Consider the following 62,161-nt stretch of genomic DNA (forward strand, 5'->3'; position numbering starts at 1 on the left):
GGTATATTTAGACACTAGCATGGTCCAATGAAGGCTTTATCTTTAGGATCTGTTTGTAAAGTGAGTATTTTAATGTGCCCAAGTATTAGTTCCAGACCTGGTTTGAGTTTTCTTTATACAGATGATAGCCTGGAATATAAGCAACATGGGAATGGATACCAGGCCCAAAATGGGTGGTTTTGTGAAAGAAACCTGAATTAAATTTTGATACAATCTGAGAAGGGAAGAAATTCTCCCTGTTGAGGTTATTGGACATTACATTGGCCTGAATATCATATAGACTATTTTATAACATTGACTGAAAGGGATGGCCCCCTTGATATTTGAGGGAGTAGATCATCATTCTACTAGTCCAGAGACAAACTGGGATGGGCACTGCAGGGTATTGGCTGGAGGATGGGGAAAAACATGGCCAATGGTCCTTGGCTAACTTGGGGTAGTAGAATTTAGTACTAAATGGATTATATTTACTGTTCTGTGTAAATATCACTGCTCATCATCACCCTTGGAGGGAATGCTTGAGTCACAAGAATATCACAAGAAAAATAAGCCAAAAGAGGTTGTCTCAGTTACTTTTCTCATTGCTGAGACAAAATACTGAACACCCAAGATTAAAGGAGGAAAGGTTTAATTGGCTCACAGTTTCCATTCATAGTTGGCTTGTGCCAAGGCAGGGTGGCATGGCAGAGGAGCATCACAGATGAGAAAAAGTCCATGGCAGACAGAAGCTAGAAAATCAGTGAAGCAACAAGCAGCAACCAACAACAGTAGGCCTCTTTCTGTCTTTTATATTCTATCCAGGCTACCCATCCTTAGAGTTGGGAGCATTCACAGCCAGATTTATCCTTCTCATTATCCACACCCAGAACTATGCCAAACCAATCCATGCATTAATTTAGTAATCACACACTCTTTACCCCAGCATCACACACTTAATCCCAGCATTCCAAACTTTAGATCTACCCATGTCTGAAAAGTCCCACCTATGACCACATGAGGCTTTGCGGGGACATTTAGACTCAAGCCATAACAAAGGTTGCTTTATAATTTGGGATGTGGATTTCAAGAGTGATTCATGTAGCACAACTAAGCACACCAGACAGGCAAGTAGGAGGTCCTCCTTCCAAAATAGGACTAATTTTTCTTTTTTATTAGAAGAAATAAAATGTTTTACTTCTCTGACTCAGCACCTTGGTCAGTGTTTCTTTTTTAAAAAGAAACTTGGACACCACACCTGCCTTGCAAACACCAGGTCCTGAGTTTGATCCCCAGTACCAAAAAAAAGAAAGAGAAAGAAAGAAAGAAAGAAAGAAAGAAAGAAAGAAAGAAAGAAAGAAAGAAAGAAAGAAAGAAAGAAAGAGAGAAATTTGTAGCCACCTACTGGTTCACAGGTGTATGATGTTTGTGGTCTCTCTTCTTAAGTTTCAGGTCTCTAATCCCTTGAGCTAAATCCCATGCAAAAAGGTGTGGACTATCTCTAAACCCCTGAGGCACAAAAGTACAAGTACACTTTTGGTGGAGCCCAATTTGGGGATCCTCATATTCAAAGGCAAGCAAGAACTGAGAGCTAGGGCCATGGGATTAGAAAAGAGGCTTCCCAGAGAGCAAAGACAGAGAAGGAGTTAGTGTCTTGAAGGATCTGTGCATGGAGGTTGCATGAATTTGCCACTAGGGGATGACTAGACACCACAGCCTTGCTAATGATTTGAGATCTTGTACTAACTGATCTCTTAAAAAAGAGCATGTTGCACAGGGACTCATGTGACAGCAGAGACCTTGTAGGAAAAATCACATCAATGATGAGTTTTATCTCCAGCTTAGCTTCTTTGAGGGTACAGGTTAGGCCTCTTGAGCTGAATTATTACCAGTGTGGCCTTGACAGCCTGCCATGGGCACCATTGCACCATGTTTAAGGATAAACTCATGGCAAATGAATTAGGCCCAAAGGAGACAGGCTGTAATTGTTCTTGGCACTGAGGATGTGTGTTCTTGGGGTCTGAGTGACAGAGTGGCATTCACCAGGAAGAGTGTGACCAATGGTTAATTTCAGTATCACTAGGAAGGCAGCTTGGAAGAGGGAATCTCTCAAGCAGCAGTTCTAAGTGGGGGAAAGAAAAAGTGACCAGTTCACTCATTCAAGACCCATATCAACTGAGGAACAGGATAATTATCTGCCTCAGTAAAAAGATAGAATTAGGTAAGATGCCCAGAACCAAGAGGAGTGTAATCTGCTCACTCATGGTGTCCAAAGTTATCTTAGGCTCCTGAAAGGTGATTTGGACATCCCTGTGGGGCATTCACCAGGCTACCACAAGCACTGTCACTGTCTGGGCATTCCTCACTGGCCACCATGGTGGTGGATGATCTCATGCCCCTCTGAGAACGAGGCCAGTCCCTCCTCCAATGCCAAGGGTCCTCATCCATGATCAGAAATGCTAAGCAAGGACTAATTCATATTTATGGGCACTCATTTGCTCAGTGTGCTGATTGGTAATGCTTGAAGCATCTGGACTGGCCTCCATCACCCTTCAAGTTGCTTTGATTGCTCTTAAGTACCATGAGCTTTATCATGAGCCTTATCCATGATGGCCACCTTGGCTTTAGTCTGCCTTTTTCCTTACTCAATTCCCATTTGTCTTCTTCTTTGCCATGGTTGGTAAAGACTGTTATCCACAATGACCAATTGACTTATCCCAGCTTTAGGGTCCTGTTGCAGTTTCTGGAGCTTTCTTCTAATGTCAGCAGTTGACAGGCTAATAAACACTGTACCAGTACATTTTGGCCCTCTCTAGTCTCTGGGTTTGTTGCATTTAGAGAGTGCCTCTTCAAGGTAGTGTTGGAAAGCCACTGAATTTTCATCAGAGCCCTGACTCTGGTGATAGTCCTGCATTTAATGTGATTTACAGACTTAGGTATGCCCTTAGACACACACACTAAGATGGCCTGGAGGTATAAACTCCATTTTGTTTCTCCACCCCCAGTGTTATAATATCACCTGCACCTCTGCTCAGATTTCATGTCATTGGGCTAGTTATCACCAGGTTCAGCCACAAAAGGCATTATCATTGGCTTGTTCTGCAGCTTCTAAAATCCTCTCTCTATTGCCAGAAATAAATCAGGATGAATTTGACATCTCACTGATATAAATCAAAAGCCATTATCAGGATATGGAATCTATCAGCAAACTTCTCAGGGTTCTCAAAGAGTTTACTCAGTCTATTTGCATTGCTGGATACCTATGACTGAAAAAGAGACTAGAACTCAGATTGTACTCTGTATCTGACACTTCTCTAAGGGGTAAGAGGCTGGCAGGTTTAGATATTGACTTTCCTAAATCTGGGCCCTTCTGTTAGACAGAGCCAGACCTAAGTCATCAGGTTAGCAAGGAGGAAACCTATGGGGACAGAAGCTAAAACGTGGAGGTCCATAGCTGCTTTAGCTCCTGAGGATGGATTAGCTCTATGGCAAGATCAGGCTTTTGGTAGAGGGCCATGAAGGCTTGGATAAACCATTACCCATGATGGTTCTGTGAGTCTGAGGTCTAAGAACTACGTTGTGGGAACCTTATGGGGTTCCAATCCTTTGGTCAGTCCCAGTCCATTTGCCCCCAAGGTGTCTCCTGAAGAGCCAAACTCCTTAGGATTCAGATCCCAGACATTTCTTTCCTTGTGTGGACACCAGTGGCACTTCCTTTGGATGTTTAGATCTCCCCATTTTGCTCCAATCCATTTACCGAGTAGGGATCTAGAACTGGTGTGCCCTACCAGATGGACACTTTTAGCCAATGACAGAATCACTCATGTAACATCAGAGTGTACCTGTCTAAGGAGAAGTAAGTGCTTACCCCTGGGAGACATCAATGAAGCCCAATAAATTTTTCTTATCATGTGCCTCCTGGGACCTTGGCTGACAAAGGTGAGTAAATTGACAAGTGGGCTTCAATAATGTCCAGCTATATAGGTGCTGATAAGTTTTTTTCCCCCAACCATTAAAGTAGAGCAGGTGGAGATTTCTTGCTTGCAAAAAGGTGAGGACAATCTAGTGGGTGAGGGATGCAGTTGGTGGCAGTCTAACAACCAGAAATAGGACAATAAGTAAAAATAAATAAGAAAGCTGGGGAGGCCACCTGATATGCTATTAGCTTGGGAGAACTGGGTCTCTGGATCCTGTTACCAGCAATAGCTGAGGCAAGACAGCTTTAGCACTTGAGCTCTTCTACATACTCTTCATGTCTTAGCCCCTATCTCTATCCTCAACTCCCCTGCACCTCTGCTAACTCACATCACAAAAGGATAGGAGTTTCCTGGCAGATGAAATTTCATAGCAAGATGTCACTTAGCACCTACAGATCACATTCAGTGTGGGAGACCATCCTGTTGATTATGCCCAAAACAGGCTGTAAGCAGTGCAGGCTGTAAAGAGTTAAACCCACAATTGGCTTGTTTTAAAAAGCGAGTTTAGCCAAAGCCTATATGACTCATAGGAGCATTGCAGATGGTGTGAGGGTCAGTACCAACACCTCCTCACTGAAAGCCACAGTAGAAGCCAGAGAAATGGCCTGTGGAGCTGTGGGGCTTAATAGGAGATAACATGGCATCAGGTCAGGATGACTCACACAAAAATTCCATTCCCAAAATTAAAACCTTCTTAACTGAACAGACAAGGTTCATTGTTAACCACAACCTGATCTGTTCTGTTCCCAATACAAGAATGCTTTGCCTTTTCTCTTAAAAGCCTTGCCTGTGTCAGCAATTTATCCCTAGCAACCACAGGTAGCCCCTTTATCTCGACATAACAATGATTTTGTCCACAATAAATATCAGCAATTCTCACTGTTCAGGGCCTTTGCTTACTCAGCTGTCCATCCCAGTTCCCTGTCTCTCTCTTTAATTTGGTTTCTAAGTTTTTCTTCTCACAATTCCTTGTAGCATTGGGCAGGAGAGATCAGGACCCCCTGGAAGGGTTGGCAATACTCCAGTTTACATATGGAGATACATTTCAGGCAAAAATTGTGATAAGTACCATGGATCCAAATAAGACTGAGGAAGGAATACAGCTAGCTTTAGAGAAATAACACTGAAACTCTAGAGAAAAAAATACCTGCAGAGCTTGACAGGTGACCCTAGAACCAAAGAAAGTCATGGCAGACAGGTGAGATGAGCTGAAGAGCCCCTTCCACAGGCCTGTGGCCCTCTCCTACCAGCTGAAAACACAGAGGCCATGTGCTTCTCATCCTCCCTCCCACGTGGATGGACATACTATGAAACATTCCTGGGGACATAAAAATCTCCCTGAGTCCCCAGCTCCCACCTTCCAGCTCCCTGCCTCTCCCTGATAACTAATATCAGGAAAAAAACTAAAGGATTTGAGGTTTCTGAGAGATGGAAGCCTATGAAAGAAGGGACAAGAAAGGGATTGGGGCTTTGTTATGGGAGAGAGGAGGGAGAAAAGTAAATCTGTGGGCTTCTTTTCAGTTTGACTCCATAGGCTTCACCAGGTCCCATGGAAAAGGTCAGTTATCACCTGAATGACCACTGAGTCTGCATAGCTTAAGACACTCAGACACCCAAAAAGGGGAGCTATGGCTTCAAACTGAGCTTTTGCCCCTTCACATTTGTTTTTTGTTTGTTTGTTTTGTTTGTGTTTTTTTTTTTTTTGGTTTTTTGATCAAGCTTGCCTTGAGCTCAAGGCAATCCTCCTGCCTCAGCCTCCCAAGTGGGCCACCATGCCTGGCTTGTGCCCTGTAATTTTGAGAGATGCAGGGAAAAAGACAGAGAGAAAGAGAGAAAGCGACAGGCAGAGACAGAGAGAAAGAGAGAGGTGGGGGGGAGAGAGAGAGAGAGAGAGAGAGAGAGAGAGAGAGAGAGAGAGAGGGAGAGACCTGTCAAAAGAGCAATATATAGGACCTTCCTCAGGCTAAAGTGTTTAGGATCCACAAGTGTATATGCTTTTGGAGATTGCTTTCTCTGGTGTGATCTGAAGACTAGCTCTCTCCAGTGTGTTTCAGGTCTGGGGTTTCCCATGCTAGTTGTGTCAGAATCTTTGCTCAAGCACTCACTTTTTCTGTCACATTAGGAGACTGTAGCCACTGAAAAAGAAATCTCCAAGCTGGAGGGGTGTGTAGCACAAAAAAGATTGCACAAACATAAACCTGAGTGATGTGTGCAAGGTATTTTTGCCTGTGGCAGAGCCTAAATATAAGAAAGGGAAGGGAATAAATACAAAATCTCCCCAAAAGTGACCTCACCTCCTGGCTCACCAAGATGTTACCATGAGTAATGGTGTCCCAGGTAGGTTTCTAGTTTATTATGCATAACAAGGAGCTGGATGTTGCATACAATGGTGTGAAAGCAGCAGTGTTTAATTAGGTGACAGATTCCTCAGAGTGATCAGGCTCTAAAGGAAAAATGGCACAAGTACCAAGGACACTGGGTTTAGGAATTTAAATATTCCACCACATCTAAGGCACCTACCATTAGGTCTTCCAGAGCATGATTGACAATGTGATTGGCAGGGTGCTGAGTGAAGACAGATGTGAGCATGACATGCAGCCCATATGTATGAACCTTCAATTACCTCCAAGTGAAGAAAGGTTAACATAGTTCATGCAGGAGTATCTGGTACACCTGCATCCTGGTTTGGGATGTTGGAATTTTCTAGTGCAGGCTCAGGGCTCCTTGTTTTACTAATCTCTGCCTCCATGTAGTTAGCCTTAGGAAAAAGGCTGGGGGCTTTTCCTGGGACATTGGCCAGGCTCAGGTGAGTGGAGGAGAGTGGTCCAGCAGCAAGTGGAGAGAAACAGCCCTGTGGCCCCAACTGTACTGTCCATACTATTTTGCCAATTTCAGTTAAATTGCATGGTCTCTTACAGGCTGAAAACTGCTTGATCCAAATGATGCAGAATTAATGAGCTATTATTATAATGCAAGTTAATATGATGCCACACATGATGATGATAGCTTTGGATGTCATAGCCAAACTCAGAACCCAGTAGATTTGCAGTGTATATGCTCTATATTTCTCTTCCCATTTCAGTCCCTGTCTAACTAAAATTCCTCTTCATCTTGCACACTTGACAGCTAAAAGTAAAAGCACGACATTGGAATAGTAAAGGGTCAAAATTTACAAAGTATTCTTCTATTGAAATTATCAGGAGGCTGTGTTGACATGCTTAAACACTGTGGAATATTCAGTATGCACTAAAATGGATTTGGTTAGTCATTTATATTAACATGCACTTAAATGCAATAGATATTACTTTATGAGGCTTAACATGAATGAATAAAAGTGAATGTTGTTATGTTAAAAATAATTCATAAATTATCCTTATTGTTGTCAAAATTTAATTTAATAAAATAAACAGATAATTTTAAAAATCCCCTTATGTCAAGGAGAATGTTAAATGTTATACTCTCAGAAAAGTTCCTAGGCTGAGACATTCAGGTCCGGGAATTGTGGGATGGTTTTCCTTAGATATGTGCTCCTCAAAAATGAATGAGTTCTGGACATTTCTGGGAATTTTACTTACATATCAAAATGTTGGGTTAGGGAGCACTCTTTCAAGAAAATTAGAAGGCCAGGTACTACCTATTTTTTAAATCTCCCTTTGACTTTCTGCTACTCTTACAGGAAAACTCTTAATTTAACTCTAGTCTTACTGAACCAGAAGTAAGGTGGGGGCAAGGAAGGTTGACATACCACTTACTGAGAAGGACATATTGGAAAATCTGTTTCTGCCTAAGAATATCTTCTGATTTATCATGGAAAGATGGATACTAAATATCTGCCACAGAGCTGAATCCCATAATTTCTCCTTTCTGTGCTCTGTAGGACCCAGTTCAGTGGAGGGAACCTGGTGGCTACATTTGATCAGTCCTTTCTCATCTACCACCAAACTTGGCATCTTCTCTCTTGAAGTTTTTCTTTTACATATGGGTTTCAAATTGGATTATGAGTCTTCTATTCATTCTAAATAATTTTAAATAATATTTGGAATTGTTTCTGTAATCATATTTCATGACTTAAAATCTTTTCTTAGTTTTTATTTTCCTTTTTGCTCCCATACTACTTTAATACTGAGAGGTTAAAATGGATCTTTGAAAATTAGGAATGCTGAAGTCACTTCTCCATCTTCCTCATGCTAAGAGGGAAGTATCCACTGCCAGCCCTGACACCAAGTAGAGCTGATATTCAATATTTCTCTCTGTGCCCCCTGGTGGCCAAAGCCCGGCTAAACCCACATCTGCACCTGACCTGGCTGCTGTCCTACCCCTTCTCCACACTGCAGTGATTCGGTGCCCTTGAGGGTGGAACAGCTGAGCTACCTTCCCAATTTGGCCAAATTGAGAATAAATTATTTTTCTTCTACTTATATGGGCTTTTCTGCTACTGTGGATGGTGTGCTGGTAAATGAACCCAGATGATCTAGGCCCAGATTCATGTTTCTGCCTGGCCCTACTCGTATAAAAATGGAGTCCTGAGGGGATTAATTTCCCCTGATGGAGTCACTTGGACATGACGCCTGCAGCGGTTTTGCCTTTATCTACTCTGTCCTGGAGGAAAGGAATAAAACTCCAAGCCAGAGTCAACTGCCCTGTGGCAGTTTTAGTAAAATGGAAAGACAGTGTTTTAGGAACCTGTGGTCCCAGGTTTGGAGAGCCCTGGTGCATGCTCACTGACTTAGTCTTGTCTTTCTTCTCCCTGTCTTCAGGGCTTCTTGTGAACCAACGTGGAGCTCTTGAGACAAATTTAGGACTTTTCGTGTGCCAGTTTACCATCCCAATTTCTTGAACTGTTTGTTAGAGAGCATTGTTGTGCTTTTCTTGGGAATCTGAAGCATTTCAGTGTACCTTAAAGAAATTTGTGCTTCTGTAAGTTAGAAGGTGGTTTTATTATGGTACGATTTGAGCCATATAACTGAAAGTGCATTCTTTTTTTGTTGTTGTTAAATTCTTTTATTGGTACATTTTAGGTATACAATAAAATTACATTTCTCATTGGGAATTGTACCTTTACATAATGCATCTTGGTTCTTATTTTTTCCCATTCCTAGCCCTCCCTTCATGCCCTCCACCCTTCCCTATTTACAAAGACTTTATTTCCATTTTTTCCAATTTCTCATCATTTTTCCTTTCCATTCTTTCCTTTCCCCTTCCCCTCCCACTACCCCTACCCCTTTGGACATTTTCTTCCTATTTGGCATTATTGATTATTCATTCTAATCATTGGTACATTTTAGGTATACAATATAATGACATTCATCATTGGAAATTTGCACCTTTACATAGTCTCTCATGGTTCTTATTTTTTACCCTTGCCGAGCCCTCCCTTCAATCCCTCCATTCTTCCCTATTTACAAAGATTTTGCTATTTTTCCATTTTCTCATATTAATCCCATTCCCTTCTATCCTTTCCCCTAGCCCTCCCACTTCCTTCCCCTTTGCCCCTTTTCTTCCTATTTCACATTACCTATTATATATTTTAGTCCCTATTTACACTTTCAGTTTTTCACATCAAAGAAACTGTTCCTCATTTATACATGTATGTCCTATTTATTTCACTTAAGAGTATCGCCTCATTGTGCATCTATTTGGCTATAAATGTCTCTAATTTCTCATTTTTTACTCCATTTTATAAAAATCCACATTTTCTTTATCCAGTCTCCAGTTAATGGGCACTTGGGCTGTTTCCAAGATTTAGCTATTACAAACTGTGTCACTATAAACATGGGTGTACATATATCACTGTGGTATGATTCTTGTAATTCTTTGGGGAAGATCCCAAGCAGAGGAATAGCAGAGTCAAATGGGACTTCCAGTCCTAGTTCTTTGAGGTATTTCCATACTGATTTAAACAGTGGTTGCACAAGTTTACACTCCTACCAGAAGTGGAGCAGGGTTCCTCTTTCTCCACAGCCCTGTCAGCATTTGTTATTGGTTGATTTCATGATAGCCGCCATTCTTTCTGGAGTGAACTGGAATCTCAGCGTTGTTTTCATTTGTATCTCTCAAATGATCAGTGATGTTGAACATTTTTTCATGTATTTATCTGCTGTTCCCACTTCTTTGTCTGAGAAATATCTGTTCATTTCAGATGCCCATTTTCAGATTGGGTCTTTAAATTTGGGAGGTCTGATCTTTTTAAGTTCTTTATAGACTCGAGATAGTAGACCTTTGTCTGAGGAAGAACAGGTAAAGAATTTTTCCCACATTGTGGGTTGTCTCTTCACACTGATGGTGGTTTCTCTTGCTGTGCAAAAGCTTTTTAATAAGAAGAGATCCCCCTTGTTGATTGTTTGTACTAGTTCACAGGCAACTGAGGTTTTCTTCATAAAATCTTTTACTACACCGATGTCTTCAAGAGTTCTACCTAACCTCTGTTCCAACTGTTTCAGAGTTTCTATTTTAATATTTAGATCTTTAATCCATTTTGATTTTAGTTTAGTGAATGGTGAGAGATATAGGTTTAGTTTTAATCCTTGGCAAGTTGCAGCCCAATTTTTCCAGTGCCACTTATTAAACAGGATATCTTTCCTCCAGTGAGAGTGCTTGGCTCCTTTATCAAAGATGAGATGTCTGAGTGTGTCTGGTATTGTTTCTCCATCTTCTAATCTGTACCACGGGTCCTCAGGTCTGTTTCTTTGCCAATACCATGATGTTTTTATCACAGTAGCTTTGTAGTATAGTGGAAAGTTGGGGATTGTGATACCCCCTGCCATGTCTCTGTTACCTAGAATTGCTTTTGCTATTCTGGGTCTCTTCTTGCTCCAAATGAATTTTTGTATTGTTTTCTCAAGGTCTATCAAGTATGCTGCTGGGATCTCAATTGGAATCGCATTAAATTTATACAGCAGTTTTGGAAGTATGGCCATTTTCATTATAGTCATCCTTCCCACCCAGGAGCAAGGGATGTCTTTCCATTTTCTGATATCATCTTCAATCTCTCTTTTCAGAGTGCCATAGTTTTCAGAGAAGAGGTCTTTGATTTCTTTCGTTAGGTTGATTACTAAGTATTTCAATTTTTTTGGATCCTCTTGTGAAAGGAATTATTTGCCCTATTTCTCTCTCAGTGAGTCTGTCTTTTTTGTAGAGGAAAGCTGATGAGTTTTGTGTGGTGACATTGTAACCAACTACTGGTCTGAATTTGGTTATTAAGTCTAGAAGACTTTTGGTGGAGTTCTTGGGGTCTTCTATATAGAGTGTCATGACATCTGCAAATAATGACAATTTGATTTCTTCATTTCCTATCTTTATTCCATTTATTTCTTTCTCTTGTCTAATTGCCATGACTAATGTTTCCAGAACTATATTGAACAAGAGTGGTGATAGTGGACATCCTTGACTTGTTCCTGATTTTAGTGTGAAGGATTTCAGTTTTTGATCATTTAGTATGATATTGGCTGTTGGTTTTTCATAGATGGCTTCTATCAGTTTGAGGTAGAGACCATCTATACCAATTTTTTGTAGGGTTTTTATCATAAATGCATGTTGGATTTTGTCAAATGCTTTTTCTGCATCTATGGAGATAATCATATGGTTTTTGTCCTTGGCTCTCTTGATATAGTGTATTACACTGATTGATTTTCTTATATTGAACCATCCCTTCATCCCTGGGATGAATCTCACTTGATCAGGGTGTATGATCTTCTTGATGATCTTCTGCATTCTGTTTGCCATTATCTTATTAAGGATTTTTGAATCTATGTTCATTAGTGAGATTGGCCTGTAGTTCTCTTTTTCAGTTGGGTCTTTCTCTGCTTTGGGGATCAAGGTGATGCTTGCTTCCAGGAATGAATTTGGGAGTATTGCTTCCCTTTCAATTTCATTGATGAGTTTAAACAGTAGTGGCAGCAGTTCCTTTCTAAATGTCTTGTATAATTCAGCAGTGAATCCATCAGGGCCCGGGATTTTCTTAGGTGATAAGTTTTTAATTACATTTTCAATTTCATTGGTTGATATTGAGTTGTTCATAATTTTGAGGTCTTCTTCGTTCAACTTTGGTAATTCATATGTATCTAGAAATCTGTCCATTTCTTCTGTGTTGTCCACCTTATTGGCATATAGGTTCTGGAAGTAGGTGTTGATGATCCTCTGGATTTCTGCTGGGTCTGTTGTAGTTTCACCCTTTTCATTCCTAATTGCATGGATTTGGGCCTTTTCTTTCCTTTTTTGGACAAGGTTGGCTAAAGGTTTGTCAATTTTGTTGATTCTTTCAAAGAACCAACTCTTGGCTTCAATGATTTTTTGTATTGTTCTCTTAGTCTCCATTGCATTGATTTCTCCTCTGATCTTTATAACTTCCTCCCTTCTATGAGCTTTGGGGTTGTCCTGCTCTTCTTTTTCTAGAAGCTTGAGGTTCAGCATCAGGTTGTTTAATTGGGCTCGTTCTGTTTTCCTAATATGCATATTCACTGCTATGAATTTCCTTCATAAGACTCCTTTCATTGTGTCCCATAGATTCTGATATGTTGTATTGTCATTCTCATTTAATTGAAAGAACTGTCTGATTTCTTCTTTAAGTTCCTCTGTGACCCATTGGTTATTCAGAAGTGTGTCACTCAATTTCCACATGTTTATGAAATTTTTTGAGTTTCCTTTGCTATGGATCTCCAATTTCATTGCACTATGGTCTGATAATATACAGGGGATAACTTCAATGCCTTTGCACTTACTTAAACATGTTCTATGTGTGAGTATGTGGTCTATTTTGGAGAATGACCCATGTGCAGCTGAGAAGAATGTTTATTCTGTTTTGGTGGGGTGGAAGACTCTGTAAACATCTGTTAAGTTCATTTGTTCAAGAGTTCAATTGAGTTCTAGTATTTCATTACTTAGTTTTAGTCTAGTTGATCAATCTATTTGTGACAGTGGGGTGTTGAGGTCCCCCACTACAATTGTATTACTGCATATATGACTTTTCATGTCCATTAGTATTTGTCTTATATAGTTGAGTGCACTAGGATTTGGTGCATAGATATTTATGATTGTCATCGCTTCCTCTTGGATTCTTCCCTTTACAAGGTTGTAGTGTCCTTCTTTGTCTTTCTTAATCAGTGTTGGTTTGAAATCTACTTGACCTGCAAAGAGGATAGCTACTCCTGCTTTTTGGGGGTTCCCATCATGTGGAGTATTATTTTCCACCCTTTAACTTTCAGTCTATGAGTTTTCTTTTGAATGAAGTGTGTTTCTTGCATGCAGCATATTGTTGGATTTTGCTTCTTGACCCATTCTGCCAGTCTATTTCTTTTGATTGGTGAATTGAGACCATTAACGTTGATGGTTATAACTGAAACGTATTGACTTGTCATTGCCATCACCTTTTCTTTTTGTTGGGTTCTCCTCATTTACATTTAATTTCTTGTCATGCCAGATGGGTTCATTCTGCTTTGCTTCCTGTGGTTGTGATCCTCAATATCTGTTCCTAGGCTATTGTGTAAAATTCTTTGGAGTGCTGGTTTGGTATTCAAGAAGTTCCTAAGGTGCTCTTTGTCATGAAAGTATCTTATTTCTCCATCAATTTTGAAAGATAGTTTTTCAGGGTACATCAATCTGGCTTGGAGGCTGTTTTCTTGTAGGGCTTGGAATATGTCACTCCAAGCTCTTCTTGCCTTGATGGTTTGTGTTGAGAAGTCTGCTGTGATTCTAATGTGCTTTTCTTTGTATGTGATTTGTTTCTTTTCTCTGACTGCTTGGAGAACTTTGTTCTTCTGTTGTGTTTCTGGAATCTTAACAATTATATGCCTATGTGTAGATTTTTTTTGATCAAGGCTATTTGGAGTCCTATATGCCTCGCTTATCTGTATGTCAAGCTCTTTTCCCCTGCTTGGGAAGTTTTCTGCCATTATTTCTGTGAAGAGATTTTTTATGTCATCTGCACTCTCTCCTGTTTCTTCATTGAGCCCAATCAGTCTTATGTTATTCTTCTTTGCATCATCTAGCTGCTGCTGGATTGATTTCTCATGTTCCCTTCTAATTTTGAAGCCATTTTTCTTTTCCTGGTCACTAATTGCAATCTTATCATCTATATTTGAAATTCTGTCCTCACATTGGCTCATTCTGCTGTTTAGACTTTCAGTGGAGTTTTTCAAGTCCTGGAAATCTATTTGCATCTGTTTTATGGATTCCATTTGTTTCTTATGTTGGGATCCCATCATGTTCCTGAGCTCCTCTCTAGATTTATTAATCATGTCTTGCACTAGGGGCACAATTTCTCCTGTTATCTGAGAAATTATTTCTGATTTCATTTTTGATTTTCCTCTCTAGTCAAGTTCATCAAAATAGAAATAATAAAATACAACACATGGAAAATAGTTATGAATGGAATTATTCTCAATTATTCTACTCTAAAAAAGTCTTAAAAGTAGCTTCACTGAAATTTCTGCGAGTCCATTCTTTAAGTAGCATATTCAAAATCTATATTTTTGTGTAAAGAGTACATATTCTAAAATCTTGCTTACTATTTCATGAACTTTGACTTCTGGTATAAGAAACAGATAAAAAGTTGAGTATGCAATGAGAATTTATAATTAGAATTACTGTTTCATGTATTCACTCATTCATTCATTGAACAAATATTTATGACAGGCTTCCCTGGAGCCAGGTACTCTCTTAATATTGGGACTAGGAGAGAGAATGCACCTTTGTTCATTAGTTTGTATTTAAAGGATGGGGCAAAATACAAGTATTATTTTCTAGTAATTTTTAAAAGGATGTAAGTAGAGGTGTTTTTTACTCCTTTACTTTCTTTTATCTTTCTTTTCAACTTTTTTTCTACCCCATTACCTTTTAAAAGTTCATTTAGTTTATTGGTACATTTTAGGCATACATTATGAACACATTCATCATAGGGAATTACTTGATATATCTTGGTGCTTATTTTTTTCCATTCCCTTTTCCTCCCTTCAACCCCACCACCTCTTCCTATTTACAAAGATTTTGTTTCCTTTTTTTCTTTCTTTTCTAGTTTTTTTTCCCATGTCTATGTGTCTCTGTGTGTGTGTGTGTGTGTTTGTGTGTGTGTGTGTGTGCACGCCATCCTGGTGATTTTAACCAGGGCCTTCACACTGAGCTCTGTACACAACCATTCCCCTCCCCTTTTTGTTTTGAGACAGGGTCAGTTGCTAGGCTGAGCAGCCTGGGCTGGGTCCTTGATCCTCTTGCTTCAGCCCTCTAACATGCTGGGATTATAGAGGTGTGCCACTACACCTGGCATGGAGGTGTCATTGTTAAGTACAGAGGTCAGACAAGGTCACAGTAAGATTTGTGAGATAAGAAGTGAGTATATTCATTATTTGGGGGGAAAAGTGAGTTTGTTACAAGGGATGAGCAAAGACATTGATTTTGAAGTAGAAGTTCACAATTCTTATGCATTAGCCACCCTGCTGGAGGTGAAATGGTGCACACTTTCTAAAGCTCTATGTCAAAATATGGCAAGAAAAAAATGTATAGCAAGGATAGCACCTTCTGACCTTCATTTTGATGGAAAGAAAGAAGTAGGGAGTTGGTATGGATATATCTGTCTATATTTTTCAGAGATGTATTTATGCCACTAAATGTGCATGTCTTAGGGCACTAAAAAAGCACAGAGACACGTGGGTAGAGTGTTTTTGTGTACACATTCATTAAGAAATAACTGATGAATACTTTCAAGTCAATGTTATTGTAAAACTTCGATCCTTTGAAGTCTTTCAAGGAAATAGCAATGAAATACTTCAATCAATGCTCCAAATATCAGTACAAACAACTACAGAAGCTGCTTGGGACACTAACTCTTTCCCTGTCTCAAATGTATCCTTCTTCAGATATCCCTGTGTGTGGGGTGGAAAGCTCATGTCTGTGGAGTGGACTTGGTTCTGAAGAGTCAGGGCATCTGCAGGGACAGCGAGTTTGAAACTAAGTATTTAAATTTCAAGTTTGGTATACTATGGGTTATTAATAAGTGTAAGGTTTTTTTTAATTTTTATTTATTTTTATATTTTTATTTTTTAAGTGTAAGTTTTATACATATATATATATATAAATAAACATAAAAATATGCTGGGTATGTTATACATGTTGTGATATCTAGGTGAAGGGAAAATATAGTTATAGTTTGATTAAACAAGTACCTTTACTTAAGTGAGCTATGTTGGAACTTGTAATTAATACAGGGCATGTATAAAACACTTTTAAAAAGACCATTTCCCTGGATTAGAAGAAATAATCATTCTTATGGAGTAAAATTTCAAAATATTATAATCACTTGAAAATTATACTTAGTGACAAAATAATGTGTCTGCGTGCTTTCTGGAACTGTTATAGAAAAGCATATACACTAGTTTGAATACATTGCATTTTATCATAATGCACTCTCACAAAATTGAAATTATTGTAGTCAAGGCTTTTGGATACAGATTGTGCTTTCATAAAGAACCAGGAACCTTTAATTGAAATGAAACTTGGTAATGGTGAGAAAAAGATGGAGGGATGATTGAAAATTTATTTTCATGTTTTTCCTGACTGGCCTTGTTATAATCAGAAACTAAATTTGTGAAAGAATAAGCAGAAAACATTGGACTCTGATGGGAAAATACATATGGTATGTCACTGGATTAAGAAATTAATCGAAGTTTGAATTCAAAGCTGAATGTTAGTACTAAAACTAATAGCACTCCAAAATATAAACTCCTAGGGCTTTTTATTTTCTTTCTAATTCCTGACCATGAGTATAGCTGATTCATTCAAATCCACTAACTTTTGTATTTAGATTAGTGCCAAAGAATGCGGTGACTATTTTCACCAAAGTATCATCCACAATATTATTTTTTTTTACTGTAGTATAGTTTATTGTCTATTACTATATGTTTATCTGAGAATGGAGAAAATACTTTGTTAGGATCCTTTATCTCAAAGAAATAATAAAAATGTTAAAGAATCTTTGGATACAAGTATTCTGATGAGGGTATGGAGAGGGGTGTTCACGAGGAACAAGAAAAGGCAGGCTCATGCACGTACAGTATCCTGGAAGCTCACTGCAGACTGTGAGGTCATGAGGAGTGGAAGGGCTTCTTGTGGACTCTCCACAATATTATTTTAATAATTATAGTGTCCTGTGTGCATTTTAACATGCCTTTTATACTTTAAACACTAAATTTACAGTGTGGACTTTGCACTACGAATGTTCTGAGTGGGAAAGGAAGGGAGAGCTTTACATTCTTCCAACCGAATCCCTTCCATTGTGCTGAGGTTTCCTGGATTTATTACACTAAAACCATATATTAAACACACCGGGGAGCACTTCTGGAGTTGGATAAAAGAATATATAATAATTTGTCCACATTATACTGAGATGTGGGGAAACGAAGTGTTCCGATACTCCATAATATTAATAAAAACTTACAATAGAGTGAAGAGCTCTGATTAAAGACGAATTGGGCAGGATATGTGTTCAGGAATCCATTCAATTAAATGACAGGTCATGCAAGGAGTAGTGCGAATTTGGGGATAAATGATATAGGGCAGAAAATTGGTTTTCTTCATATTAAATTTATTCTATAACAAATCTATAAAACATAAGGCTGTATACATTACTGTGGTACTCTCATGGGAAGTTTCAGTACATGTATGCATTGTATAGCATTTAAATCAGGATACATATATCAATCCCCTAAAACATCATTTACTTGCTGAAAACATTCAAAATCCTTTCTTTTAACTTTTGAAGTGTGTTGGGCATTATTGTTTATCCATAGTCGCCCTGCTCATGGCTGTCCTTGCCCTGATCTAAACGTACCTTGGTATCTGATGCTGAACTTTTCCTATCTCTTTTTCCTCTCTGCCTCCTGTAACTGCCGCTCCATTCTGAGCTGTCAGAAGGTGAAAACTTCAGATTCAACAAACAAGTGATATTGTACATTGTTCATTAAATAATCTACCACTCTATCCATGTGGTTCAAATGAGAGGATCACATTTACAATATTTTTTACACCTCAATTGTATTATATTATTACCATGTTTTCTTTATCTACTCATCAGCTGATGGATATTAGTTGCTTCCATATAGGGCTTTTGTGAATGGCTTTGCAATCAACATGAGAATGGAGACATAGTCTCAACATATTGATTCTATTTCCTTTGGATAAACTCAATAGTCAGATTACTGGATCATAAGGTAGTGGAGTTTGCAATTTTTTTCAAGAACATTTCTACTGTTTTATATCAGGGCTGTACTCATTTGCATTCTCACTCACATTATGGTCGCTTTCCTCTTTCTCCATTTCTTGTCAACATTTGTTGTGTTTTTGCAATAACCATTTTGAGGTAATATCTCATGATTTTGATTTGCATTTCCCCAACAATAAGTGATGTTTGAAAACTTTTTGTAGATTTGTACATCTTCTTTTTAGTGAGGTCTAGTAAGTTTATTGCTCAGTTTCCAAAAACATTATTGGCTTTCTCAATATTAAATATTTCGGTTCCCTGTACACCGTTGGTAGTAAGTCCTTGCCAGAAATGTACTCTGCAAATATTTTAACTCATTCATAGGTCACATCTTCACTCTCTGGTGTAATTTCTTTGCCATGCACATGAGTTTTAGTTTGATGTAATCTTTGCTCTTCCTTCTTGTGTTTCTGTGATCTTGTTCAGAGCATCCCTTCATATTCTAATATCCAGAAGCAATTCCTTTGTTTTCTTCTAGTAGTCTCAGGTCTTACATTGAAGTCAATAATCCATTTTTACTTAATTTTTTTTTTGTACCGGGAATCAAACTCGGGACCTTGTGCTTGTGAGGCAGGAGCTGGAAACACTGAGCTAAATCCCTGGCCCTTGACAATTTTTAACACAATAGGGAAGGATCTAATCTAATATATTAGTTAGCATGTAGATTTCTCATTCCAGCCAATTATTGAGAAGATTTCTCCTTCCCCTTGCATGTTGAAAATCAGTTGTTATTGGGTATTTGGGTTTGTTTTTATTCTATTTTGTCAGAGTGACTTTTTGTCAGTTTTCCTAATACAATGTTCTTTTGACAACTAAAGTATTGCAGTATATTTTGAAATTAGCTAGCATAATGCTTTATTCTTCAGCTTGAGATTGTTTGACTGTTACATGTTTCCTTCTAGTTCCATAAAATTATTATTTTCCCAGTATTGAGAGGAATGTCATTGGTATTTTGATAGGGATTGCATTGAATCTGTAAATTATTCTGGGTAGAATGGACATTTTAACAACATTAATATTTCCAGTCCATAAATATGAAATAGCTTTCTTTGTGTGTATGTGTGTGTATATGATTTCTTCAATTTCTTTTTCCTTTTTTTTTTGGTACCAGGGATCGAACTTGGGTCCTTGCACTTGCGCAGCAGGCAACAAAACCACTGAGCTAAATCCGTGGCCCCTCTTCAATTTCTTTCATGAATACATAGAATATGGATTGCAGTGGGGGAATAATTCACTTCTTTGTTTCAACTTATCTCAACGTATATTATTATGTAGTTCTTGTAAAATGGGCCAGTTTTCTTGATTTCTATTTCAGATAATTTGCTATTAGGTTATAGTAATACCATTAAGCTTAGTGATTTTATATTGTTAAAGCCATTTACTGTCTTTTCTTGATGGAATGTTTGGAGTTTTCCAATTATATATTCAAATTCATATCTATATACATATACATATATATTCATCTCCAAATATGAAATTGAGCCTCCTTGTCTAGTCCTATATCTTAGAACTTAGAAATTAAGCTTTCATGTTTACCCCATTCAGAATAATGCTAGCTATTGGTTCATTATACACAGTCTTATTACTTGATGTATGTTCATGCTATACCTAATTTATTCAGGGTTTTCTGTGATGAAGATATGTAAAATGTTGCCAAATGCCTCTTCTGTTCCTATTGAGATTATGATGTTCTTTTATAATTCACTCTGTTGATTTGATGCTTTGTGATTATTGATTTGCATGTGGTTAACTATCCTTACATCTCTGGCATGAATTCCACTTGATCATGGTCAATATAAATTTATTGTGTTGTAGGGTTCAATTTACTAATATTTTTACGAGGATATGCATGTGTATATTTATCAAAGATATTAGCTCATAGTGTCCGCTTGTGTGATTTCTGGTTTTACTAATGGAATAATGCTGAATTCATATGATATGTTTGGAAAAATTTCCTTCTTCTTGGTAATTTGGAATGTTTAATACAATATGTGCTGAAAACAGACCAAATCAGGAGTAAAAGATAAATAATATAAATATATAAGAATATCTTCAAATATATGCTTGGATGATCATTTTATAATAATGAGCAGTTGAGCTTCATAAATTAGCATATAGTATATTTGCAACAAAAATGTTATCAGGGGAAATTTTTGAGATGGGTTAAAAATATTTTTTATGAATCTATCACATAAGATATTTCTACAATGGTAAATATTTGCTATATCAACACAGAATTGTGAACATCAGACTCAATTTATCTTCCTCTAACAATGATGTTCTTTTACTTATGTATTAAATGCACTAAATCTCCTGAAAGAATCTCCTGACATGATCTATGAATCCAACTTTCTGTTCAAAGCTGGTGTAATTTTGCTGCATACATTTGTTATTACATGGCTATATTTTATTATGGAAGTTTGCAGATATTACATGTATTTATGCATAATTTATATGAAATAGTCCTGATCAGTCCTGGATGTATGAATGAGTTCCATTCTGGGAGAACATTCATAGGTTGGATTCATGCATTAAGTCCAACAAAGTGATTCTTATACATCTCTGACACAAATATATAAGGTAAAGCATAAAAAAGAAAACACACATGCAAATCCAATATGTCCTTGAGTGTACTATACCACTGTGCACTATTGCGCTGTGTAGTGAGGAAAACACACCACCACAACTGGGTCAAATTCCTGCAGACAATGAACTACCTCCTTGATTGGTTTAGATCTACAAATGGTCATAACACCAAATCTGTTCTTATCTGTGAAAGTTAGTGACTTGAATGTTTGTAAGTCCAGGATTCACTGTGCTATATTTTATTACAGATTTTAAAAGCTACAGTACTGAAGAATGAAGTTACTTGCCCATGTTGAAAACTCCAGAGACAGAGCATTCCTATTCAGTACTCCTGAGACTGACCATCACCAACTCCACTGACGTACGTTCACCCTCACTGGAGCTTCTACCAAGCACCTATCACTTCTAACTCAAACTTATTTCAATTTTTCTGCTTCCATTCTTTTTTTGTTTTATAAAAACTTAAAGTATCATGCTGCTTGATTTGGGAAACCAGAGCTCTGAGACCTCATTCGTCCTAGTGGGGTTCTCAGATTACCCCCAGCTCCAGGCACCACTCTTCCTGGTGTTCCTGACCATCTACACAGTCACTCTGGTGGAAAACTTGGTCATAATTACTGTCATCAGGATCAAAACTTCACACACCCATGTACTTTTTTCTCCACCATCTTTCCATTTTAGATATTTGTTATTCCACTGTATTTATACCCAAACTCTTAGAGATTTTAATTGTGGAAGAAAGAATGATCTCCTTCAAGGGATGCATGACACAGTTTTTCTTCATTTGCATGTTTGTGATCACAGAGATGTTCATGTTGGCAGTGATGGCCCATGACCGGTTCGTGGCTGTCTGTAACCCCCTGCTCTATGCAGTGGTGATGTCTCCTAAGCTCTGTCATCTCCTGGTGGCAGGAACTTACATGTGGGTTGCACTCAGCTCTGTGATGCTCACATACTCCGTTTTGCAACTAACTTACTGCCATTCTAAAGCCATCAACCATTTTAGCTGTGAGTACTCTGTAGTCATTTCTGTGTCCTGCTCAGGCTCTTCCTTCAGCCAGATGGCATGTCTAATAATATCTATAAAGAGAGAGGCCTACAGCCTCCTGATCACCCTCACCTCCTATGTGGTCATTGTCAGGATGCCCTCCAAGGGTGGACTCCAAAAAGCCTTCTCCACGTGCACCTCCCACCTGACCACCATCAGCTTCTTCCATGGCATCCTCCTCCTCCTCTATTGTGTGCCCAGCTCCAAGAGCTCCTGGCTTCTGGTCAAAGTGTTCACTGCCCTGTATACAGTCCTGATCCCCATGCTGAACCCCCTCATCTATAGCCTCAGGAACAAGGATGTGAAAGACACAGTCAGGAGGTTGATCAACTCCAGACTGCATTCCCATTCGTGATAAATTAAATAACATTTTCTTTTGGTCCTAAAAAATATAATTTTATGTACTTTATATTTAAGTGAATGAATATGCTTAAGATAATTAAATATTGAATTTTCCATTGTTTCAGTGTTTGGAATAATATACTTCTGTCTTTGGTTTGATTCAAGTATAATTCATTTTATGTGAACAGTTTCTGACAGCAATATACCTCAGAGTTTCCACCAGACACTATGGAATTGAGACTGAAGAAGAAACTAGTACATAGAAAACTGTACATAGGAACTGGCTTTGTACATTGTGGCTTTATTTTAGGTTTTGCTTACAGAAAGCATTGCAATCATAGATGACAGCTGCCCTTAGCAAATCCTTACTGCAGTCCTAGGATCTCTTTTGACTCATAGAGTTCTAACAAAGCATTCCCTTTTCATTTTAACAGTACAATTCAAGTGCAATGAGGACCTCAGGTACACATTATAAAACTATCGTCTGCCTTATAGCAAACAGTGAAAATATTAGCAACTTTCAGTGTGCTTTACTTGTTATTTGCCTGTGAACATGACATATTACATTTAAATAAATGGTGTTGAAATGCTGTTGATATCAATGAAAAGTTTCAACTCATTTCTAAAAATACTTATATCTATTGTTCACTGACACAAGTCCATAATTGTTAAATTGTGCCTTTTCACATGCATTTTCACAATAAAGTTACTTCTTATCTGTGAATAACATCTACTTTTACTTAGTTGCTTAATATATTTAGAAATATGACACCTTCTTCTCTAACCTCTCACAAATGTCTATTAAATCATGTTGTTTTCATCTCTAAAATAGACCATTTCTCCATGCTTTTGCTCTCTGAGCTATCATTATAAGTTGATCTCTAGTAGCTAATACAAAAGTAACCTACCACATTTAAAAAGGAAAAACATAATTTTTTATAAAAATAAATTTTTATAAAAATATCAAAAGTTGTTAACAATTATAGATTACCTTTTTTGGATAATGAGCCTGAGGTTCTACACACAAGTGAAAAATACATTCCACAAACAATAGGGCATGAAAAGTTTATACAAGAATGGAGGTGGTTGAAAAATGGAACTGACTATTAGATAGAGCAAACACAGTTTCCAAAGTGTTTATTTCATTTCTTTGAAATATTTGCCAGTGCTGTGTATTCTTAACTACTACTGTTTTGAATTATATCATGATATGGATTTGAAAACTACTGCCATCACTTACTTCCTGGTTGGTCCTGCTAGTCCACGGCCCTTACATGATCATACATTTTTTCAAATTTATTCTATCTTTTCAACACTTGTGAATATTTTGTCTCTCATGTGATTTTAAAATTGTAGGTTTTTCTTTTCACCTTGTAGGTTCTTAGTATTTCTATGGATGCAAGTTAAATGTGATAGACAAAATAAGGAAAGTTGAAAATAGCATTCTGCAACAACTTCTAAACATTTATATTTTGCTGTTAACTGCACTGCTTCTGAATTCCCTCTATTACATTAATGTACCCATAATTTCATTGGTTATAGATTTTTTTACATGTGTTGTTATTGACTTCTAAACAGAATAGCTCCTGAAAATATTTGTATCATCATATATCTTCATGCCTGGGACCAAATAGTGTTTCAGGGTGTTTGAAGAAACATTTTAGATTGCTAATTATTACAAAGAAATTGTTCATGTGTTTCCCAAGTGTGAGTTCTCTGGATTTCATAATTCCAATCTAATTTTATATCTCCTTTTGTCTTCTATCAAACTCCATGAGGATAAGGTCGAATTTTGTATACTAAATTAATAAAATATTTTTCATTTCTGAAAGTATTTATTTTTTAAATATTGAAACTGGATCCATATGTTCTTCTTTTAATATATTTCTAGTCAAACCTCTTCAAAAATAATATGTCTTCTTAAAAACATTTTCTGATTTTTTCAACAATGTTTAAACCTTTTCTTCTACTGTTTCTTATGGTATCTATTGTGGTAGTAAAGTGACTAATTATATAACCAAATCTGTTCCTCACTGATCACATGACTGAGAGGCCTAGGGACCTTTCTTTGAAACAAATCTCTAGCTTTGAATTTGTAGAATTTCAATGAAATAATTCTATATTATAATGTAAGCTGGTGACATGGCATCCATAATTAAGATCACTACTATTTTTCAATCTCTTTATGTAACACAATCACCCATCCATCTGTCGAAGCAGCCACAGAATAGGTTTATGAATCTAAAATCATGTTCAGATATTACGAAAAGTATGACTTTAGTTGTATGGAAGCCACACATTGGACGATGAAAAGAAGTTAGTGACATATACTCAAAATCCTTAATCAAAACTAGTTTATGATTATAAACAAAACTCAGAGATTGGAATTTAGAATTCCACCGTAATAATTTAAAAATTCATTTAAAACATAGATATAATTGCACAAAAGTTACTCTATCCATGTGGGTTTTAGCTATCTTTATCCTTTTAGTTTTGGCTTACATACATAAACAATCTCTAAAATATAAAGGAAAAGAAAAAGATGGTATTAGCCATTGTTTGTCATTATTCTACTCTGTTATGCTGAGGGTACAGGAATGAATATGGCCATGTTTTTGTTGCTTTATTTTCCCCATGGTTTTCAAAGTACAACCTCCATATACAGGTAAGTTGTCTGTATTTAGTTGTTTCCTTAAGACATGAATATCAGCACACTATTGATTTAGAAGAAATCACATTTCAAATAACAAAAGAAAAATTTCCCTCATTATTTTGTGTGTGGCTTTGTCGCAACAAATGTCAGTCCTCCTAGGTGTAGTTACCCAAAGTCAAGAACTTCGATGTGAAACAAACAACATGGTCATGGATATCGTTTCAGGTCAGGTTCTTCCACAGGGCATCGCAGACTTCCTCCAAAACTGTTGATGACTTGAAAAATAGTAGTGCCTCCTTTATTAAGTTGTTTGGAAAGAGTTCCATGCTGCCTTTAAAGGAATGGGAGCATTGAAGAGGACATTTTGATTTTGAGGGAAGTTGTGCATGTATTTATAATGCCAAGAAAATAATAAATTTATAATGTACAACAGGTAAATCCCGCTTTTGATGAGTATCTTCATGGTTGGGTATATTTCATTCTTATATTATGTAGAATGAAACCTGAAAGAAATTTGGGGAGGACAAAAGTAGGTGGGTTCAGGAATACTAATTTAATTTAGCTAATGGTGTGAGTTCAAGGTGATAAAATCTACTTGATTATTCCTGGTATAATTTTACTGAATTTAAAGTTATATATTTAAATATTATGTTAACTATAGTATTTAATGGTTTTAAATGAAATGTTGAATGTAAGTCTTGGTCCCCTGAAATTTAATCAACTCATAAAAAATAGGATAAAAGACATAGTTTTAAATAACACATGAATAAAAAACTATGCAAATCATTTTGTAAATATGGTAATATAGGTGCAAGAAAAATAGACTAGGAGAAAAAAAAGTGATATTTGTAATATCCAGAAATATTTTCTAGAAAGAGCTATATAGGGAACTTATCTTTCAAAGGGGATATAATACAAAGTACTAGAGAGAAATGGGACAATTCTGGTGGATTAGAAAAAAATAAATATTATATAGACTAAAATTTTAAAGCGATGATGTTAATTGGGCATTATATTAGTGACGAAATATTTATACACTACCTGAGTGACATTATAGAGACTCACATAAAACATATTTCAATTGCAATCACTGGTGTTGGAGTGCTGCCACAAGCTCTTACATTACAGTATTCAAGACTAACGAACAGTCAGATTGGTGCATTGTGAGGTACTAAGGACCATTGTGTCTAAACTATGGCTGGTAACTGAGGGAATAAAGGAGAGGGGCTATTTTGAAATTTTTTATTGTTTTTCAATTTTCTGACCATAACCTCAGATTATAATAATAACCACAAAGAACAAGGTAGTGATGTTATATTGATAGGAAAATGAAGACAATATATCACTGCATTCAGTATAATCAATTTTGAAATTCAAAAATAAAAATTAATTCATTTAAAACCAAATCTAGGCTGGGGATTTAGCTCAGTGGTTCCGCCACCTGCGTTGCAAGCACAAGGACCTGAGTTCGATCCCCAGTACCAAAAATAAAAAAATAAATAAACCAAATCTAGGGCTGGGCATTTAGCTCAGTGGCACTGCGCCTGCCTTGCAAGTGCAAGGTCCTGAGTTTAATCCCTGGTACAAACAAACAAACAAACAAAGCGAAAACTGTTGTGGAATATAAACTATAAGACTTCTTTTTTCTTTTCTAATGCCATAAATATAAGTATAGCTCAAACCCAGTATTCTCCATGCTACACAGGTTAAGGAGCTCCAAATAACACGATGACTGTTTTTATTAAATGATCACCATGACATTATTTTAGCAATTATTGAACTCTGTTTGCATTCTTCAGTACCTGTCCTAGTTCTAAAACATGAAATACATGGTGAGGACTTTGCTTTCCAAATTGAAAAATACATAAAGATCATCTTTAAATTCTTTGAACTCATTTTTAAATTATTTGTACTTATAAATTAAAATCATATGCTAACTACACTGTAATTTTCCAGAGAGAAGAAAAGAAATTTAATAAAGGATAACCAAAATGCCCAGATCATAATGGTGTAGATAACAGTGTAATGGTTACTAGAGTAACTGAATACTTAGAGTAACTGAAATAACAATGAAGGATTCCAGCCAGAGAACAATGTGGTCCACCCAATTAGGATGAAAGGACATTTGATCAGCAATTGGAAATGAGAGACTCAACCAGGGTATGACATATAACAACAGATGCACAATCTTTAACTATGTCTAAAAATTGTAAGCATATAAGCATAGTGCATGGCTTTTCAGTAATCCATGGACAAATTTTGCCATAAATTGAGTAAAGTACATTGAGTTGTTTATAAAGTTAACCTCAGATTCTAAGTCAGAAATAAAGAAAATAACAACATTTAAGTGAGTTCATTCTGTCTGAAGTTGGAAGATTTTCTTGAAATCCGGAGCCTGGATCTTAGTACACTGGTATCTCAATTTACAACTTGATTTGCTTAGGATTTGGGGGAAGATGGTGGCATTAGTGTTTGTGCAGGGAAGATGGCCATGGTCATATTTGTCACATGATACAGAGCTTGTGAACTGAAGCAAAATTTTTCCAAGTGCTTTTGTTTATGAATTAAATTGTTTGCAAACAGATGCTTTCATGAACCAATTTGCTTCATCAGCTCAGAGAGATGAATGTTGTGCCAAGATGGTTTTCCAATAAATAGACTTTGCGAGATAATTTTTAATCATGGTAAGTCGTAAATGACAAAATAAACAAAAAAGTCAACATTTTACCTAAAAAGGAAGCAGAAGGCCAAGACAAATGTCTGAAACTCTTGATACTCTGCACTGAAAAAAAAAAACTTCCCAAACATATGTTCCAAGTCCTAAACTTACAAGGAAATTCAATATTATTAACAAAACTAAAGATAAATGTTCCAATATAGAACTAACTATGATTATGCTGTGGTTTCTTTCAAAGATTATTAGATATACAGAAAGGAACTTTAATGCATGGAATGGACAATACAGATTTTGCTCATCAGGATTGAACACAAGACCTATAAAAATATTTGGAAATTCTTTCCTCTCAAACTGTGCCCAGTCATATGGTTTAGAGGCCCTTAGAATTGCCACTGTATTAATATTAGTACAGGATCTGATTGTTCAGGAACTCTGTCTCCATGCCAACTAGCAGAGCCTTACTGGTGCCAGGGTTCCATCAAGTTTCCTGACAGTAGACACAGGTTTTTGCCACATTCTCAACCCATGTGGCTGTAGCCCAATTAAAGCAATCTAAGTACCTGAATATAAGGACAGAACTTCTTTTATCAAAACAAATGACAAACTGAGTAACATTCACAAAGGTCCATCTGATCCCCCTGCAATAGATTGTGTGATCGGGGAACCAGTGTTCTTTACCTGGGGACAGTAGTGGCAGATTTCACTCACAGGGACTCTCAATTGCTACAGACAAGGCCACACATTGTGTCAGTTCTCAGAAGTGCCCAAGACAGACATATCGTATCTACTGAGTCTTCAAAATCACTTGCAGAATCAGTGATTTATTCAGATGTGAAAGATCTAATAATCAGACTCCTGGTGGTGTACAAAACCATAAAACTCATGTATTTCAATCGTATATACTCTCATTCATGCTTGACCACCACACCCAAGCTTGTAACATATTGGTTGTTTTATAGGAGATGTTAGTATAGTAACTCTTTATATAGTTTATGATGTCTCATAAATTGTTTATTTCTGCTTAATAGTATATGGACTATTAGCCAACCACAACCAACAGAATGTGATCAATATTAAGCTTTTAAGGACATCTCCAAAATAGTTCATCACATTATAATATCTTATTGAGTATTTAAAACCTATCAGTAATCATATAGTAGATATAAAATTGAAGTAATATCAATATTATCAAAAGTATTAAATAAAACACCTGCAAACCCTCTTAGGAAGACATTTTAAGAGTGCTTTATAATAGTATATGTCTAGAAAGGGTGAAAATTCATTATATCCCTACAGACCTGGGAATATCTGACAAGATATATTTGTCTCCCCTCAAAATTATTTATCATATTTTTACATGTGTTAAAAATATTTGATCTTTTCAAAGACTCCATATCTATAATCATATGGCTACTATGATTGGCTTAATATCTGAGGTTGTTCTATGTCTCCTCTGATTTCTTCAAAATACTTTTTACCCTAATACTCTTAAATAATACTTCTAATTATTATTTTATATGTAATAATGTTTATAATATTACCTTTTTATAGAAAAGAACAATAAGTTTCTGATGAACAAAGCTAATTACCTGGAGCAAAAAGCAGCCAAATAACACCCTAAAATGATGCAGAACCTTTGTGCATGCCAGCTGACCAATCACACTTATCTTCACTGGTTTATATTGAGGCTCTGCCCAGATTCTTCCAACTCATTTTCTCAAGTTCTGCTGCTCAGTTTTTCTTCAACTTTATCTCCTTTTCCTAATTAATTATTATGGTGCTTCATTTGGGAAATCGGAGCTCTGTGACCCTGTTCATCCTGGTGGGCTTCTCAGATTACCCTCCAACTCCAGGCGGCCCACTTCCTGGTGTCATTGACAATCTACACGTTCATTCTGGTGGGAAACTTGGGCATAATTGTGGTCAGGAAACTCAATCCCAAACTTCATATCCCAATGTACATTTTCCTCAGCCATATATCCTTTTTAGATATTTGGTATTTGAGTGTGTTTACACCAAAACTCTTAGAGAGCCTAATAATGGAGGAGAGAATGATCTCCTTCAGAGGGTGCATGGCACAGTTTTTCTTTGGCTGTGCCTGTGTGATCACGGTGATGTTCATGTTGGCAGTGATGGCCTATGATCGGTTTGTGGCTGTTGGTAAACCCCTGCTCTACACAGTGGCAATGTCTCCTAAGCTCTGTGCTCTCCTGGTGGCAGGAACTTACATGTGGGGTGCACTGTGCTCCTTGAAAATCATGTATTCTCTTGTGCAGCTATCCTACTGCGAGTCCAATATCACCAACCACTTTGCCTGTGAGTACTCCACTGTCCTCACTGTGTCCTGCTCTGACCCCTCCTTCAGCCAGATGATACGTTTAATAATTTCTCTACTGAGTGAAGTCTGCAGCCTCCTGATAACCCTCAACTCCTATGTTTTCATTTTGGTGACTATCATCAGGTTGTCCTTCAAGGGTGGACTCCAAAAAGCCTTCTCCACCTGCACCTCCCACCTGATGGCCATCAGCATCTTCCAAGGTGTCATCCTTGTCCTCTACTCTACTGTGTGCCTAACTCCAAGAGCTCCTGTGGGCTGGTCAAAGTGGTCACTGTACTTTCCATGCTGAACCACCTCATCTACAGCCTGAGGAACAAGAATGTGAAAGAGACCATCAGAAAACCTCAGTTGCCCATGAACTAGCACAAACAGTCTACAAGTGGGATCTCTTCTTATTAAAAAGCTTCTGCACAGCAAGAGAAACCACCAGCAGTGTGAAGAGACAACCCACAATGTGGGTAAAAATCTTCACCTGCTCTTCCTCAGACAAAGGTCTACCATCTCAAATCTATAAAGAACCTAAAAAGATCAGACCTCCCAAATTTAAAGACTCAATCTGAAAATGGGCCTCTGAAATGAACAGACATTTCTCAGACAAAGAAGTAGAAGTAGCAAATAAAGACATGAAAAAATGTTCAACATCACTGGTCATTTGAGAGGTGCAAATGAAAACAACACTGAGATTCCACCTCACTCCAGAAAGAATGGGGGCTATCATGAAATCAACCAATAACAAATGCTAGCAGGGCTGGGGGAAAGAGGAACCCTGCTCCACTGCTGGTGGAAGTGTAGACTGGTGCAACCACTGTAGAAATCAGTATGGAGATACTCAAAGAACTAAGACTGGAAGTCCCATTTGACCCTGCTATTCTGCTGCTGGGGATCTTCCCCAAAGAATTAAAAGAATCATACCACAGTGATATATGTCCAGCCATGTTCATAGCAGCACAGTTTGTGATAGCTAAAACTTGGAAACAGTCCAAATGCCCATCAACTGGAGACTAGATAAAGAAAATGTGTTTTTTTTATAAAATGGAGAACTACTCAGCCATAAAAAATGAGAAATTAGAGACATTTATAGCTAAGTGGATGCACATTGAGGCAATACTCTTAAGTGAAATAAATAGGACACACATGTATAAATACCAAATAGTTTCTCTGGTGTGAGAAACTGAAAGTGTAAATAAGGATTAAATGTATAATAGGTAATGTGACATAGGAAGAAAAGGGGCAAAGGGGAAGGAAGTGGGAGGGCTAGGGGAAAGGATAGAAGGGAGTGGGATTAATATGAGAAAATGGAAAAATAGGAACAAAATCTTTGTAAATAGGGAGGAATGGAAGGGTTGAAGGGAGGGCTGGGCAAGGGTGAAAAATAAGAACCAAGAGAGACTATGTAAAGGTGCAAATTTCCAATGATGAATGTCATTATATTGTATACCTAAAATGTACCAATGATTAGAATGAATAATCAATAATGTAAAATAGGAAGCAAAGGTCCAAAGGGGTAGGGGTAGTGGGAGGGGCAGTGTAAAGGAAAGAAGGGAAAGGAAAAATGATGAGAAATGGAAATAAAGTCTTTTGTAAATAGGGAAAGGTGGAGGGGGTGAAGGGAGGGCTAGGAATGGGGACAAAATAAGAACCAAGATGCATTATGTAAAGGTACAATTCCCAATGAGAAATGTAATTGTGTTGTATACCTACAATGTACCAATCAAAGAATTTAATAAAGCGCAAAAAAAATTTTTTTAATAAAAAATAAATAAATAAATAAAGAGACTGTCAGGAGGGTAATCAACTCCAAACTGAATTCTCAATCCATGTAATTCAAATAGATGCTTGCTTATTTATGTCTTAATCATATCTCATATTTTCATATTCTTTATTGTTGATACTTTATCTTTGAGTGAATTTTTTATTGTACTATAACCAATTAAATATTTGAATATGTGATGGTTTGCAGTGCTTAGAAGGAACTCATTTTTTTCTCTGGCTTGATTCAGTATAATGCACTCATCCATTTTGTCTGAATTTCTGAATTAGTTAAATTTCAACATTTCCCAACTGGACAGTATGGACACCATGAAGAAATGTGGATGTGGGAATTCACCCCTTCTGTTACAGTTCAACTCTGAGCTGTGCTTCATGAAAGTTCAGGGAACACAGAAGATAGCTGTCTTTACTGGATTCATACTGAAGGCCACATATCTTGTAATTTTACTCAGCAAATTTCAGAAAACACAAATTTCAGTTTATTGTAATACTATATTTATAATCAAATGAATTTCTTGGGCTTTTATTATGAAAAATTGGCCTGAATTTCAGCAAACCAAGTTTGAAAATATTAGCTACTATACATATGCATCACTTAGTTTTTTCTTACATTTCAGTAATAATTGTTCAAGTACTGCTGATATGCATGGATAAAATTCAGTTCACTTTCCATCATACTTATGCTAGTTATTTACTAACACAAGACTGTAATCACTTAATTTTGCCTTTTATCCCACAATCTTTTCATGAATTTATCTACTCCTTATCAGTAAGTAACCTTCATATCCCCATATTTGCTTTAACAAAGGAGAAACTGTTGTATATAATCCATAGCTTCTCACAAGCATATCACTAAGTCATATTGTTTACATCTACAAAATTTACTATTTCTTCATGTTTCTGCTCAGTGAGCCACATAATAAAGTTGATCCAGAGTAGTCCATCCAAAATTAACCTATTAGGGCCAGGGATTTACCTCAGTAGTTTCGCCACCTGCTGTGCAAGCACAAGGACCCGAGTTCGATCCCCGGTACCAACAACAAAAAAAAAACCAATTCCCATTTTCACTGAAATTCTGTAAATAATAGTAATTATCCAATACATTTTTTAAAATGTAATATCAGTTTATTTCTCTCCCTAAGTTATTATTGTTTCTATTTTATATATTTACACATATGTGAAAATAAATCTCACTGAAAAATGTGAATTTGACTAGTATTTGGTATCATCACTTAAACTTTAAGTATATTTTAAAACATTTTCTGAATGAACATTTAACTTCGAAGTAGATCAATAGATACGAAATTTCTACCCCTCCAAAACCTAAGTATCACTTGCCTCCATCTCTCAGCAATAGCCAAAATATGATTTTTATCATATTAATACACTTATTTATCTAAAGATTTTTCTACCTAAAATATCCATCACTAAATGGCACTTACTTGCTATTGACAAGCTAATGGAATGAAACACTTAGGTGTTTATTTCACCTATCATACTGTATCAATTATCAATATGACTTTATTAAAGTTATATATATTTCATAGTGACATTACAGTTGCTCCTGTTTAATATTTCATCATATAAGTATTCCAGAGTCTCTTAATACCATTATTTTGAATTATTAAATTTTGGTCACAGTGCATACAGGTATTGTTGGATCACCTGTGGGTATATTTATCTCTCAATTTTTCAAAATTATTGTATTAATTTACACATATAATAACAAAGTTTTAAAGGTCCAAAGTTATGATGTATTTGTTCCTCTTCAACACAAAATTATCAAACCATATTGGATTTACTTATTTTCTAATTGTAGAATATTTCACTGTAGCTCAATTTTGATATTTATTATTATTGATTTGTCTGTCTTTAGTGTGTTCATAAATTGTTTCTTTTGTGATAACTTTAGAAATTACTTTTGAAGTTATTTGCAATTTTATAATTATTTAAAATTACTTATAGATTATAGATATTATATATTGGTTGTTATATATAATGAAAATGTTTTCATATTTGCTTTACTTTTCACTCAATGTCCTTTGATAAAAAGCAAATTAAATGTCATCTTAATCATGTACATTACTCTTCTAATGATTTTATAATTGATTATCCCTATTTATCTATCCCTGAGGTCAGGGAGATATTCTCTGTTAAATTCAAGACTTTATTTTTTAGTAACATATTTCAATTCATCTTTGTAGAAGGTACCAGGATTGAGACTATGACAGGGTCCTATTGTTTGGAATTATTGTACCCTTGTCATTGTGGTGTTTTCTGTAGGCAGACAGAGGATTTTCTTCAGACAGTGCACATTGAGTGAATGTGTGGTGAGTCACCTCATGTAGCCCTTTAGAATCATGACATTCAGCATGGTGCTGCAGTTGGTATCTAGAGGAGACAGCCTGACTCTCACTGTTACATGCATTAACAGTGCTTTGAGAAGATTCAAGAACTCAAATATCTAGACGTGCACCTGGAAGAAGGAAGGTTTTGAGCAGTTGTTTTGCACTTGAGGCAATCACAAGAGTAATATCTTCAGACCTCATTTCAGTCACCTCAATAGTTTCCACACTTACTGTTTCAGGAGTTGATCTTACTGCATTTCTCATGGAGACCCACATTATACCAAAGAGCTAGTGATCAGAATGAACCATTAGAAAATATATGTATATATGTCAAGCACAAGTACAGTGGGCAATGTTTGACAATAAATAATGTTTCCATAGAGAGGAGGATATTTCCTTCTAATGTTGCCATAGAGACTCTACAGGAAAAATGCATCATTTATTAAAAAATACTATTATCTCACTGAAAATGTATGTGGAATGTGAATTTTAATAAATGAAACCATTAGAATAAAAGTTAAACCAAAAGGACACCATATAAAATATGTCTGCAGTATGATCCTGATTCAATTTGAGAAATAACCAGAAAAAAACCCTCAGATTTAAGATATAAGTACCTTTAAATTTGGGAAATTTTATATTTTTATAAGATATCCAGCAGAAGAATGGCTTAAGTGAAATAAATAGGACACACATGTCCAAATACCAAACAGTTTCTCTGGTGTGAGAAACTGAAAGCTTAAATAGGGATCAAAGTGTATAATAGATAATGAGAAATATCAAGAAAAGGTCCAAAGGGGAAGGGGAAGTGAGATAGGTAGGGAAAAGAAAAGAATGGAATGGAATAAATGTGAGACCATGAAAAAATGGAAGCAAAGTCTTTGCAAATAAGATGGGAGGAGGGGAGGGGTTGAAGGGAGTGCAGGAAAATGGGGAAAAAATAAGAACAAAGGTATGTCATGTAAAAGTGCAAATTCCAAATAATGAATGTCATCATGCTGTATACCTAAAATGCACCAATAAAATTAATGAAAAAAAAAGAAATGTAAACACTGTTATTACAAACATGTACTAATAAAAATAAAATAATAAGTAAAGTTAATAATAATTATTTAAAAAGAAAAATAATAGACATTTCTCAGAAGAACAATATCAATCGCCAATAAATAGATGAAAAAAATTTTAAAATCTGTTAGATTTCGAGAAACATAAATTAAAAATAACACTGAGGAAGCTCCCCTGCTGCCATCCTAGGCTCCTAGGGCACAGAAGGTGAGCCACTTGGGAGCCAGAAGCACCACCCCCCGTGGAAATGAGAAGACACATAGACAAGCCTCAAAAACAGACTTCCAGATCACCTACAGCAACCTCAAAGGGAAACAAGATGAAACACTCTGATACTCAACCACCTGGACTCTCTGAACTGGCAAGAAAAGAGGATCTGGAAAAAATGAAATCAGAAATAATTACTCAGATAACAGCAAAGATTTTGCTCATGGTGCAAGACATGATTAATAAATGTAGAGAAGACACAGGTAAAAAAAAATAGAGGATCAAAGGAACATGATGGAATCCCAACATAGGAAACAAAAGGAATCCATAAAACAGATACAAACAGATTTCCAAGAGATTAAAAACTCCATCGAAAGTTTGCACAGCAGAATGAACCAATGTGAGGATAGAATTTCACATATAGAAGATAAGATTGCAATTAGTGAGGAGGAAAAGAAAAATTGCTTTAAGATTATAAGGGAACATGAGAAATCAATCCAGCAGCTGCTAGATGATGCAAAGAAGAATAACATAAGACTGACTGGAATCAATGAAGAAAGAGGAGAGGGTGCAGATGACATAAAAAAAAACTCTTCACAGAAGTGATGGCAGAAAACTTCCCAAGGAGGAGTAAAGAACTTGACATACAGATAAGTGAGGCATATAGGACTCCAGCTAGCCTTAATCAAAACAAATTTACACATAGACATATAATAGTTAGGATTCCAAAAATCCAACAGAAGAATAAAATTCTCCAAGCAGTGAGAGAAAAGAAACAAATCACATACAAAGGATAGCCCATCAGAATCACAGCAGATTTCTCAATGCAAACCCTCAAGGCAAGAAGAGCTTGGAGTGATGTATTTCAAGCCCTAAAGGAAAACAGCCTCCAACCCAGATTGATGTACTCTGCAAAACTATCTTTCAAAATTGATGGAGAAATAAGATACTTTCATGATAAAGAGCACCTCAAGAACTTCATGAATATCAAACCAGCACTCCAAAAAATTTTAGACAATACCCAAGGAAAAGACAATGAGGATCACAACCCCAGGAAACCCAGCAGAATGAATCCATTGGGTGTGACAAATTAAATGCAAAGGGGGAGACTCCAACAAAAAGAAAAAGTCATGACAAGGCTTTTAAAACTTTTGACTTCATCTCCCTAATGAGTGTATAATTCAGTCTTATTATTGTACTGATTAGTGTTTTTCTGATTCTAGAGTTGCACACCATTCCTTGTGCTATACTGGCTATTTATCATCTTATGTCTACATTTTAATTGGGTTGTCTTTTAATGAGCTCTAAGTATTCTTTATATAATCTGCTCATAGGTTATATGCATTGTAAATATGGTCTGTTTAAGGACTACTTTTCATTTTAATGATGTCATTTAAAATTCTAATTTTTGATGGAATCTCATCAATTTTTTTTCTTTTATACATCATGGTTTTTGTATCCTAGGCAGTTCTTGCCTACCCTGAATTCATAAATATTTTCCCTTATAATTTCTTTTTAAAGTTTTATACTTTTAGGCTTTCTTATTTAGGTTCATAGATCCCTTCAAGTTATTTTCATGTATGGAAAAAAGGGTTGAGGTTAATTTTTTATATACGGATACCAAGTGTTCTAGTGCCGTTTGCTGAAGACACTATCTCTTCCTCAGCTCTTGAATTGAGTTTATATTCTATAAAATGCTAATGTTAAATAATCTTTCAAAACTCAGTGGACCATATATGTGTGGTTCTATTTCTAGATTCTCTGTTTTATTCAAATGATCTATATGTCTTTCCTTACACCAGCACTGCTTTGATTACTGTAGCTTTAGAAGAAGTCTTAAAATTGGGTGCTAAACGTCTTCCAACACTGTTTTTGTTTTTGTTTTTGGCTTTCCTGGGTCCTTTGTACTCCTACATAACTTTAAAATTTCAATATCCAGTTCTTCATTTATAGCAAGTATAAACAGACCTGAATTTTTATGTAAACCTTGTGTTTTCTAATCCTGCTAAATTCAAGTACAAGTTCTAGGGGCTCCTAGAGATTTCTTAGTATTTTCTCTGTAGATGATCATTTCATCTACATATAAAGATTTTGTTTCTGCTATGCCAATCCTATCCTAGTTGTGTCCTTTTATTACCAGACTATTTTGGTTTAGACCTATATTTCAAAGTCTAATGGACAGATGAAGTGTAGGCATATATGCCCTTGTTCCCCAGTTTAGGGAGAAAGCATTGTATTGTCTCCATTCATAGAAGGAGTTTTGTTGGAAGTATGGAGTACATGTCTTTGATCTGTTGAGAAGTTTCTGTTCTACTTCTAGTCTCCTGATAGCGTTTACCATGAACAGCTGTAGAGTTTAGTCCAATACTCTTTCTCCAACTAGTGACAGGATCATATGGCTTTCTCCTTTCCTTTGTTAAAATGATGACTTTTGGGGGTGGGCCTTCTAATGCTGAACCAACACTGCCATCCCTATAACAAAACCACTTTCTACATACTGCCAGATCTGACTTCTAAGAGTTTGTTTTGTTAAACAAATTTCTATCTATGTTCATACATTTTTCTTCTATTATCTTTATCCAGTTTTAGGATTAGCACAATGTTGAGTTCCTAAAATGAGGGGAGAAGTGTTCCTTCTTTTTTCTGCGTTAAATATTTGATATAATTTACCAGTTAAAATGTTTATGCGCCTGCTGTTGTCATATAGGTAGGTTTTCAAGCTAGGAATATACTTTCTTTAATAGGTGCTATTCAAATTTTATATTTCCTCCAGAGTTAGTTTCATTAATTTGTCTTCTAAGTTACTTCTTAGAAGTTGTCAAATTTATTTCAAAAAAGATTTTTGTAATATGCTTTCTATATCCTTTTAAATTCTGTAAAATCTGTGGTAATGTCTCCTAGATCTTAATATTGTAATTTAAAAAATGTATAACTGATATTGTGTAACAGGAAGAAAAGGTCTAAAAGAGCAGGGGAATTTGGAGGGGTAGGGGAAGGGAAAAAAGGGAAAGGAAAAATATGAGAAGAGGAAAAAATTGATACAAGGTCTTTGCAAATAGGGAAGGGAGGGCAAGGGAAGGGGAAAAAATAAGAACCAAGAGACTCAGGTAATTGTACAAGATCCCAATGATCAATGTAACCATATTGTATACCTAAAATGTACCAATAAAGTTAATGGGGGAAAAAAATAACACTGAGATTCTCTCTTACTCCAGAAAGAATATCAATCATGTCAAATAATTACAGTCTTGGGAGACTATGAGAACAAAGAATCCTCTATATGTGCTATATATACAACAGGGTACTACTCAGTCATAAAGAAGCATAAATTTATTTGTAGAAAAATTGATGTAACTTAAGACAACATTTATTAAAATAAATCAAACACACAAGTGTAAATGTCATGGCTTCTCTAATATGAAAAACCCAAAGTATGATAAAGAGCTAAATAAGTGGGAGGGGTAGGGGAAAGGAAAGAAAGGAAAGGAAAAAATGTGAAAAAAGGAAAAAATGCAAACAAAGTTTTTGTAAATAGGGAGAGATGGAGTGGTTGAAGGGAGGGCAGGGGAAGGGGGAAAAATAAGAACCAAGATATATCATGTAAATGTACAATATCCGAATGATGAGTGTAACTGTATTGTATACCTAAAATGTACCAATAAACTTAATGAAAATAAAATAAAATAAAGATCAAAAATAGGAAATAGGGAAATAGATCTTTGGCAAATGAAAAGGGTGCCAACAGACACAGGGAGGAGGAAGAGAGTAGAAAAAAGGAAATTAAAAATAACTAAAATATGTTAAATACATTTACTAACTCTCCATGATGAATATTATCATTGTGTACTGTAAACAGGTACTAATGAAATTTTTTTATAAAACATTTTTTAAATCTCACAGAAAGAAGGAAAAAAAGATGGAACAAAGAAAAAAGAAAGGAAGGAATGAAGGAAGACAAGCAAAAGCATGAGAAGCATTGGTACATTACTATCACTAGACTTGGGATTTTATTTGTGTTTCCCTGAGTCTTGGGTGGGGAGGCTGCCCCCTGAGGCCACCTTGCTTTTGGGATCCCTAATCACACCACCATATGGCTTGTAGCCATCAGGTCTCCATGGTCCTCCCTGGCCTGGAACAGTCTCTACTGCCTGGCTTGTCTGCCCCATCTGAGGCAGCCTTAGGTGATACCAGCTGTATATATCCCATAGAGCATCCTCTATCAGGATTCTCTTGATGCTATTATCATACAGAACTGGGATTATGAGTGTTGCAGGATGAATATCAAAGAAGGAAATAACTTTCTTACGACACCAAATAAAGGGGTACATTTCAGCCATTTCGTGTCAGTAGTTGTGGTAACTTTCATCCTTTGGTTAATGTAGCATTTACCAGAATTCTCCACTACACACCTGAATTTGAAATTTAAAAGGCAGTTATTATAAAATATCTCTAAATTCTTGATGTTGTCTGTCATTTTTTCAAACAACTAAAGTCCATTATTTTCTTCAGTGAGTTAAAATGAATTATTTCAATAATTCAATATGTAAAAGCAATTAATGGAGTAAACATGGTGATATTATTATATTTTCACTGCCTCAGAAGAAAAACATGTATCACAATGACACAACGGACTATGTTACAACTAACTGCATATTTTCCAGCCCTCTGAGGGAGCTCCCATTTTAATTCTCTGATGTCTATATCTCTGTAGACATGGGAGATATATTAATACCCAGAGTTTGCCAGAGTAAATCTGTAGATTCAATGGTCAGCGTTTTCTTGGTAATCCTTAAGATTTCTTCAGTCCTGGAAATAAAATGTCACTTTTGTGACACACACATTGAAGTCACTTCCACTTTGGTTACAAATCTTAAGTGTATTGCTATCATAAAGAATGGGAGATTACTATGAATAATAAGGCCTCATGTTTGTTAATCTTAAGAAAACATTCTCAGTCAATTAATCAAGAGCTTCTTGTTTCAGGTCAGTTCATTTATCTTTCAGTATCTTCCCACTCAGTTTGAAAATGTTGTGACTGGCTGATAAAGATTAATCTAAAGATGAACTAGGTCTCTCTTATAGTCAGGGGAAACCTTGATTTTCAGTAACAGGAAAAGGAGAGTTTCTCAGAATTGATTTTCTGTGTTGTACCACCAAGGGGCAATAGAAAAAATTAGAGTAAATTTATGAAATTTTTTCTTGATGTTGAAGTCTTTTAGACCAAGTTTTTATTTGAGTACAAGTCTCATTCTAGCTCATTTGTTCATATAAAATCCATTGGAAATTGGTAAGGTTTATCACAACTTTTTCAGTATAACTCTTGTTATTGACCTAATAACTGTGCCACATAGACAGAGCCACAGTAGTACACTTTACTAGTATGTTGAGATGTTTATTGAAATAGTCTGAAAAATAACGGAGGTTTCATATGTGTTCACCAGGACATGTGCTATTAGAAAGAATGCACCCTGTTGGATGCTCCATGTCTGAATCTGTGTGTGGATTCTGTCCAGGTAGGATCTCAGAGAGCTGAGTACATAGAGTGGTACTTCTTCTAGGTAAAGTTGAAAATCCAAAAAATCAGAGATGCTTTTCTCCTATAGCCTCATGTCTATATCTTCTTTCACTCTTCTCTTATTTCGAGGCTTCTCCTTTTATATCCTTACTGCTTTTCCTTCCATATCTACTCTAAGACTGTTTCATCATAAGAGAGAGATAAACTTAATTGTAAAATCACAATAAATTACTAACAGCTGAATAAGGTGTCAATAAAAGACCTATAAAAATACCCCAGGAGGCAGTGTGGGCATGGATGGAGATACAGATTTAGTTATGTGAATATATCAGATGAAACTCTGCAGAAAATGCTAAAGTGTTAACTGGAAGGCACAGACTAGGTATACTTTAATTTTTTTTAACCTCTCAAATTCTATGGTCATTTAATTCTGTATCATGCCTAGAAAAGGTGAAAAATACAAATTATTAATACTTACATTTACATTTCAGCAGTTGCTGTGTCAAGTCATCTCTACAATCCTTATGCAATTCTTCAGACCATAACAAAGTACTCTTCTGCTTTTTGTCTTCCATTTATATAATTATTTTATGACTTAAAATTATATTTCAGTCCTATGTTAATAATTCTAACAAAAGCTGACTATTAAGAGAGTGATTAATTGCTATTTTTTACACTGGTGATTGTCACATTTTAACAGTCATCAAAATCCCTTGGAGTCTGGTAAAACACTAAGTGTGGATGTCATCCTAGAATTTTTGATTCAGAGATTGAGGGTGAACCAGGAGAACTTGCGATACTGAGAAATTCCAAGGAGAAGGTACTGTTGTTGGATTGCATGATACTTGGAAGAAAAACAGTACTATATTACACCTGACAAAATCACATAACAACTTTTGTTTTTCCTTTCAGTTCCATCTGCTATTCAGAAATAATTATTTTTTTTAATCTAACAAAGATCATGATGTCACCTGTAAAAATCAAAGCATCAGGCCCACTTTTATTCTCCTGGGATTTTCAGAATATCCACTTTTTCTGGTTTGCTTATCCATTTACACAGTCACTGTGGTGGGAAATGTGGTAATGATAATAATCATCAAGATCAATCCAAAATTCCACACCATCATGTACTTTTTCCTTAGCCACTTGTCCTTTGTAGATTTCTGTTTTTCCAGTGTAGTGACACCTAAACTGTTGGAGAACTTGGTTGTGGAAGATAGAACCATTTCTTTCACTGGTTGTATTATGCAATTTTCTTTTGCTTGTATTTTTGGAGGGGCAGAAATATTTGTTAACAGCGATGGCCTATGACCATTTTGTGGCCATTTGTAACCCTCTGCTCTATGCCATTACAATGACTCAGAAGCTGTGTACTCTTCTGGTGGTGGGGTCCTACATGTGGGGCATAGCGTGCTCCCTGATACTGACATATTTTCTTCTTTCACTATTTTACCATGATTCTAGCATCATAAATAACTTCATCTGTGACCATTCAGTAATTGTTTCTGTCTCCTGCTCAGACCCTTATATCACTCAAATGTTATCTTTTATCATTGTTGTATTTGATGAGGTGAGCAGCCTGATGATTATTCTTACATCTTATGCACTCATTTCCATCACTGTTATGAAGATGACTTCAGCAACAGGGCTTTGGAAAACCTTCTCCACCTGCGCCTCCCACCTGACAGCCATCACCATCTTCCATGACATCATCCTGCTCCTCTTCTGTGCTCCTAATGCTACAACTTCTTGGGTGATAGTAAAAGTGGCTTCCGTGTTTTACATGGTGGTGATTCCCATGCTAAATCCATTGATCTATAGTCTTAGGAAAAAAGATGTGAAAGAAGCACTCAGAAAATTCATTTTCATAAAATCTCTTTGTCATGTGACCTAATATCTCAGACTTATTTTATCTCTGAAAAATTGATTTACTGTACTACAAACATATCACTCAACTGTTACAGTGCAATGCATGATTTAAATCATTTAATCACTAGGCATTTCATTAATATGTCTGCAGGAGCACATATTATGATAAGTTTTGCATACATTAGTTTAGGAAAATAGTTTTAAAAAACATGTAAAACAGAAATTTTAAAACTTTAAATCTTAAACTATTTGTTGTAATATTTGTAGATTATTTTAAATACTTTCAAATATGTGTGGATACAGGATGGCTTCCTATCATTGTGGTCATACTTCTGAGGTTACTTTAACAAGTGAGTGCTTCATTATATTGCATTAGTTCAATAACTAACACTTCAATTTTCTTGTGTTAAATGCCAGAAGTTTATTGTTAGTCATAACCATGAATATTAAAAGTCCAATGTCTACTATAAATAATGAGAATCTTTCCACATGTTGGATAAGTATTTATTTCAATACTTGTACAATAAAAAATAATAGCTCAAAACTGACCAAAACATTTCATGAACATTAAAAACTGATGTTAAATGTTTTTGATGAAAATATGAGCTACAGGTTATGAATAAATACTTGCAAAATAAATGTCTGACAAAGGATATGTGTGTGTAAAACATATAAAAACCTGGATACTTAAAATAAGAAGATGAGCAATCTACCTAGCTAAAGAATGGCTGAAATATGCAGGCAAATGCTCAACAAATGAATATACACAAATCATTGACAAATGCATTAAAATGCTATATATTAATAAAATTTGTATCAAAACTACAATATTATCACACATGCATGGCTAAAATACCAAGTAGTTTAATAATAACAATAAATGCCAAATGAAATACTAAGTATTTGTGAGAAGATGAACAAATGGAATGCTCATACATTTTCAAAGAGGTTAAAAGGTAAAATGACTCTTAAATCAGTTTAAAAGCACCATGAAGTTTCAAAAAGACTCCTACAGAGCTCAACAGTTCTTTTTTTAGATATTTACTCATAAGAAACAAAAATAAAATATTTTAGGAGAATATTATTCTCCATAATATACACAGCAATATAAAGAAAGGCAAGAATAGGGAGAATAGCATTTGGGGAGATAGTGGAGCATTTTTTTGACCTTATTTCTTCAAAAATGATTTTTCACTGGGCATGGTGGCATATGCCTGCAATCCCAGCACTCAAAGGCTGAGACAGTGAGTTCGAGCCAGTCTGAGCTAAATATTGACACTCTATCTACAAACAAACAAACAAACAAAAAGTGATATTTCTATAAGATCTATTCTCTTTCAAGAAGAGCTTTTGATAAACCAATGAAGGATAACCAGGGGAAGGCAGGGTGCCAGAGACTCCTGCAGTAAGTCTCTAGTCCCCTCTGCAGACTTTACAGAGTCAAAATCCTCTCCTGGGCTAGCAGCTTGCTGTACCGCCTTTTGATACTGGGTGACAGTGCTGCTCAATTGCAATGTCTCCATCAGCAAGACAGGCTCCAGCAGCTCCTGTGGTAGAGGACAGACTTCCTCCTCCTGCACATCAAGGGCATTAGAAGCCTCCTCTGAGATCAGCACTTTCTCTGCAAGGAGCAAGCTTGCTGTGTGTGGAATGCAGCAAGTTTGGTGGAAGTTTTAGAAGTTATCAAGCTAGGTTGCAAAGGTGCCAGAGTGGAGCACACCAGAGTCCCAAGATGGAGCACACCAGAGCCCAAGTTGTTAGGGTCTCTGGTGAAATAGTTTTTCCTCTCTGTTGAGCAGCATGGAAGTGTTCTATCACATGCTGCCAAACCTATAAATCTAAGGTTTCCAGTTTCTGCCCACCAGAATCCCAAATTGTATTCCCAAACATCTTTTACCATTTTTTCAATGCTGTGGACTGACCCAGTATAATATGCTTGTTTAAAAAGAGCATGGAGCACATGGATGTAACTTTGTTGCTTGACTGAGAAAGATTGTGCTATATTTTTTCTCTTTCTTTCTTTCTTTCTTCCTTTCTTTTTCTCTCTTTCTTTCTTTCTCTTTTTCTTTCTTCCTTCCTTTCTTTTTTCTTTATCTTTTCTCTTTCCTTTCTTTTCTTCCTTTCTGTATTTTATTAAGACCCAGTTAATTATAGCACTTACTTATTTTCAAGGTTTATGCTCCTATGGATGTCCTTTGATGACAGGACCCCCTTGGTTGTTGATTTCTTTCTATTTTTTTTCATCCTGAGTAGCTTCACTGAGCAGATGGTTGCTTGTGTGTCAAGCCCCACATTGGGTACCAATTTCCAGAGACTCCTGCAGTAAGTCTCTCATCCCCACCTGCCCAGAATGTGACCCAAGGTTGAAGAAAAACTTAAGACAGAGTTAAAGAGAAAGTGTGAACTGGAATGGCCAATGCTCCTTTGGCAAAAAATACTGGCCCATCTCATCCACAGAATTTTATTATTCATCAATCAGGGTAAAGGTGCATGTAAAGATGTGCAGTATGTGAAACTGCCATGGAAACTAATGCAGGCAAGGCTTTAAAGAGAAGTTAAAGCATTTTCAAATTAGAAGCAAGATAGACAAAATATATGGTTGTAATTACAGCTTTGTCCTTCAAGATATGAAGGCACTAATTGTGGGAATGGAATTTGGGTATGATTTCTCAGACCTCAGCTATGGGTGTTACCTCATATTAGCCCCACAGCTTCATAGGCCATTACTCTGGCCTCAGCTGTGGTCATTAGCAGGGAGGTCGTGTTAACCTATCTACTGCCACAGTGTTCATGAGATGCTTCTGTGAGTCATGTAGCTTCAGCCAGGCTCACTTCATAAAGAAAGCCAACTGAGGTATTTAAATCTATGCAGCCTGCACTGCTTACAGCATGTTGTGGGCACAATCACTATTGCAGTCTGTGGCATTTCTATATTTATAATCAGTACAGTCAGTCAATAAATGACAATAAAAAATGAAAGGATACTAAGTGTATCACAAAGTGCATCACTCTTTTCCCCTAGTCAAGAATATTTTAAAGATGTTAGACTGAAGAATTATCTGGGTTTATTGGAATTTTTCAGAACAATTGCATCTTTGAAAACTCTTGGATTGGGTTGGGTTTGAGAAGACACTGGAATAGCCCAGATAATTTGAGTGTACACATTGCTTAATCCTTTGTGCTGTTATATCATTTTTATGCACACAAATTTTCATTTACTTATTTTGTGCTAAAAATAAATTAACTGAATTAAAACAAATAACAAAGAAATATATTATTGTGACTTACAGTCACTAGAAGACTTCACTACACACGTGGAAATCCATGTGTCTTGAGATGATTTATACTAATATTCTTCATGTGCATAATAACGATCAACTTGGGGCCAGGGATTTAACTCAGTGGTTCCACCGCCTGCCTTGCAAGGATCCGAGTTCAATCCTCAGTACCAAAAGAAAGAAAGAAAGAAAGAAAGAAAGAAAGAAAGAAAGAAAGAAAGAAAGAAAGAAAGAAAGAAAGAAAGAAAGAAAGATCAACTATTGGAAAACACATGTTGCTTTCAGGCAAATGATTTCAAGTGAAAAGCCAAATTCTATTTATCTCAGAAATAAATTTGTGTACTGTTAATAACATTTGGGAAGTGCAGGAAATGGGAATAGTCTATCTATCACAAACTGTTTCTTTCCTTCTACTTTTTATTAAGTGTCTCCTAAACTAACAGCCTGAAAATATTTAACAACACATATTTACAGTTCCACTGCTATTGCAAATCTGTGTTCTAGGGATTGTGTGAATGCAGAGACATTCATACATGGTAATTTAAGAAAATGCATCAGAAAGAGCATAGTAGGGGTCATGGATAGTGCAGAGTGCAAAATAATTGAGATTAATGTGTTTGGAATTGAGTTGGGGGAAAGGAATCAGACAATGATTAATAAAAGGTCATCATGGTGTAGTGCTACACTTCCAAATGGGATAGGAAAGAGTAGTGTTTAGAAATAGAGGAAACATGATGGAAAAAACAAAAGGACACAAAACTCATGAGGTCGAGGATGTGCTTCAGTTTCAGTAGATGTCTAGTTTCACTGGGAGAGGGTGTGATGCATGATCTGGTCAAGTTTCTCACAGTGATCAATTCAGTGACACCAGGGAAGAATGAGGACTTTAACCTTTGCTGGAGTTGTTGCAGGACTCCCAGGGGGACCCTGAGACAGGAGGGTAAACAACCATATCTGAATCACAAAATTCACAGGAGTTAGGGACTTATGAGATTTATTCCCCCATAGGAACTGAGTGAAAATAAATGCGATCTGTGTTACCTGTGTTCAGGTAACAGCTGTGAGTACAGAATGTCCTTGTCAACTCAGGTAGGCTTTTCAGTGACTATACTGAAACAATAGAGGAAAAGTAAAACATTGCTTTTTGGGAGAAAGTGAGGAATTAAAACTGAGACATGTGTTAGTAAATGATTTAATGTTTGCTTACTCAGTTAAACACATTCTGCAACCTAATACCCAGTGATATTTTATTAGACTTATGTGAAGTTGACTTCATTTGTCATTTGTATAAGAACTGTGAAGTTTTTACTTTCACAGTTTATATATAAACAATTCCTTTGCAAAATCTTTCTACAAGTAGTGTGCTTCATGTGAATGTAAAATTTATTCTTGTTTTATGGAAGGGAAAATAATAGGGGTAACATATTATATGTACTAACATATACCAACTCAAGTCCATACAGACAGCACCTGTAGTTGTTAATCTAGAGGAAAGATGAGCTCGATGATTTCATGTATCAGTAGATACACACACACACCACACCACATACACACAGAAATGTGTATAGGAACATACTAAACTGAGGCTCCTATGTCAAAGGAACTTGCACTATTTCTTTTCCCATTACAATTTTTGTGAAAAATTCACTTAAAAGCCAACAATAAGCACAGGTGCATGTTGCAGTCTGTTGTTCCACTTCTTTTTATTCCTTCTTTTTGGCTTTTCCAGGGATTTGTCCTTGGGAACCGGGTGAGTTACATGAAAATCTTTTAAAAGTTCTGATATGACATGGATGATTAGGAGCCAAGTGGTCCAATTAAACGTATTACTTTTCAGTGAAACCTACGGACACCAGGCAGTACCATAATAATTTTCTCTCATTAGCTTACATTCAATATGATGTCAGTGAGAAAACTTAGTACAGTTTCTTAGGCATTGTGATGCATGCAATCACTTTGGGAACTGCAAGAGATGCTGCCTTTTACCTTCTGCCTTGCAGTTCTAACTCAGGGGTTTGTTTCATGACTTTTGATCTGGAACTAGCTTTTAGTATATTCAAATTAGAGTCTGAGAATGGATGATGCAGAAAAGGCAATTAATAATTATATATGTTTAGAATAAAATTCCATCGACCCCTGTTTGTAGATATATTGTTTCTTTTTTGATATGATATTGCTTCTTTAGATGGTCACTTGTTTCTGCTGCTTTCTGAGGATAAAGAAGACAACTGACAGATATAATTCACATTCTGTTTCATAACTATTATATTTTGGATATATAGAAAAATAAAATTCTAATATAATTTCTCTTTATTTTTCTTACAATTTAGAGTAAGAACAAAGAAAAATGGATGAAGGAAACTGCTCCTCATTAATTGAATTCTTTCTCCTAGGAATAACCAATAACCCTGAAATGAAAATGCCCCTATTTGCCACATTTTTAGTTGTGTATCTCATTAATGTCCTGGCAAATCTCGGTATGATCTCGCTCATCAGAGTGGAATCCCAGCTTCACACACCAATGTACTTCTTCCTCAGCCACCTCTCTTTCTCTGACCTATGCTATTCCAGTGCAGTTGGGCTCAAGTTGCTGATGGATCTACTACTAAAAGCAAATCAATTCCCTTTGTTGGCTGTGCTCTGCAATTATTCTTCTTGTATCTGTTTGTAGATGTTGAATGTCTGCTTCTGGTGGTGATGGCCTTTGATTGATTGGTACAAGGCCATCAGTGACCCCCTGCTCTATGCAATGGACATGTCCAGCAGGCTGTGCTCTGTACTTGTGGCCAGTATCTACCTGTTGGGCCTTGTAGATTCTTTGATATATACATCATTGGCATTCCGCCTGTGTTTCTGTGGGTCTAATGAGATTTATCATTTCTTCTGTGATGTCCCTACTCTCCTCTTAATATCTTGTTCAGGCACACAGATTAATGAATTAGTGATATTTACTATTTTTGGTTTCATAGAACTGAGCACCATCTCAGCTGTTCTTGTCTCCTATTGCTATATTATCTTGTCAGTCTTAAAGATCCACTCTGCTGAGGGGAAGGTCAAAGCTTTCTCCACCTGTGCCTCCTACCTAACTGCAGTTTCCATTTTCCAGGGAACCATGCTCTTCATGTACTTCTGCCTGATTTCTTCCTCCTCCCTAGATCAGGACAAAATGACCTCACTGTTTTACACCCTAGTGATTCCCATGCTAAACCCCCTGGTTTATAGTCTATGGAACAAGGATATGAAAGCAGCCACAAAAAGTTTGAAAAATAAAATTTTTTCTTAAGTTAATTAGTATATACTATCAATTAATATGTGTTCATATACACGCAATGTGTATGCTTGGTTTCTTCACATTATATTTATAACAGATAGTTTTGTCAATAATCTCCAATATACCAATATACAATCTCCAATCTATCTATCTATCTATCTATATATATAATTCCCTAAATTTTTTATCCATTATTGTGTTTCTTCCAAAGACTTGGAGATATTTATTTTTGGAAATATTTTCAGTCTTTTTTTTAATGTGTAAAAGTGTCATTTATTTGATGTGTACTGTTGGCATTGATTTTATTGTAAGAATAATTGAGTGTTCAGTAAATGCCCATTTGTACCTGTGTGTTCATTTAAACATGGTGAAATGAGTGTTGCATTATGGATCCCAATAGTGTATTGCCAATTAGAAACATTAATAGCTAAACATACAAAAAGTAGATAATAAAGTGTAAATTAGCATAAAGTAAATTCAGGACACTTTATGTGAAAGTAAAAATATCTAAATTTGGTCTGTAAAGAAGAAAACATTCTGTGAAATAGGAACACTTAGTTACATAGCTAAACAATGAATGAAGACATAGTGGAGGGGTGCTGGGAGAATAAACTGCTTTAGATGACAACTTGGATATTAGAAACTCTGAAATGGTCAGGAAAATGCCCTGAGAAGGAAAGGAAGTCCAAGTTTCAAGACCAAAAGGAGTAAGTAGATTTTCCTAATGATTAATAGGTTGAAAATGTCTTTATATACTTCTGCACAATTTAAATGTCTTCTTTTGAGAAATATCTATTTGGATACTTTGTATTATTTTTTATACTAGTATTTGTTTTGAAAGGATTTTATTTTCTTTTATTATTTCTTGAGTTGTTTCGTGTTCTATGAAGAAATGGTTCTACTGTGTGTCAGGATGAGTATAGTAAATCATACTACATTATTTATTTTTATATAAATGTAAGAAACAATTTTTATTCTTGCAATGTGAAGGAATGATAAATATTTGAGAGGATGGATTTCCCAATTACCTTGATTATATCATTACATAATGTATATATTACTATTCATTCCACCCATAAAATTGAGTAAATTTGTAGCTATTCAAAATGAATCAAAACAAAACATAATTGAAAAGTGTATGGTCCCTGTAAAGTCTACTCTACAATTCTCAATGGAGTCATTTCTACTCTGCTTTTTTCCACTTTTATTGTTCATATATCTTGTTTTAATTTCCACCTTTGTGATTCATAAATAATATTCTCCTGAAAGCATTATTCTACCTATAACTCTCTATGTTAAACCATCTCTTCATACTCTTAAATGAAATAAATAGGACACATATGTGTAAATACTGAGTAGTTTCTTTGGTGTGAAAAACTAAAAGTGTAAATAAGGGTCAAAATGTATAATTGCTATTGTGAAATAGGAATAAAAGGTCTAAAGGAGTAGGTGAAGTGGGAGGAGTAGGGGAAAGGAAAGAAGGGAAAAGAAAAAAAATGAGAAAAGAAAAAAATGGAAACAAAGTCTTTGTAAATAGGGAAGGGTGGAGGGAGTGAAGGAAGGGCAGGGGAAGTGGGAAAAATGAGAACCAAGATACATCATGTAAAGGTTCAAGGTCCCAATGATGAATGTAACTATATTGTATACCTAAAATGTACCAATAAACTTGATGGAAAAAAACACTATGAACATACTTTGATGGGCACAAAGTTTACTCAGTTTCATTCTAGCACCTGAACTGTGGCTGAGATACAAATTGAAAAAGCAAATAAGAAATTGAAATCAACTCTCGTAGAAATATTTTCAGGGGTTATTGAATGGTCAGTAATAATTAACTAAGTGCATGACATGCATTTCAAATATAATTCTGGATTCTAAGGTAGTCAATCTACAAAGATGTGCACACTATTAAATAAAGAACATTCATCTAAGTATCTAATCAATATTTAGTTAATCACCTGGCTGCATTTGAATTTGCAATGCAAAAACTCTAGAAGAACCTTGCTGGGCATATATAGATATTACCATATATTTCAGCAATGATACAACATTCTGTGAAAATGTTAATTATTTATTAAAACTGTACAAGTTAAAAGACACTGAAAACTTTTGTTTTGGTGTGTGCAATTACAAATAAATCATCCTTGTGTGAAAGCATCACATAAAGAAAATCAAATCTCAGAATCTCTGTTGGTTTTCAGAGTGGCATTTTTAGACACAGTTGCAGGTTTTCGGAAATTATGATGATCCAAAAATGTACGGGGAAAATACTTCTTCTAGAGACCACATTATAGGTTTCCATTGCCACATACTCTGAATTTACACAGCCCCTTTGTTGAGCAGCAGGACAATGGAAACATTGTTTAAAATATAAAATTCAGGTAAATTGTAGGGTTTGTGTGTCACCAAGCAATCCAGGGTTCTTTTGCATAATTTGAGTAGAAAGCATGAATCAGCAAACTGCAGGTCTGCTTTGGGCCCCAAGTTTTAATTGCTAACAGCCCTGGGACTTCAGTGCTCTGGGTTCCTGTGACCCACAGCTCATAGTGGTAGAGCTCTGGGCCCTACATTTCCAGTTCCTGAACTGTTGTCTGCACTGCTGACTGATGCTGCCAGTTGCTATCAGTCCATGCTGGTAACCCAGGCAATGCTACCATTTACTGCCACTCACAGGTTGTCAGTGGTCATCACCACCTGCCATCACTGCTGGGCACTGCAATATGTATCATTAGGTTAATATGGATTCATACACTCATCATGGAAAACAGTATGGAGGTTCCCCAGTGCGTGACAATTATAGTTACTCTATGACCTAGCAGTCTCACTCCTGGGGCTATGGCCAAGGGAAATGAAATCTGTATGTCTAAGAGACCTATGTCCCACCACATTTACTGCAGGACGCAGCTACAATGGCACTGTGGGCACATACAAAGTTATTTATGAACTTCGTCCCACAAAAGGATAAGGTCAACAAAACGCATATGAATATTAAGGAACAGACTACAGCCAAAGAGTGTGAGGCAGCTATCAGCAAAGAACACAGCTTCACGGACATCACCACTGTGTAGAGGAGAGGGTTGCAAAGTGCCACAAATCAGTCATAGGCCATCACTGCCAACATGAATGTTTCTGTCACCACAAAAAGGCAGGCTAAGAACTGCAGGATGCATCCTGTGAACGACATGGTTCTGTCTTCCACAGTCAGGTTTTCTAGTAGCTTGGGAGTCACTATGCTGGAGTAACAGAAATCAACAAAGGACAGGTGACTGAGGAAAAAGTACATGGGGATGTGGAGTCTGGGATTGACCCTGATGGTCAGGATCATGCCCAGGTTCCCCAGCACAGTGATGGTGTAGACGGCCAGGAACACCAAAAACAGCAGCACCTGGAGGACCGGATACTCAGAGAAGCCCAGGAGGATAAAGGTGACTCCAGAAGTCTGATTTTCTTGGGTCCTATGGACAAAAGGGAAAAGTTCGTACAAAGAAGTGAGAGCTAGTATTTGTAACTGAAAAGAGAAAGAAACAGTGGCCATTTTAGATCTCCATTGAAGAAATTGGCAGAAATTCTTGTTTTCCTCTTTTAATAGTATTTCAAAAGATAATGTTAACTTCTCATATATATATATATATATATATATATATATATATATATATATATATATGACTTTTTAAATGAATGGAATAATAACAAAGCTAAGTCAAGGAAAGAATAAATGGAAAGTAGCATGCTGTATTTGAAGGTACAGGACTCAGTAGCATCATATACACTTGTTGTCATAGAATGGCCACTCATTTTTGCCTGACTCTGAGATTAATGAAAATACTTTCACTAGAGAAAATGCACATAATAGTTCTTGCAGCTTCCCTCTTGATGTATTTTTTAATCTGTGAGAATTAACTGAGAACATTCAAAGTTGTATAATATAATCATCTTTACCAAATGGTGACTGCAACTTTTTATTGGTTGTTTAATTTTTCTTTTCCATGTTCTCAATTTTCTAGTAACTTAATACTTAACACATTCTGCAGTTATGCTTTAGCTGTATGTGGAACACTTTACTCATGTTTAACAATTTTTCACAATAGTAATGTAGTATGTTTAGTGTGATATTTCATTATTTTGAAAATATTCATCAGAAAAATATGTATGTCTTTAATGATAAAACACTTCAAGGAAAAATTAGTGAAAGGCTCTTCACTTTTCAACTTGACAAATTTTAGGTCGATGGGTCAAAGATAATAATGATGAAAATAATAGACAATTCAAATATATTTTGGACCATAGTAAAAATGTTTTCTACTTTCAGCTATGGATCAAGTTTAATCCTTTGGAATGTACAAAAGTAAAAACAGGGAATTATGTTAAAGAGCATATCATAACATTTCTTGGATATCCTTGATGGCATGAAATATTTCCTAAAGGAAAATTGAAAATAGTAATAATATAATACTCCATTCACCAGAAGAGAAGTAGAAATGTTGCTAATGAATTCAAGTGTTAAAATAAATAATATGACATGCGGTAGACAAACACCTTTATGCTTATTATGAGCATTATAATTTTTTTAAAGTTTGTGTAGTTAGAAAATTAGGCTCTATGTTTTGGTTTGAGTCTGTAGGTCCCCCCGAACCCTCATGCAGCCATAAGTGGGGCTTTTTCAGAGGTGTCTAGATCTACAGTGTGTGATGCTGGGATTAATCATGGTGCAGTGGTGGGACCAAGGGCACTAGCATTGAGGATGTGAGTCCCACCAACCTTAAGTATCCTGGATAAGATATAAGGGATAGAAAGGGCTGTGGTTATTCCTTGTTGTTTTGCTACCTTCTACCCAACATGAACTTTTTTTTCTCTGTGATGCCACTCTGCCATGGAGACAGCCAATTATGGACTAAAACCTCTACAAACTGTGAGTTAAAGAACACTTTCCTCCCTGAACTTATGTGTGTTGGGTATTTTGTCTCAGGAGTGGGAAAACTAATTAACATTGCACAGCATAGACATATATCAATAGGCGAGTGTGTTTGGGAATCTTTCTTTGTCCCAGCCCGTGGGTAAGTCAACGAAGACCCTAGAGGGGGAGCGAGGATGAGAAGGGACAGGGGACACGAGAGATGGAGACAAGACAGGTTTCTGATCAAGTCTCGTTTATTGCGGAAGCTGCTACAACATATATACTGTAGGGCTAGAGGGGAGGAGCGAGAGGAGGGTACTGGGGCTACTTCCTTGTTGCCGGGTAGATTTGCAGCAGGCCCGGATATGTCCGTAAAAGGCACTCAAGAGTTCTAGCGGGGGTCAAGGCCCCCCACAGGTCCTCCCTTTAAAATTATAATTATAAGAAAGGCGTCAGGAGAGCCAAGCCTGCGGGGGCTGAGCCTGTCTTGGGTCAGAGCAACATACTTGTCTGCACCGTGCACCTTACCCGTCATCGGTTAACCAGAGAATCAATGCTCTGGCACCTGTCTTAGGCGGCACACGAGGGCCTTTTTACAGCATGGCACGCTTGCTCAGTTGCCCGTCATTGGCTTGCCAGCCCTCTCACCAGGTACTCATCCTGATCAGCCATGGCTAACCGATTATAATGGACCTGTATGGGCGCTGTTTTTATTGCCTTGATTTGGGCTTTTAGGAAGGCCATGATTTTGTTATAAAGTATGGGCCCTAAAGAAATGAGCAAGAGTAGACCCAATAAGGGTCCCAGCAAAGGGAGGAGATAGGGGAGAAAACCATTGAGGCCAGTCCAAAGGGGATTTTGAATGAGTTCTTGTCATCTTCTGTTTAAATCTTCTTGAAGTTCGTGAATTTTTCCCTGACGATCCCAGATTTGTTGGCATAGAAACAGCAATGTTTATTTAAGGCTATGCAAATCCCTCCTTGTTCCGTTGTGAGGAGGTCCAGACCCCTTCTATTTTGAAGGACCACCTCAGCCAGGGAATCGATCTGATCTTGTATATCTGTAAGAGTGTTGGAGAGAGCTTGAACATCATTAATCAATTGGTTGGATAATTTGGCATAGGAGTGTAACGCCACCCCGACGCCAGCAGAGCCAGTGGCAAGGGCGCCAGACACCCCTAGCCCCACGAGCAAGGGGACCAGTGAGACGGCCCTTTTATGTCGCCCAGCAATATAGTCAAAGCTGGGCAAGGGCACTGGCTCATCTCCAGGAATAAGGGAGATGCCCGGGAGGACAGTCGCCACCACGCACAGCCCAGTCCAATTAGTGGGGAGGGAGATGAATGCCAAGCTCCCTCCACAGACGAGCACGTGACCCGGGGCAGGGCAAATGGCGGCAGGGCCATTAAGCACTACCGAGCAGAGAGAGAAATTTTGGACTCCAACACATATATCGAAGCTATTGTTGTGGCCCGAATTTAGATAACAAACTGAGGCATTGAACTGTACTGGCTGGACTCTGAAGGGCAGAGAAAAACTGCAATTGTAACTAGAACTGTTGACATAGTCAGTTTGGTCGACAACTGGCAAGGCGAGGGGCAGGGGTGTGCCAAGAGTCAAGCATAGCCAACAATCCGCAGCAAAGGCTGGGTTGAATGTATTGATCAAATGATAAGTGGCCTCTAGGACACTCAGGGTTTGGGAGTCAGGGTCTGGGCCTCGAGGTTTGGGAAGGACCAGTGGATGATAATTTAGGGAGGGATACATCTCTTGGATGATAGTCTCAAGTTGTTTTTGTACTCGCTCTTCCCTGAGCTGATCTGAAGGCCCACCACCATCAGATATATGGATTGGGGCCTGTGGTGGCCAGGAACAGCAACAGACCATGCAACAGATTCAGGGATGTCATCTCTTTAACCTGTAAGCAAAATTTCGTCCTGCAATGTAAACAAGGCTGGGCTGTAGATAAGAGAGTTAGGCTAACCTGATTAAGCTTTTGAAGATAACCAATGTGGACATACTACAATAACATATTCAGAACTTAACCAATATAAACATTTTGTAACAACATATTCAGTGCTTAAATATCAAGGACAACCAATACAATCAATTTATAACATATTTAGATAATATTCATTGTGATATGTCTCCCATAAGATTATATAATATAAAATTTACTAGGGGGTCCCTTTAATGAATTAAGACCAGAATAATCATTTTCTGGGTGGCCACTTCTATATTCATCAAAGGGAGTCCCCATCTTAAGTCATTTTGACAAACAAGAGTCTATATCTTCCTATTTTGTAACTCTCAATTGCAAATTGATTATTGCTTGTAATGCACATTACTTTCACAACATAAATTCCAATGGTACTTTGATCCATTAACAACCTGGAAAGGAAGGCATGTCTTTAATTCAGTCATATTTATCTGTAAATCAATTTAACAATAGGCGAATATCCTATGAAAGGGAAGGAACATATTGAGCTCAACTGTACGAACACAAACAACAGACAATAGACAAACATATAAGACAGTGTATAAAATTAGTGTGCACCCAAATATAACTAACCAAATTGAATTATACTATACTCTTGATGATTATTAGATTGTAATTGTAGGCGCCATTGTTAACTGGTTAAGATTGGACAATGTCAGGTCATCGGCATCATCAGCACGCCTATCGACTTGTTTTACTAGGTGTTCTGGGAGCCACCTGGCTGACTTCATTTCCTTGGAGTAAATACACACTGATCCTCGGCCCCAGATAAGTACAGGATCGGGCCCGTGCCATGAGTGGTCCAGGGGGTCTTTCCACATCACCGAGGCAAATTGTCGTTGCATCTCTGGTTGCCAGAAACGATTGGCTGCAGATAAACCTTTGGCATCCAAATTTAAGAAGTTAAGAATAAATAGTGCATGTGATATCAGGTTTCTAGGTGACCCCTTGATAGGGTACCATTCCCCTCTTTTTATTTTATCTAATGTAAATTTGAGTGTGAGGTTGGCTCTTTTTATAATGCCTTGTCCCTGTGGATTATATGGGATTCCCGTTATGTGTGTTATGTCTAATTGTTTGCAAAACTTTGAGAAGCCAGAACTGGCATAGCCTGGACCATTGTCTGTCTTAATTTGTTGTGGACATCTAAGTACTGAGAAGGCAACTAGAAGGTGGGCAATTACATGTTTAGTAGCCTCCCCGGATTGTAGGGTGGCAAATACAAATCCACTATATGTATTAATGTTGACATGTATATATTTAAAATTTCCAAATTTAGGGTAATGTGTGACATCCATATAGTGTATAACATACATTTGGGCCCAAGATTTACGTACAGCCTGAATAGCTGAAGCTACAAAGGACTGGCTCAATGGGCTGTACAATACCTGTAGAGTGTTTACCTAGCCCTTTGCCTGGAATGTACCCATTTTTAAACATCTGTGTAGTGACAATTTTATTAGGGCTAGAAATAATCATCTCCATTTGTGATAATAGGTCTCTCCCCCATAGATTAATGGGTAATCCTGAGATGATATAAGGTTGAATGGTGTCCTGATTACCATCTTGGTCTCTCCAGGTCAGATCTTTGGCACTTTGTTTAGGATTTTGACTCTGACCTATACCCCTGAGATGGGAGAGGGTGTCTTTTAATGGCCATGCCCGAGGCCAATTTTTTCCCTTGATGAGAGTTACATCAGCACCAGTGTCTACCAATCCAGAAAATTGTCTCCCATCCAACCACAAGGTCATGAGAGGCTTCTGGGCTGAAAGCATCTCCGACCAGTAGACATCAGATGAGCCGAATCCCTGGCTGCCTCGGGCGTTGTTAAGAGCCTTATTAGAGGTAGAGAGAAGGGGAAGGAGTAACAATTGAGCAAATCTTCGGCCTGATTGAATGGTGTTAATGACTTTGGAGGAAGAAACCATAACTCTAATCTCTCCAGAATAATCACTATCAATCACCCCCGGGTAGATCAGCAGCCCATCTATAGTGCTGTTGTTTTTGTCTATTACAAGCCCAAAGGTTTCCTTAGGCAGGGGCCCAAAGACCCCTGTCGGAAGGGCCTGTATCCCCATTTCTGGAGTCAATACTGTGTGGGCGGTGGAACTGAGGTCCAGTCCGGCACTTCTCGTTGTTGCTCTGAAGAGGTCTGGAATGGATTGTTGTTTGCTGGAGCAAAATTGAGCGCCCCGTAAATTTGTTTGGGTGGGGGGGCCCGGGGCTGGCCCCCTTTCCCGTTTCCCTGGTCCGGGTTATGGACAAGCGGGAGGGGCCAGCCTTGAGCGTCAGTCATGGACTTGTATTTATTTGTCCAATGTCTCCCTTTATTGCATCGAGGGCAAGGCCCCGGAGGTGTGGCCCTAGGGGCCGACGTCCTAGGGGCCTGACATTCTTTGGCAAAATGACCCGTTGTCTCGCACCGGAAACATTTGTTACCCGGGCGGTGTGACAAAGCGACAAAAACTGTTTGACCGTGTAACCCTGCATGGCGGCAGCCCTGGCAAGTCCCTGTTGGTAGGCAGTCCCAATTTCTGAGCAAAGGCGAATGTAACCTGAGAGATCAGTTTTCTTTTTATAAGGGCGGATGGCGGCCTGGCAAGCAGCATTAGCATTTTTAAAAGCAAGCTGTTTAACAAAATCTGTCCCGGTTTTTGTGTTCCCAAAAATCTGACCCGCTGTTGTGAGCAGGCGGTGAACAAAATCCGTGAAGGGCTCATCAGGCCCCTGTCGGATATTGGTGAGAGAAGTACTCACATCCCCTTTAGAAGGGAGCTTTCTCTAGGCTCTAGTGGCTGCGGTCTGAATCTGGGCATATAACCCCGCATCAAATTGCATCTGTTGATCATTGGTAGCATAGGCCCCATCCCCTAGAAGCATATCAAGTATCCAACCATTACCCGCCTGAGCATTGTGTCTAGCAGTATCTCAGCAATTTTCAATATATTCAGATTTCCATAATAAATAATCACCTCCTGTAAGGGTGGCGCGGGCCAGAGTCTGCCAATCAATTGGGGTGAGCCAATTTTCTGCCACCGATTCTAGAATAGCCATGGTGTAAGGTGCAGTGGCCCCGTATTGAGCTGTGGCCGTTTTAAGTTCTTTAATAACCTTGAAATCAAAACCACTATGGTGTCTCCACGCCTGTCCCTGTGCGTCAGCAGTCTCAGTTACAGGAAAGACTTCCACAGTTTCAAGTTTTAGGGGTACCCTTGATCCAGATGGCACCCTGGGGGTCGCCCCTCTAATGGGGGGTCGTGGCTTAAAGGTGTCTTTTCTACGGACATTTTTATGGGCTTTGCCTGTTCTTAAGCCTTCAAGCTGGGTAATAAGGTCTTGATGTTCCTTTTCTAACCTTATCTGTTTTTTTAGAAATTCTATTTTGTCCCAGAGTTCCTTTTGGGGATCAACAACAGGGCATGTCAAAGCGGGCGCAATGGGAGTGTTGGGTTCTGGAAGATAAGGAGGCGGACATTGAACTACGGGTGGCCAATCAGGATTGCGATATCTGGTGGCCTCCTCCTCAAGATTGGTCCAGTCAGCCTCCCCCGGACCGTTCTGTGGGAAGGGGAGGTTTCTGAAGTGTCGGAGGGAAGGCTTCAAGGCTGGTTCCTCCTTAACAGGCGGGGCGGGGTTAGAGGCAGGGGCTGAAAGAGCGGGGGGCGGAAGCTGAGGAGTGCCGAAGCTTTTTTTTTAAAAGGCTTGGAAGAGGCAGAGCCCGCCTGTAAGCCCTCATCAATAACATTTTGTTTTTCCTTGTCTAAGTCATCGTCGCTATCAAAAGACATCAAGTCTTCTCCTTCATCCTTTGAAGGAGTCCCGTCCCGCAGGGGCTCGGGCCTCGGCGCCATCTTGGCGTCCCGCAGGGTATTTACAAACTCCTCACTCCGAGGGAGAGTGATCAACCCTTCCTCCGATAGGAGAGCTATCTCCCCGACCTGGATGGCTTGAGCCACCACCGGATCTTTGGTTTTCTGAGAGATAATGTCATTAATAAGATTGCAATAAGAAAATGCAGTGATCGGGACCTTTCCTGGTCCGCAAGTAGCATAATAATCTTTAAGGGCCTCCCCTACTCTTTTCCATCACCTCTCGTCAATGGTACCCTCGGCGGGAAATCAAGGGCAGAGATCTCTAATATAATCAAAAAATTTCAGCAATTGTTTGACTGTAACCTTTACCCCTCGTGCCTGTAATGTCTCCTTGAGACCTTGCACGAACAATTCGTGCTGACTAATGCCCTGTCCCATAATCGCTGCTCAACTTACCGAGGTGCGAAAAAGACGGCAGGTTTACGTCAATTGCAAGCCTCTCCTGTGTCGAGTGTGCTCTTTGTTCCTCAATCTTAATCTTAGGGCCCCTGAGCAGCGTCCTTCACTGGATCCCCCGTTCTCTGGCCGCACGTTGGGCGCCACTTGTCCCGGCCCGCAGGTAAGTCAACGAAGACCCTAGAGGGGGAGCGAGGATGAGAAGGGACAGGGGACACGAGAGATGGAGACAAGACAGGTTTCTGATCAAGTCTCGTTTATCGCGGAAGCTGCTACAACATATATACCGTAGGGCTAGAGGGGAGGAGCGAGAGGAGGGTACTGGGGCTACTTCCTTGTTGCCAGGTAGATTTGCAGCAGGCCCGGATATGTCCGTAAAAGGCACTCAAGAGTTCTAGCGGGGGTCAAGGCCCCCCACATTTCTTCCTTACACAATAGTAATACTGTTGAACTTCTCATTTAATTCCTAATCTAAGATCATCACTACATTTTCCCATTCTTCTGTAAATTTTCCCATTACATTATGTCTTCCAGGGGCTGGGGATTTAGCTCAGTGGTTCTACCGCCTGCCTTGCAAGTGCAAGGACCTGAATTCTATCCCCGGAACCAAAGAAAAAAATTATATCTTCCTCTGATTACTATAGTCTCATGCCTATAGGATATGTACCTTCCAGTAAGATCAATTCCTCAATATTACCTCTGCAAAAATTATAGTTTTTTCAATATAATGCAAAACTGTGCACTTATTTCTCACAGTCTCATAAATGTTAAATATTTTGTACAGCATTATAACGTAATTTTTCCATAATTATTCTATGCTGAATGTAGGGGCATAATTGGCATTCACTATATTCTATTACTTATAAATATTACCTCCCAAAAGCTTATGGAAAGGCTTTTGCTAATTATTCTATATTGCAAAAGTGTTGATTTTATTTTTGAGAAAATAAAGGAATCTCAATGAAAAAAAATGAGGATGGTATGGAGAGATCTGATCATACCTCTCTGTTTTAGTCAAAATAAATGAGTTTTTTGCTATTAAATTTTACACACATGCTTGAATCTTATGGACATTACAAGAACTCAAGATTTTTATTCTAAAATTAAATAAAAGAAATGCTCAGTAAACTCACCTAAATATAGAAACACTTGAATGGCTCATTTACTGAAGAATTCTTTGATAAGTTTAATGAACTCCACAAATAAACTGATTTAACATTTAATTAATAGAAATGAATATGACTACCAGAGTCCATGGCATGTTTCATTGAGTATTTTGTATGTTACATTTTTTTCCAACGTATTAAGAAAACTCAGAGATGACAGACACAAGATTACACCTAAAATTTATCTTCTGGTGCCAAACTATGTTATAAATAATGTCATCAAGAAATTGGGGACTTAGAAACTCAAGACTATTTAAGGTGTTGCCTTGGAGTATTCACTTTGAGCAATTAGATGTAAAGAAGTCCCATGTGACATCTTGGTTGTGTATTATTTTTTTAAGGCCTTGAAGCATTTGCATTATCAGCTTTACTCAATCTTAATAATTACCACATCTTAATTTCTCAAAGATACAGAACATGAAAGTAAACAAGGAAAAACTCACATATTAAAAATAGTCCAGAGATTGATATTTTATTCCATGTTGATTTTGTTTTTTCTTTTGTTATGAAGAAACATTTATGTTGCTCTATGTTCAAATGCATATCTGCCCACACAATAACTTTCATTATGTTTTCCTTTGTTAATTTAGGCTGTGTTATAAAGGTTATTTTTTATTCAAACTGTTGGTTTTCATTCTAGAAAACAATTTGTATTGGCCTTTCAAATAT

General features: G+C 37.2%; 1 protein-coding gene and 3 pseudogenes across 1 annotated transcript; 3 read left to right on the plus strand and 1 right to left on the minus strand.

Annotated features, from left to right (window-relative positions):
• Positions 1 to 21,256: 21,256 nt before the first annotated feature.
• Positions 21,257 to 22,187, plus strand: LOC101718369 (olfactory receptor 1165). The gene is given in 2 exon segments (XM_004875240.2): positions 21,257 to 21,414; positions 21,416 to 22,187. Coding segments are annotated over 2 exon segments (930 nt in total).
• A 7,091-nt stretch (positions 22,188 to 29,278) lies between these two features.
• Positions 29,279 to 31,665, plus strand: LOC101698336 (olfactory receptor 1165-like; annotated as a pseudogene).
• Positions 31,666 to 40,693: 9,028 nt separating this feature from the next.
• LOC101698718 (olfactory receptor 5D13-like) lies at positions 40,694 to 42,641 on the plus strand (annotated as a pseudogene).
• Positions 42,642 to 52,037: 9,396 nt separating this feature from the next.
• LOC147822056 (olfactory receptor 5D3-like) lies at positions 52,038 to 52,700 on the minus strand (annotated as a pseudogene).
• Between the last annotated feature and the right edge of the window lie 9,461 nt (positions 52,701 to 62,161).

This window comes from Heterocephalus glaber, unplaced genomic scaffold (assembly GCF_053883595.1).
Source record: "Heterocephalus glaber isolate CG9 unplaced genomic scaffold, H.glaber_assembly_v1.0 deba00001673, whole genome shotgun sequence".
NCBI classification, from domain to species: domain Eukaryota; kingdom Metazoa; phylum Chordata; class Mammalia; order Rodentia; family Bathyergidae; genus Heterocephalus; species Heterocephalus glaber.